The 72,089-nt window shown below is 46.6% G+C and overlaps 1 protein-coding gene and 1 long non-coding RNA gene across 4 annotated transcripts; both read left to right on the top strand.

The window, feature by feature from the left end:
- Positions 1-22,567: 22,567 nt before the first annotated feature.
- On the top strand, positions 22,568-23,165 carry LOC122375829. Its single transcript, XR_006255467.1, has 2 exons — positions 22,568-22,677; positions 22,936-23,165. It is a non-coding gene; the product is annotated as an uncharacterized LOC122375829 (long non-coding RNA).
- A 12,857-nt stretch (positions 23,166-36,022) lies between these two features.
- On the top strand, positions 36,023-42,051 carry LOC122375830. 3 transcript variants are annotated; one of them, XM_043355368.1, is made up of 7 exons: positions 36,520-36,541; positions 37,174-37,254; positions 37,622-37,768; positions 38,313-38,434; positions 39,164-39,436; positions 40,109-40,240; positions 40,859-40,995. In XM_043355368.1, exons 1-6 carry the CDS (start codon positions 36,530-36,532, stop codon positions 40,233-40,235), a joined length of 762 nt encoding a protein of 253 aa, XP_043211303.1. In that variant the 5' UTR covers positions 36,520-36,529; the 3' UTR covers positions 40,236-40,240; positions 40,859-40,995. The 3 variants fall into 3 exon arrangements, with proteins under 3 accessions (XP_043211302.1, XP_043211303.1, XP_043211301.1); XM_043355367.1 differs by having other exon boundaries at positions 36,023-37,254; positions 40,859-42,051; XM_043355366.1 differs by lacking the exons at positions 36,520-36,541; positions 37,174-37,254; positions 37,622-37,768; positions 38,313-38,434; positions 39,164-39,436 and having other exon boundaries at positions 39,595-40,240; positions 40,859-41,704.
- Positions 42,052-72,089: the final 30,038 nt, after the last annotated feature.

The raw sequence follows: 72,089 nt of genomic DNA, 5'->3' as shown, positions 1-72,089 counted from the left end.
TAATGTATACCTACCATAAACAGAACCGTTTACTCGTTTCTGACCACGGCAACAGTGAAAAATGAAGCTTTCCTAAAACTTGTCGACATTTGGTGCCACCATGGATGAAGTAGATACTGGATCGGCAACTCCTCGATGTTTGCGACCACCGCTAGGTGGCAGTGGTGTCGAGCGCTAAGGACGCGGGGGAGCGGGTGCTATTCAAAACAATGGTCGGCGTCGCGTCGTAGGGTCGTTTGCCTTGTTTTTTGAAAAGTTAAGCCCCTTTGGAGCAGATTGGAAGGTTTCAGAAGATGCAGGAAGATGGCAAGGTAAGATTGGTAAGGTTTTCTTATGGTCGGAAGGTCTGAGTGGCCTAAGATATTACTGTAAAGAGGGGCTGTTGACGATACTGGCGCACATTGCTTCTCGCCGTATGTCGTCAAAAATCATATAATTTGGGCCGTAATTGGTAAATCACTTATTTATATGTTCAATTTTATGTTCTTTATATGTTTGTTATATGTTTGACACATCATATCTCAAGCTTATACATGCCGCTGATGATATAGCCATGGTTTTGTTTGTGACACAATTTCGGTCTTGGTAGCGCATGATAGGTGGTGGATGATGCATTGTTAGTTGTGAATTGCTTAAGTTTTTGATAAGTTTTTAGTTTGGCAAAATCAGTTAGTGTACCTATAAATTGGTCCACTGCTCACTGCTCAGTACGTACCTACTCACTGCTCACCCATATCAGTTTCCTACGTATTTCTCTGAACGGCTGACTAGAGTGCAACACACTTCAGGACTCAGGGGCAGTTAACTGGCATCATGTCATTTCAGCTAATTTTTATAACCTGCTTGCCATTTGCCAATGCCCTAATTTCAAAAGTAGAGTTGAATGATATTGGATCAAAAAACACATTTAAATAAATCATGTTCTCAGCCTGAAAAACTGAACCATTTGACAGTAAAAAGAAAGCCTAACGGCAGCCAGTGTCAACCACAAAAGAGTGCCGACCCTGGTCCCTGACATCAGCTTCCTTCTTTTCTCAAAAGTCGAAAGGTCCAGAGTTGTACGAAGTAGTTTGTGAGCTTCCCTCCATTGAATGATATATAACAATCACTTTTTTAGAACGAGTGCTAGACAAACTGTGTGTAGATATCAGATAGATTTAAGTAAGATCAAAGTCATTTTAAACTATGTAAGCCTAGCAGATGAGGTGTTAAGCTTTTGGGTACTTTTGTTAGGTAGTATCCTGTCAAGGTATTATTATTATTTTTTTTTTTGCTCAACATCATCGCAATGTAAAATACTTTTTTGTGATGTTGTGGCCTGTGGGGAAACAGTTTGCCTTGGAATGCCCCAGGGGCGGATCCAGCCGATCCGTTTGGGGAGGGCAAAAGTTTCCGACCTATCCGACGACCCCTATCCGCCCCCGCACTAGGAGGAATGTAAAATAAATTTTGGATGGGGATGCAAAATTTTCTCAAGGGGCCCCACTGAAGGTTTTGGGCCCCTTTACTTTTTAAGCTGCCGATCATCGATTTATGAAAACCAAAAGTTAAGGAAACAATCCATACAGGAAGTTATCCAAAATGTTTGCATATTTCAGTGAACCTAACAAAATCACAACATACCTAAATAAGTGAAATGCAACAAGTTTTTTTACTGGGTGATTTTTCTTATGCTAACCACCACCCGCAAGCCTCAAACCACTTTTCTGGATCCGCAGTGGACCTTTGAGAGCCCTACGGGTCCGCTCTTACAAGACCGTTAAAGGTAGTGTGCCACCTTTGAAAGATTTCCCATTTTATTTTTCCTAGGATAGGTAAGAAGCTTCTGTTTTTACCTAATATCGCAAAAAAAAAAATCAAAATGGGCCTGGAATAGTGCCTTTTTCGCCTAAAAGTTTATCGGTTTTTAGATATGTATAACAACTGTAGTGGGCTCACCTGCAAACAGGCGTCGGCAACAATCGCGAATGCGGCGCACATGTGACAATAAGCAAAGGTCATTATAGTGTTACGACCATACGACGTACGGGAATGAGTTATCAGCTGTCTAATCGTAGACAACACAATGTCGAGCCTTAAACTGTAAGCCTGTATTGGTATTGTTTCTTTTATTTGGCTGTGGAACATTATTTATGGTTTGAAATATGATTTTATGTAAAACAATTGATATGAAAAAGCCGTCTCATAAGTTATGACCCCATTTCACCACACGCAAGTGGCAGAAATGACAATGATCAGCTGACGCATTTTTCTTGGCCGAAGTCAGAGCGCGCAGCCCGACGCACCACCACCGCACCACAAAGTATGAGCAGAAGCCGCGCCCAAAGCCAGGGCCCCGGTAACGTGAGGTAGCCGAGTCGGGGCAGCGTGCGCTGACCCAAGCCGGGGCCGCAGCTTTGGGCGCGGTCTACCGCATCCCCGCGGGCAGCCCCGGGCTATCACATGACACCGGGAGGACGCGCGGCTCCGGCTTGGGTCAGCGCACGCTGCCCTGACTCGGCTACCTCACGTTACCGGGGCCCTGGCTTTGGGCGCGGTCTACCGCACCACCTAACAGGCGTGTTCGAAACCGCAGGAGCTGATGATGAACGGGTTTATCGAAACTTGATTGGATGAGCATATCGGTAATAGCGATTTCAGTGTGTGCATTTATTGTTCATAGTGGTGTGAAATGTGGTTGGGGTACGACCGACAACCCGTCGGGGCGAATTTCGCACTGGGGTACTCAAAATTTGAAGAATTTAAGACGTTTCCATGAGTTTTGAAGGTATGGATAAGTTCTAAAAATCCGGTTCTCCTTATCTGGGCCATTAACTCCATACGGTCCAGGAAAGCTGGCACACTACCTTTAAAAAACCTCTGGAAACTGAATGACTCAATGGAGGCTCCTCCAGAAGCCTTCACGACTTCTCAGATTGAATGAGTCCCCGACCAGGGTCGGTTCCTCAGAAGGTGCTGAAGGGTTTCAGAAAGCAGCGTAGGCTCGAGAGTCTGGAAAGTTCTCAAAGACCGGCATCGGACCCAAAAAGCCTGTATGGAGGCCCTCAAAAACCGAGATAGAGGCCAAAGGAGCTGATGTTTAGCCTAAAGAACCGGTGTGGAGGAAAGGGTAGGAGTCTGAGTGAGGCCTTCAGGGGCAAGCGTTAGGGCCCCAAAAGTATGTGTGAGGCTCTTGGAGGCAGGTAGGTCCCTGGAGCGTTCATGGGGTCCCAAGAGCTCCCGTGTGAGCCCAAAAATTCGGCTTAATGTCCGTGGAACATGCATGGGGATTCTTAGAAACCCCTTGGACACATATTTGATGGGTCGTGGGTACCAAGATCGATGTAATGGTCCTAAAAGCCGGTGTAGGGCCAAGAAGTTCCGGTGTTGAGACTCTCAGAGGCCGGCGAAGGGGCACCAGGAGCGGATACAGTGTCTCAACAAGCCTACATGGGACCTGACAATCAGTGTGGAATCCCACGAGCCTGCGTAAGCTCTCAGAGACCTTTGTAAGGCCCTCAAAGGTCGTTGTGAAGGGCCTCTGAATCTGAAATCTTCGCGGGGCCCCGAGGCCAGCGTGTCCCCTGCCTGCGTTAAGGCCCTCCAGAGGCCGTCGTAGGGTTCTTCATAGGCCAGCGTGGGCCCTTGGAGCCTTCGTTACAGGACTCTCAGAGGTCAGCATGACCCCTGCAGTCTGCCTGCGTTGAGGCCAGATCAGAGGCCGTCGTGGGGCCCTCAGACGCCAGCGTGGGCATTTGAAGCTTGCATTGGGTCCTAGAGATCGTCGTGAGGGCACTCAGTGAACGTCTCGGGTGGAATCACTGTGGAAATCGTTGTGAGGGCCCTTAGAAGCCTTCAAGAGGACCATCAGAGGTCATCATGAAGATCCTTGGCCATCATGACGGTCTTCATAAGCCCTGGGCCCTCAGGTATCTTTGCAAGACCCTCAGAGGCTGTGGTAAGGACATCAGAGTCCATCGTTAGGGGCATCAAGAGACCGTCACAGGTTCCTCAGATGCCAGCATAGCCCCTGCAGCCTGGTTGTTTTGGGGCCCTCAGAGGCCGTCGTGGGCCGTCTAAAGCCCGATGGGCACTCAGACCTGAGATGGGTCTAGGACCGTGTCACGAGGGCCCTCAGAGACCGCCGTGGGGGCCCTCAGAGGCAGCGTAACCCCTGGAGTCTCCGTGGGGTCCTCAGATGCCGTCATGGGGCACCAAACGCGGTTCAGGACACTCCTAGCCGGTGAGGGCCCCAAAGACCAGCATAGGGCGCTCCTGACCAACAACTGGACGTCTGATGATCGGTGATCCCACATGATCGTTCGTTTCCCGATCACTGGTTTTTAGGATTAAATGTATTTGGTGGTGTGACAGGCCTCTTATACGGCTTTTGGAGGGTGCAAAAAGCTATGTTTGCACTCCAATGTTTTCCATGGGTCTGGAGCTGAACCCCTGCACCCTCTATCCGGATTTCCGCTGCAATTGAGCACCGAGATGACCAAACGACTTTACAACGCCACACTATCTACATGCAATCAGTTCAGGGAGTTCGATCTATTAACAGCATTCTGGCATAAATCATCAGCAGCGAGCGTCCAGCTCCTTACTTCGGAATGGCCGTCACCGAAAGTCCTGCTTTTCGTCCAGATAGTCCTCGACACCGTATTCAATTTTATCATCTCTATATGCTTTGGGAGGGGCAAAAGGACAGTCTTGCCCACATGATTTAGCTTTGGGGAGGGCAAATGCCCATTTTGCCCTCCCCTGGATCCGCCACTGGAATGCCCTCACTCTCCATTTCATTATGGTATGCTCAGGTATCTAATTTCCCTCTCTCTATCTTTGTTTCAGATCAAAGAGATGGGTTCAGTTTTCACGGTGTGCTGACTTGAATTGGCATCCTGTGATTTGTGATGTTAATTATGATGCACGCACTCGCAGGTGCACGCCCACTGCGGACACGTGTGACGTGACGGCAGCAGGCGGACGGGGTGTGAACTGTGAACTGGCTCGACCGAAAATTGTTTAAGTTATCACAGCGTGTGTAACTGACTAACATACCTATGGGCATACCCGTTGAGCGGATAATGCGTTCGTGTGCATTATCGTGTTTGCATTTATTCCCGATATACTCTGGTGGGAGATGTGAATTGGAAACCAACTTGGTGCTACGACACCGTTTAGTAGGCATGTGGCACGTCGTTTCTCGAAGACATCACATCAGTCTATGTATTGTAAACATTGTGTGTCATCTTTCGCCTTAGTTGTCATTTGAACCTGTGTTAAATTCTGAACCTCAGACCGGAACAGACTAGGAAATCGCACGCGAGAGCCTATTCAAATTCATTAAGTTGCAATAGCATCAATCACACGCAAGTAGGTGCGTGCTATGGATGCGAGTGCGACCGGGGTTTATTTGAATAGGCTCTCGGTCTCGCACATGATTTCCGACTGCGGAAAGAGTCGGTTTCAGCCTCCACTCAGTATGCAATTCGCTCATGCGACGGCAAATATAAGTTCAATACGGAAACAGTTTTTTAACGAAACGGCGTATGGTAGCTTATAATCCTGGAATGCTTCTTGAAATAAATTTTAAATGATGCAGATGTTCGGTAATCGATATGACAGCATTTGTCTTGATCTTTATAAGTCAGTCAAAATGGCTGTAGACTGTAGTAATGATTCGGATGTTTCACGGCGAACGGCACATTCCCTGTGCCGACGACTGAATCCGAATGCTTAAGATGATCAGCAAGAGGGCAACCCGAGTGATAGACAAAGTCGTTTGATCGAAGGTATTTGCAGGCAGAAGCCGCCTGGCCTGGCCATGAGAGCTAACAATACGACGTGCTGAGGTAAAATCAGCCAGTCGCGCTCGGCAAACGACCCATGCACACCATTCTTTCCAAAACGATAGAGAGTCTATGGAACCGCCCTGTACCACTCTTTCGGGACCCGACACTGTTGGCCGATGCCCAACTTAGCCGCGGCTGGTTAACCATGTAACTTGCCGGTCATTTTCGGACTTTGCTGGTATCGGCCGCTGCCTGAGTGGGCGGCGGCGGCGGGCTGTCCTTAGCAGGGATCAGTTTGCTCGATAGGTGGCAGCACTTTCGGGCGGTCGCGCAGTACAATGGGAATTCCGCGGAGTTGCCGATCCAGGTAGTAGGTAATCCATGGTGCCACCGTAGGGACATTGGGAGCCAGCTGCCACCAGTGACGTCATCATAGTATGATGATTTTTGAAGATACAATTTCCATGTATTTACCGAACATAATTTGAAACTGAATATTTTACCGGTAAGAAATTATTGACCAGACGCTGATGTTGCCAAAACTCACGTGAGACCTTCGATAATGAACTTGGAGCCAAACCGGTTTTGAAATAAAACGAACTATAGTGATAACTAGGGTTACCCGCGTGCTCCGCAACGCGAAGGGGGATTTTTTGACCCCTGTGTCGATTTGGTTGGTAGATATCCATTTCGTTCGATTGCTTTTTGACGGCCAAGCATTTTGTAAGAAAACAAAAAGATACATCGCATCGAGGTGCCCGTGTCGTATTATCATGCGTTCTACTTTAGAATGATTCGAAAACTGGCGTGAAGTCTTTTGAGGGCCATCGATGAATTTCGCTAAAAATGTCAATGTAATGGTTTGGAACATTTATATTTTTAAGGATACTATTGCTAATCATGCAAAAATGAAGAGTGAATATTGGACAGAATTGAATGCTCTATCCAATGGTACCATATTCAATTGCCAAAGGTATCAGGTTATGCAGCAAACCCCGTGTGATTAATAAAGTGGCACAAAATTGACAAACACCATTTTCTCCTGTGCTTTGCACCACCTTGATTTGGATCAATCAGCTTTTCACAATTTTTATATGAGAGGCGGTACCTTTCTCTTGCCAACAGGCGCTGTTCCAACTCGCTCCGTTTAATGGTCACCTAAAAATAAAATCAATTCCAAAATCCGTCAAAAACCGCAATTTTTCAACCAAAGTACCCTCACGGGTGCACGTGGCAAGTGCCATCCCCTGTACTGCATATCATTCGATAACCTGTTCAATTATCTACATGATGCTGTTTTCCCCGTGCCGATCCGGCCCACGGTTACCGAGATATTGCACGGGGATCGGACCCGTGTCGGCCAAAATTAGCCGTTTTCGACCGATTTCGCACGCCGATTTATACATGTAAAGTCTATGACGCGAATTTGCACTTTTTGAGCACGCGCCTCGCGCTCCCTATCAATCCGATCGAGCTGAGACCCCTCAAAGGCACGTCGCGCATCCTTGATCTATAAGTTGTGCAAATTTCATCGGGCTAGGTGCAACGGTCTGGCCTGTAGTCCACGCAAAGCACCACCAAGTCGGGACCTCGGTAACGGACAGACGCACCCTCCTCAAATAGTAATTACGAGCGAGCGAGCGCAGCGAGCGAAGTGAGTCTTTTCAATATAACGGAAAAATCTCAGTATGAGCGGCCCGGCCCGGCCCGGCCCGGCCTGTAACGCTTTTGAGAGGCTTATATCTCAGCAATCGCTGGACCGATTGGCCTGCGGTCTTTTTTGCTGGGTAGCCCCATCCCTTCTACCCCGTAATTGACTACTTTTGATACATCTCAGTGACCGTCGTGGCACGTGCCACGTGAAAAGTCAAGGGTGTTCAAGCTGTTTTGCAAAAGTAGTGATTTTGAGAGGCTCATATCTCAGCAGCCGCTTGGGCGATTGACTTGCGGTAATTTTTATAGGGTAGCTGCACCCTTTCTACCAAAAATAGGATACTCTCGATGCATGTGGGTCACCCCCAGTGCACGTGCAAAATACAACAATAAGAGGTGTCAAATTTGTTCCCATTTTAATAACTCGGTAATTACTGGGGCGATTTCGCTGAAACTTGGCATACAGGTAGGCACCCACCAGGCAATGCATGTCCATGTGTTGCGGTTAGGGTGCTACTGCACGTGCGCACGTGCAGGGGGCGCTTCCAGATCTCGAGAACGGCTGGGCCGATTGCGCTCAAATTTGGTACACGGTTGGAGACCGGTTAGTAGGGTGCCGTGCAAAAGTCAGTTTGGACCCCGTTTGCACGTGCGCACGTGCAGAATGCCGCTTCCAGATCTCAGGAACGGCTGGGCCGATTGCGTTCAAATTTGGTGCACCGCTAGCGACCGGTTAGAAGGGTGCTTTGCGCAAGCCCGTTGGAAGTACCCTCTCGCCCTTCCGCACGTGCAGGGCTCACTATCTCGCTCGCTCGTTCTTCGCCCAAAAGGCGTTTTACTGGTATAGATTATTTCACAATCCTGTATATTCCCTTCCCGCTCTTCCATGCAGCTATAGTATCATATCTTATTCCATTCTCACTCCTGCTATTTCCCTATCAAACTTTATTCTTACTTAACTCTATATCTCCTTCATCCGCTCTTCTTTACTCTTTCCTCAAATATCATCCAGCTTCCTCACTTCTATACTGCCATTTCAATTTTCACTTTTTGAGCTATGATAGCAGAGACGCCATGAAAGTGTTCAATGCGCTGAATGATCCAGATACGCCTACCGCGATTCGCCAAATGTTTACATTGCGTGCTGATGTGTCCGTTAGACAAACTCGGGTGACCGAGCGCGGTGACTTACACCTCCCGAAGAACAGACTGTCTGCATCGCAGAGAGCTTTCTCCTACAGAGCGGCGGCCATTTGGAACAGATTGAGCTTTGCCGGTGCCGCCGCTCACACTGAAAGCATTTTTAAAAGTTTTGCTCGCCGCTGCATTGTCGTGCCGGTCTGATGTTTTTTTTTTAATTGTGTCACATCTTGTCACATTTTATCTGGTCACTCTTTAATCACATTTTACCTGATCGTCGCTTTTTACAATGTGTGTATGCATGTACAAGTATATTGTACAATTGACGTGAGCGCCGAACAGCCGTATATTAACAGAAGTACTCAATACATGACTATGACTATGATGCTGCTCATCCCGGACTGAAATCATTCTCACCCCAGAGGGTACGGCAATTGTATGTACACGCCTGCGCACGAAAAGCCACCAGTCCCCTGTCGGATCACAACACCGGCTGGTGCTCGTACCCGCGCACTGTTCGCTAGCAGGATGTCAAGACTCTACCACAGACCAGTAGCGGTCACTAGAAGCACGCTACACACCGGAAAAGAGATTGTCTGTTATCATCCAGCCCCATGCCAAACGGACATTCACTGACAGAGCTATCGCCGGATCGGTGAGCTATCTGAGCTCGCCTGTGAGCTATCTGAGCTCGCCTGTGAGCTATCTGAGCTCGCCTGTGAGCTATCTGAGCTCGCCTGTGAGCTATCGTTCTAACCTGCGATCTACCACTGCTCGTCGTCGCCCAAACTATTCAGGACGTGCCAATTTGGCACGTAAGTGAACATTTGGCACGGGGCAGGAGTATGTCAGGAGCGCAGCAGACTAAACAAATGTAAAAATCGACGGCGATGCATCGTAAATTCTAGTGTTGTGAGAAGTTACAAGACTAGACAGGTGGCGAATGGCCAGCATGTGATGAAAGAACAGTATGGTTTTAACTTTCCGGCAGCAGTACAAGACTGAACATGTTGGTCGTTGGCAGGGACCTAGATAGAATATTGGCAGCATGCCATTTCCCATATTTGTGGCATGTTTTCAAAGCCTATCGTGGCTTGGGATGTTATCTGAGCTATCGCTCAATATTGCCGGCCCGGCCCGGCAGATAATCCTATCATAATGTGGTCAACAATCAACACTATCTTGCCGGATATTGGAACGATTGGGTCCTCACTCTCGAAACTATACACGCAAAGGACAAATACTTCAACATGAAAATTATCTTATTGGGGGCAAACAGCTAGTTCGCATTGTAGCTGGTACCTAAAAAGATTTTATTTCATGGCCTGCATAAAATCATCGGAATCATGGATACGAACGAATTCGTCCAAGCTTCAAACCCCAAACAAACAAAGCTCATCTGCCTTTGAGCTTGTGATACAGCCCCGGAAATGCCATCCTCTTGCCAAAGATGATCAATATCTTTACTTTTACGAACAGCAACGTCTGTTTCCATTCGGTCGGGTCCAGTGATCCATGTTTATAGTCTCATGGGGAGCTGCGGCGAGGCCCGGAAGGCATGGAATTTACTCTCTGCATGCCACCCGCCGACTTTTTGGCCGGGAGATGACGGGCTGAGCCGGAACCGACGCCAAAGTAAACCTCTGACGAGGCCGATTGAGCGACGGACGCGCTAGAATCGAGTACCATGAACGACAAACGGACTCACCATCATCTCCTCCCAAACTCTTACTCCTACCCTATCCCTCCCCCCTCTCTCTCTCTCTCTCTCTCTCTCTCTCTCTCTCTATCTCTCTTCTTTTTCCTCCTCTCTCTCTCTCTGTCTTTATTTTTCTTTCTCTGCTTTTAACTCTCTCTGTTTCATTCTCTTTTCTATTATTTCTCCATTCTCTTCATCATCCCTGTTTCTATCCATCTCTTTCTTTCTCGCTCTCAATCTGTGTCTTTTTCCGTCTCTGTGTGTCTTTCTATCTCCCTCTCTCCCCTCTACCTACACTCTGGCGCTGACAAAACACTCTGCACTCTGCCACCGACGTTGCCGACAACTTGCAGCGTCGATAACGACGACCCTGCTCTAGTTAACCCGAGTCCGAGACCTTAGCCCGAATCTGTCTGGTGAGTAGACATCGCACCTGTTGGGTACAATTCGGCTTCTTGCCACTGACCTTGGAATGGTTACCGGTGGCCGTTAATTTTGGAGTTTGATCTTGCGATGATGATTCAGTATGGCGCTTTTATATCAATGGTTATTGGTCTTTTTCAATGTAGGTATAATGTGTTGGTTTCACTATTGATATAGTAATGAAAATGTTTACTTTGTTCATTCTCAGTTCCTATGGTAGTAACTTGGAACATCCGAATTATTTTGGTTTATTTGGGAATGTTTGAATGAATCCCGTATTTAATTCTGCATTTACATACTAGGCGCAAAAGCTATCCCATACATTGCAAGGGGCTAGCGCAACCACATGGTCTGAGCGCAACAGCAGCAGCAGTAGCAGCAACAACAAAATGGGGCGCTCTGTCGGAGCTTTGTTAATTTATAAAGTGACACCCGTCACTAATATAGTTGTCTATCGTACTTGTTTCTATTGAACACAAGTGAAAAGTGAAAAAGCTTCCTTCACATAAAACATCAAACTGATTTTTAACGAACAGGAGCCCGGCTTGTTCCCAGAAATTAATTACAAACATGTTTGTTGCTAGGTCGCACGTCGTTGCTAACCCAATGGTCCATAACATCTAGGAAGAAAGGCTGGTCTCCGGCCAAGCTGTGTATTTTGGCAATGGGGCCGCCATAAAACGACCAAGATAGAGTACCGAGACAGGCCTAAACTAAGTGATGCAGCAAGCTTCCTTGCGTTTTCAGAGTCTGAAGCGCTGCCCTGACAGGTGCAGTGCATCGTTCTACTCTGGCCTTGTTGTTGGCAAATTACCAGATGAGTTTAGACCATGTTTGATCCAAATTATTACTGGAATGAGATAACCCGCGCCCCGTAGGGCTACCGGCGGACCCTACCACCCGTAGGGGGGGGGGGGGGGGGGCCGTATCGGCCCCCCCCTAAGATCTCGGAAAGTTACCGGCCGATTTTCAAAATTCAAACGGCGTTCGATAGCCCCACCCGGGAACTACCTTGTGACCAAATTTCATTGACCTAGGTCAAACCGATGACGTCACAGGTCAGGTCAAAGGTCAGATTTTCACCGTTCACAGGCAATTCAAGAAATGTGCTGTGAAAGCGAGTAAATTGGTAACTTATTGAAAACCATCGATGGTACATTGTTCGTCAAACACATACTTTGCTATCTGAGGTCACTGATACCAGGTCAGGTCACAGCGAGGTCAGGTCACCGGGGGTCACAATATGAATGTGTCGTGTGATACATGTTTTATGGTCCATTTTACATGACAAATGCGATTATGTGGGTTAGGCAGCCTTTGGGGCCAGCCTAGGTCACGTTTTTGTGAAGGTCAGGTCAAGGTCAGGTCAAATTAGGTCAAATTTCAAAGTTGATATTTTTGCATAAAATGGGTATCGATTCGATGCAGCTCGTCACGGGGAGTCTAATGGTGGTCTTCGTTTTGCTCTACGAGTTCTAGAATTGCCAAAAATTGAGTTTGAAAATTTGACATCATCATTTTTGAACAGTTTTTTCGCTATAACTTGGCCAAAAAACGAGGTATCGATCTGAAATTTGGTATGTAGATAGAAGACGGTAGGCACTATCACATATATTCCGGTTTTTTCGAAACTCAAAAAACTTTTTGGATTTTTTGGCGAATATATCCAAAAAAATGCTTTTTTGATTTTTGGGGGTCAAAACTCAAAAATTTCAAAAATTCGAGATAGCAGTTTTGTAGCCCTGTCAATTCTACACCTTTTATGTCTTGATCATTTTTCTGTATCTTCAAAGCTGTAGTCCTGACAGGTCTTCTCGCGAAGGTCTTTTTTCGGTCGAAAATGACAGAACATGACGTCACTCTGACGTCATTTGTGGCCAACCTATCATAGCCTCTGGAAAAATTTTTGGTCACAATGTGTAAAATTGATGCCCGGAGGGGTCCTGAAAGTTTGGTGGCGATATCTCCAGCCGTTTAGGAGATATCGACCGAAAAGGACGGGGGGGGGGCCGTTTCGGCCCCCCCCCCCTACGGGGCGCGGGATAACTCACGATAGTTTGAAAACATGTAAACTTTATTTGATGCTAGGCAAAACGTGAAGGTTTTATTATCATGAGAAACACTGCCCAAATATCAATATTCAGCGGCATGTTATCCACCCAAACTAAGAAGTTTCGCACAAAAACAGAATTATCATAACGCATATCAACGCAAGCAATGCTCACTCTAATGTAATGCACCCTTTCCACAACCCAAACTCCTCCCTTAAAGCCCACTCACTGTTGGTTGGGTAGAGTTTCGGGTCACATCCGAGCCCCGTCCTCAATCTCCACCACTGCTCGTATCACTCTCTCCCAAACTCTGAGACACATGAGTCACCGTACTCTCGTCTTGGATAATGTGTCCGTGTTCTCGTTAAAAAGTGAGCTGGGAGCTCCGAGTCACCGCTGGTTGTGCCTCAACGCTGCACGGTGCACACACATCTAAACGGAACTGACCCGCAGATAGTCTGCCTGGATGTGTCGAAAGGGGGGGGGGCTGGGGACAGCTGAGGTCGGTTCTTCCTCTCAGGAAACTGAGTAGCCGAGCAGTGACCACACATCCGTGCATTTACTGCGTGATATTTCCACTGGTTAGACGGGATATTGACGTGCAGTCCGTGACTGGAAAAGGAAGTTTGTTTCCCGGAATTATTTCGAAGAGTCATCATTTTCTTAAATATGGGTTTTTAGGTTGCATGGCAATTTGTAATTGTGACTGTTTGCGAGCTACATAACAGAACACAACAACACAGCTTGGAACTCACTGAAGCAAAATTGGCAAAAACTCCAACGATGCACACGATCCGATCATCAAAATAAACGACCTGAAAGTGGCAGCTTTTCATCCAAAATAACGGCATAGTGAGGGAGTATTCCTACCGCTTTCTTCAATCTCAACCATAACCCCAAGCATTTTCCCATACCTCGCCAAACATCACTAACCTTTTTTAGTCACCACGACGACAGAACTCATCTCCTCTTCCCCCTCCGGTTCACCTCTCTGTCTCCCTTTTCACTCCTCCCAGCCCGCCCAGCCACGGGCGCGGCCGAAGCACAAGTAAAACCGCCCGGGGGCACGGTGCCTAACCGGCCGGCCGGCTAGCGACGCCGGGTCACGTGATCTTGGCGGGGGTCGTCTTCGCTTTGTGGAGCGACAATACGGCGATAGAATTCAGCAGACAGCGCGCTGCAGCGCTGAAAGGTTAGCCAAGCGAGTATTCAATGACGTTACCCGGGCAAACGGTGTTGTTTGAATAGTCTGTTGTTGATCAGGCTGGTGTAAAGGCACACCCCAGACTGGTGTCTTTTTGGACACGTGTCATCTGCTAGTAAACAGTTAAATATCTTCATCATAAGCAGTGTTCGCCACGGGCCGCAAAATCCCAGTCCAGCCCGGCCCAGGCCCATGGGTTCCCGGTTCACAGCCCGGCCCAGCCCGAGACCATTCATGGTAAAAGCGTCAAAGCCCAGCCCGGCCCAGCCGGTCAAAATGAATAGATTAAAAATTAATGACACCACACAGGCATCCATAGGTATTAGCAAACAACAATCTTTTGCTAGCAGCATGCACAATGCACATTGCATGTGTGCTTTATTAAAGGAAAAGGGCCACCTTTAACATGGGGATTGAAACTGAGATAGCCATCTTGTAGCCCGTGTCCGAAAACCTAAATGTGTACCTCCTTACGGCCGACTTCGGCCTCCATTCGTAGGTATCGGCGATTTTAAAAGAAAATACGCCAGGAATGCGTCCTTATCCCAGGAATGCGTTCTTATCCGACAATACAGCCACCCGCGGCGAGGCTTTGGTTTTTTTACCAATCAGCTCCAACCAGCTCAGCTTTAACCAATCAGCTTATCTGACACAATCCGACGAGTCTGTCTTCTGAACGCTGATTGGCTTGAGTGTGACGTCATCGCTATGCCATCATACAGTAGGTGCCGTAGAGAGTATCAACATAGTACCAATATGTTAAATAGTTTTAAATACCTTTTCGCGAATTGTGCACTTCTGGCACCAGTTTTAAAAAGAAAATGAAAAATAATAATGTCAAAATGAAAAACAACGATATCTTCATATTTCACGAAGGTGGCCCTTTTCCTTTAACTCGTTTGCGATTGCTCTACATGCGATTAACTCGTCTTGCACAGTAATAAGCCGTGTATGTAGTTATAGTTATTGTCTCAGTTGCGAACCCCCGACTCAACTTAACAGTCCCTGGCCCAGCCCATCCACAGCCCATCGATCCTGCATATTTGAGGGCCCAGCCCAGCCCGTAGCCCAGCCCAGCCCATGGCTCATTGGGCTGACCCGGCCCATAACGAACACTGATCATAAGTCATAGACTGAAATGGTTTGTTAACTTGCTAAGGTATCATTGGAAGTTATGTTACTAATCCCGCTCGGATGAGGTGCGTGTATGTGTGTTTAGGGTGCAGGTATGAGGGTAATAATCTATCATTCGTCAGGCCTAACAACGATAGAACAAGTCATCTAATCTGACTGAACCAGTCATTATATATAGGGGAGAGTGGGGTAAGATGCCCAGGATGGGAAACACGCCCCACCCCCTCTAGCGGCGAAACAAAGAATCGAGCCTGGAAATTTATGTTCTTAGCGTAAAGCGAAAGCCTGCCTTGTTAACTGCACACAAATTTGCGAAGCTCAGTTGAGCAGCGGCTGGCTGGTGATTGCATGTTTTTCATTTGCTGCTTTCAAAAAATATTCTGGTGTCAAAACATTGTAAATATCAAAGACGGTAGCTAATTTTTGCGTCCCTTGCTATAGTCGTGATACATTAACATGCGTGTACCGTGTCCCAAACAGTTTGTTTCAGGGTGTAGTTTTATGGCTAACAAATTGTACTGATTTAATGTTACTTCGGTGCACCTTGGGGTAATGCCCCCTGTCCTGATGGGGAAAGACGCCCCCCTAAATCCGTAGGCTGTCCTTCAAGCAGCCCGTCAAATCATTTATTACATACTTGTGATGAGAGACAAAAGCCGATCTGGGACTATTGAGAGTCCAGTAGTCAGTACGGTCGGGTGCTCCCCATGCCGGTCTCTCGGCCCACACAGCGACTTTTTGGGTGGCATCTGACTCTGAGAGCCCTCACGACGGCCTCTGTGGGCCCCATTATTGGCTCCAGGGCCCCTCACTACATCCTTTGAGGGCTCCTACGTTGGCTCCACGGGCCGCGCTGGCATCTGAGGTACCCACGATGGGCTCGAGGGCCCTCAAGCATCATGAAGACCTATAAGGGCCACACAGTGGTCTCCGAACGCCACCACGGTGACTTGTTTGGCAGCGCTGGACTATGATGGCCCTAACGATGACCTCTGAAGCCCCTTACGGCTACTTTTGAGGGTCCTTATGATGACGTTTGTTGTCTACTGCAGGCTCGAAGGGACTACTGATTCGTTCAGGCGATTCACGTGCCCATTTATGTCGCTTATAGTGCAGGGGGCATCTTCCCCAACGCCAGAGGGCGTCTTTCCCACCCTGTGGGGTAAAATGCCCCCTTTCACTTCTTCAGGAAAATGCTTAATAGCAAAAAAAGTTATCATATTTTAGGCACGAAAGTGTGATAGTTTTGGAGAAAAATGATGTCGGCTTCCGTTGAAACTCCAAGTTTTTGCTTTCCGATCGTCATTTTCGAATAATATATGACATAGCAAAACCCTGGGCATCTTTCCCCACTCTCCCCTACCTGACCAAATGATTGACCTGACCTGCTGGTTGAAATTATTTAGCTCTGGCAATCGTCTCTCAATATTGCCATTGTTGCCCAAGCCCTTCATTGGCTGTTGTAGAGCCTTCTCCCTACAGTTGGCATTATTTGAGAACGAAACTGATATTCCATATTCAGCTGACCGCTAGGGGAAGTTGGGGGAACGCCGAATACTTTTTTTCTGACGCCCGTAGCACGCAAGGACGGTAGACAACATAAGCTATTCTTGTTGGCGTCATTCGAGAGGCCAGTCTTTTGTCTTTCAAACATACCAGGCGCATTTGATGAATTCGCATACCGTTAAGCGCAAAAACTAAAAATATCAAAGAACTGACTTTTTCGGCGTTGCCCCGGACTGCGGGGAAAGCCGAAAATGGGATAAATGATCTACGAGGAATGCCGACATTGATGTTTTGCCAATTTATCTCAAACATTATCCAAAATTCATCAAAGCTGACACGCGTTTTAATAGCTTGAGGACGCTTGGTGCACACTGGAAGTTATAATTGTGAGAAATAACGCAATGCCAGGTAAATCATTCCTTGTAGGTAACAGGCCGTTGTGCCGGCTGAAAGTGTAATTTGTTTGACTAAAAATACGCGTTGCTATTCTACAGCAGTAAAGTCCACGTAGCGTGCTTTAACGTGCGTAATTGCACGTTTTCGGCATTACCCCAGCCAGCCATACTTTCATTTGCAGGCCCATAACTTTTAAACGTGTTGTATAAATTTCAAATAGGCAGCACACTTATGCAAAGACATGCTGAAGATTACTTGACCGAATTGGCCAGACAAACGGTAGCATAATGAGTAAGAAATGCAGCTTCAAAGGCGCATTTAGTACAAGGGAAACGTACCTTGAAAAACGCTTTTGGCGCCCTCACAGCCGAAGTATTCCAAATGACGACTCGTAACAAACATGCGATAATTGTAGTCACTTAAGCTTCAGAGCATCACTGAGACGTGGCATCCATGTCGTACGGTTTTAGAAATATCTCGAATTTCGGCTTTGCCCCAACTCCGGCATTGCCCCAACTTCCCCTACTCGACTCGGCGGCCGCTGCATACATCACAGATAACACGCGAGTTGCTAAGGGGGGGGGGCGTTAAACGCCCCCACTTTTTCGCCGGGTCATAGCATAAAAACGGCGCGCCGCAGGCGCGCCAAATTTTGGTTACCTGTAGGGAATTGATTGAAGTTTATTGTGACAAAAAAAAAAAATCGGTCGGAGAATTTTTGAGATTACGAGGTTTTAGTGACGTCATGACTTCTGAGTTTTCGACCAAAAACGGTATATGTTCAAAAAATCATATAAAATTACAGAAAAGAGATACAGACATGCCGTAAACGCCATTAGACTGCCAATACCATGAGCAATCGAATGGCTATCTTCGATTATTGATTACAGTTCCGCATTTTACAAAATCTTGAACTGAATCTTGGCAATTTCTCGTGACTACTTCACGACCATGATACATGCATTTCTTAAATTGAACTTTTTGAGCCAAACACGTAGACATATGATAAAATGAATGTCACCATCGTGTTCTACGCCCCAAATTACCCATGAAACATGTGTTGCAGGCTGCGAATATCAGTTTTGATTTTCGGGGATATGTGCCTACCCGGTTGACCTGACCTTGACCCTGACCTATGCTTGACTGACCCCTACATGGAGCTGACACTCTTGTAGGCCTTATATGATGGATTGTGCACCGTTTTGACAGTTTATGACGAGAGGAGCCCATTGCGAAGTCCTGAAGTCCATGCTACTGAAAGCCCGATTTCATGTGTTTGACCTGACCTTGACCCGACCTGTGACCTCAAAATTTAACTTGTAAGTACTCATCTGAAGCGTCTCGTCGCGTTCCTTCGTTTGCCGCCTCGTGCGTTTCGCTGCGCCCATTGGTTCTCGAGTTATCGGCTGGGGGCGTTTAACGCCCTCCCCCCCCCCCCCCCAGCAAACGGTGGGTGGCGAAATTTCGTCAAAGTCGCGCCACTTGATCCTCTTTATCCCGGTATAAAGAGGATCATGTGGCGCGACTTTGACGACTCGCAGACTAATGAGGTCACCAAAGCAATGCAGCCAGTATAGGGTTACACATCACAAAGAATGTTGGGGATATTCGGATTGAGCAGTCACATGTCCTCTATGTAGGTCACAGGAATATATTTGAAGTTGCATCATGGAAAATTTGCCGCATCGTGTTAGGGCGACGGCCGGCGTCCCCTGTAATTTTCCATAGAGACAACAGGCGTCAACATTGGCCGCCTTGACATTGGCTGCCCGCTCGATGACACCGATACGGGGCCTCCCGATTCGTCATCGGGGCTTCGTTGCCAGCGTGGTCACTAATGAGTGCAATCCCTGAGAGCTTTACATGCTACAAGGTAACAGCTAACTACCCTGCACCTTCCTCGTCACTCTAACTCACTCTCATTTCCCTTTCCTCTTTCTTTTCTACCTTGTTCTCTCTCTCTCTCTCTCCTCTCTCTCTCTTTCCCTCTCTCTTTCTCTCTCTGTCTCTCTGTCTCTGTCTCTGTCTCTGTCTCTGTCTCTGTCTCTGTCTCTGTCTCTGTCTCTGTCTCTGTCTCTGTCTCTGTCTCTGTCTCTGTCTCTCTCTCTCTCTCTCTCTCTCTCTCTCTCTCTCTCTCTCTCTCTCTCTCTATCTGTTTCTTCTCTCCATCGTGTTTCTCTGGTAACGCAACAATCTAATGATCCATTCGGCAACGATCTTCGACCGGAACCCCTAAGTCCACATGACCTGTACGGTGTCGAGCTCGACTGCAAAGTTACCCTCTCACCGATGAATCACTGCCGTTGGGAGGCTCAGTAGAAACCAGCAACATCTGTTGCCATCGGATACGCCCCACTCGAGGACAAGCTCACCCCTCCCCACTCCTCCGGGGGGGGGGGGGGGGTCCTATGTTCCTATGCCTGCAGCCAGTGGGCGAAACCTTGACACCGGAACGATCACATGTGAACCCTGCTGGCCCCGCCACTGTGAGGTGCCGCTGTATAAAAGGGGCTCCTCGCGTCGGTAAAGCGCGGTTCACAGGTGCATCGTGTGGCCTTGAGTGCCGTCTGGCGGGAGGCCCGATACTGCAGGGGGGAGAGAGAGGGGGAGGGAGAGAGAGAGAGGGAGGGAGAGAGAGAGAGAGAGGGGGAGGGAGAGGGAGGAGGAAGGAAAGGTGGAGGAACGAACGTCCGGTTCCGCTTCTCAGGTGCTCGGGTTTGAATTGATTTTAACAGCAAAGGTGATGCCTCTAAAGGTGCTTTTTAAATTCCATCTATCTAGTAATGAATTGAATTGTGCACTGATCCTGAATTAAAAGCAGTCAATTCAATATCATTCACCATTTCAGCATTACGTTCAATTGCATTAAAAAATTGGTCAAGCATGCGTAGGAGATTTAGAACTACCTGTAACATTTGTCTATATACGGTATCCTGTTTATTCCGCAAGAGTCTGTCCCGAACGTCCCCGCGCTATTTTGGTTGTATAATCGATAACCACTACCGCTGTCCGCTGTGCGTGTTGACGGATCGTCGTCGTAAAATTACTTTATCACGATTCACGGGGCTCATTCTAATCACAGAGCTCATAAAAGAGGTGATTACCTATAACATTTTCTCTCGACATTTCTAGGGATGGGGGTCTGCGAGGCTAGTAAATGTCTACATATGTGGACGATGTGTAAAATGAAATACAGAATATGATTACATTGGAGACAGCTCGTTTCTGGTTTAGATATGCACTTGTCCGACAGTCGAAAGAATGCAAAGTAATTGCATTTGCATGACAATCCATACTGTAACTGTTTTCAGTTTGCTGTTATTGTTCTTACAGTCGTGCTACCAATGCGAGTAATGGAAATGCTTCAGCTAAAATGCTAGTGCAAGATCCGCCAATAAATTATGAAAATTTACACCCGCGCCGCACATGATCATATCAGATTTCGGAGCTTATGTTCTAGTAATCTTGGTATCAATTACAGCCGGGCCTGTGTCGTATCACTTCGGCCACTGCCACATTGTTCTCAGAAGTCAACTCTGGATGACTATCTGATGCAATCTGACACATTTGTGGCCACTGGCCAGTACCCTCCCCCGCCCCCCTCCCACCACGGAAAAATGCCATTGGAGGGGGAGGTGCTCGGCGTTTGAACTGTAAAAACTGACATTCGCCGACTTTCGTGCTATCATGGCAAATCTCGCTAACCCAAAGCTTGTTGAATCGACTTTTCGTAGCATCTCGTGCGTCGATGTCAGTTCAACACGCTGTGTTGATTGCTGTTTGGCGTGAAAGTGAATGCATGCTAGCTCAGCACTTCTATGCATGACTCACATGAAACAAAGACTGAAAACATAGCTCATTGAAACTCATGTCAATACCTGTTTTACCAAGATGTTTCATCTGCGTGGTAAAATGTACCACTACAGGGTAAGATAGACCACAGTGGTCTGTCTTCCCCTATAACTTTTGTCATTATCATGACTTGTATGTTGAGTAGCCCAATACTGTGAAACCTTACCTGTCCCATATGTGTGAATATAACATTGTTTTTCATAGTCAAGTGCAAATAAAATTATTCAGATAAAAAAAACGCTTAAATTAAACCAGTATAACGCCTTTTGGGGCGACTAACGGAGCGAGCGAGAGGGTAGGCCTTGCACGTGCGAAATTTCGAGGGTGTACCTCCAACTGACTTGTGCACGGCACCCTACTAACCGGTCTCTAGCGATGTGCCAAATTTGAGCACAATCGGCCCAGCCGTTCTCGAGATCTGGAAGCGGCACCCTGCACGTGCGCACGTGCAGAAAGGGTCCCAACTGACTTGTACACGGCACCCTACTAACTGGTCCTTAACCGTGTACCAAATTTGAGCGCCATCGGTCCAGCCGTTCTCGAGATCTGGAAACGACCCCTGCACGTGCGCACGTGCAGCAGCACCCCAACTCTGGCACATGGATATGCAGTGCCTAGTGGGTGCCTACCTACATGCCAACTTTCAGCGCAATCGGCCAAGTAGTTACCGAGATATTGCAACAATTACAAAACTGACACCTCTTCGTTTTGCACGTGGTACGTGCATAAGGGGTCACCCACATGCATCGGGAATATTCCAATACTTGGTAGAAGGAATGAAGCTACCCTACAAAAATTACCGCGTGTAAATCGGTCAAGTGGTTGCTGAGATATAAGCCTCGCAAAAGCGTCCGCACGGCCGGCCGCTCATACTCAGAAATTTCCGTTAATCTAAGCAAAGACTACGCTCACTTCGCTCGCTCCGTAATAATCCTTTGACACCTTACATTAGATCAGTTAAACAAAAATAACATTTTTTCTCAATCTATATTATAAATCCTAAAAAGTACCCCGCCGCCGCCCACGCCGTGTGCGACGTAGTCACTTTGTAGCGCTTATTGCGGCGGCGTCTGTTGACCTACGGCCGTGAAATTTTACAGCGATGTGGGCCACCTTTACACGTAGGTCGTATTAAATTTTGGACATGATGCGGCCGGGGGTGCGCCCTTGGCGCGTGCTCGCGTGCCCATACACTGAGAAACACATTTTAGAACTTATACTGATAGTACTCACCTGAGTACCTTCGATGGTTTCCATTTTGCCGCTTTGAGGAATTGGTCTTTCCCGAGAACTGTGCATGGTCTCCACTTCGGTTTCAGGAGTGGATTTGGTCTTGACCGAGATAGTTTAGTACTGGAAGTTGTCTAGCTACCCGTGTAACGCAAACAGTCGGTCTGCGGTGAGATTCGAACCAGCAGTCATTCGGTCAGAAAGGATGGTAAACTTCTCACTTTTTTCCTTATAGTTCTCGCAGCTGACGTGTTTTGACGACAGATGTCAGCACAGAAGGAAACTAATGGCGTAGGTGGCGCTGTGTTAAGAGTAGAGCAGTTTGAAGTGCTGCGATTCCATTTTCGCTTAGGAAAATAGCAATTATTGATAAAAATAAAACATGTATTTTTCAGTAGAAGAAATAATTTTTAATGAAAAAGAGCCTTACTATATGACACGATGTTTATCGATTTTAACAGTTCAAACCAATTCAAATGGATATCCCTAAGGAACACCTCTATAATGCCTCAGTGCTTCCGGTCCTTCCTTTCTCGAAAGCACTGCGAAGGCTGCCGGCAGCGTGGTTGTTCCTTTCGCGAGTTGGTGTCTGGCGCACAGCGCGAACGTCTCATGGTGAGTTTGTTTTCTGTATTCTTTGTGTGCACTTAACAGCTTGAAAGTAACCACAGCAAAGGTAATTACTTACTCTGGGAGGTGGCAAAATCTGTGTGCCATTGCCCATTTTTGGGATATAGGACAGGTTGCGATTGCCATCTGTTTGCCAGTGTTAGCAAAATCTGCTTAAATACCAATTCGTGTGCTCTGAGGATATGGCTTAGAAATTAAGCGTTTCTGCCGTTTCTCTAATATTTGTCTTACTCTCCCTTTCAGAGCAAGAAGCCGTAGAGACGATGCTCTCAATGTTGGACACCGAAGTGAGGCAACTCATCGGGCACAACGCCAAAATGTCCCTGTTGTGTCCCGGCCCTGGGTCACGCGTGTCGCGCCTTGACAGCCGTGACCTTGAACGACCTTGACCGGCCGGGCCGGGCCGAGCGGCCGAGGGTCAGTATCGTCCGAGCGGCGCTGGTGTCAACACAGCTGAGTGCCGCGAGGTGAGGTGAGGCGTGTTCGCCGAGACGGTCCGGCCACAGTGAAATAGTGAAATAGTGGTGTAATCGATAATATGCGTGGCCAGTACGCGAGTGAGATTGACCCTGTGCGCGACACCGATTCAGAGACGCACATAAGTTAACACCGTCGTGTCGGATCGCTCGTACCGGTGATGGGAGACAACGAGCAGCTGGAGCGTCTGATGGCGCTCATGGTTCAGCAGTCAGCAGGCTGCCATGCTGGAGTAGCTCCTCCCCAGCCAGATGCAGCTACCAGCTGCGCAAACTGTCTAGAGCGGCCAACCGGCTGTCGTCGCCTCCGCCGCTCCTATGGCTAGACTTCGGTCTCACATGGACTGCCGTCGGTAGTGTTCACATGCCAGCCCATACATTTTACCTGTATTAACTTTTTAATGTCTGTGCCTGTGTAACTCATTGTACGTGCCTGTACTTAACAGTGTTTGAATTGTACATCGTTCGCACAGTCTGTGGACCGTGGGGAACGCCGCTTGACATGCATTTTTGCACTTACCTGCATTCCGTGTTAAAAGTAAAGTAAAGGGACTGAGCTGTCGTGCACCGGGAGATATTATGGTCTCTTGCTAAACGACACAGTTGAAACTCAGCACGCTGGTCGGTACTGACTGGGGCGGCAAGCGAAAGGGTTTGGGCAGCTTTTGAAACAAAATGTTCAAAATGTTCGAATGACTGCATCGCATGTTCTGTTCCAGAGTGAGTTTTTTGACATCTGACACAATAAATATACATGCCTGTTCTTTACCTTGTTTGTGCATGGAGGGAATGGGAAGGAACGAGAACGCGGATGCTGTGCCATGAAAAGCTGGCGCTCTACAGGGAGGGGAGAGGGGGGGAATGGGTCGTGAGCGCGAATGCCGTGCCAGGAAAGCCGGCGCTCTTAAGTTGTAAAGTTCTCGGAGACCATACAGGATCATATTATGAGCGGGAATTGTGTTCGTTTATGATCTCATGACCTGGTAAAGGTTCTCATGGGAGATCATCCCGCAGTATAAGAGTACCTTATCCGGGCAAAGCTCTCGTTCAAGATAGCACACCATTCTCACTCGAGAACGTTACGGGAAAAACCTGAGAACTTTACCAAACTGGAGACCAACAACTGTAAACAAAGTTCTCCCCAATTGAGGCTCTCATACAAGACCAGAACGACCCCTGCATGGTCTCCGAGAACCATGGATAGGCTTGAGTGTTTCTCAGTGTAGGGTTAACATTAGAATCGGCAAAAACACGCTATTGCTCGGGAACGGTAAGGGCTACGGGGGTGAAATTTTCACTGCAAGTCGGACGCGTGCACTCATTTGTCGTATTAAATTTTCGAGGGGGTTGGTTCAGCGGTGTGCACGTGGTGGGGCCGCGACCGGCGCCGAGCAGAGGGCACGTGCTTTAGGCTCAGTTGTTCGCTTAAAAAACTGAGTGGGCCGGCAGGTCATTGACCTTTGACAACGAAGGCCGACACAAGGCACCGCTCGCCAACACTGAAAAAACAAAATGAGAATGGTTACGGATTGGGTTTCATGTGAAACCACGAGGTGGTCTATATAGTGAAATGGTGCTTGCTTGACCTCATTTATTAGGGCTGTCCGAGTCTCCTGTTTGACAAGCCTGATAGTTGGTCTCGTTTTGAACAGCGTTTGAAGCATCATGGGTGCGACTCTTTTTAGGACTAACCGTGAGAATGTTTGCCGGTCTCATCTCATATCCTGCGTCAGTGTCAACGTCAGTGTGAGGCAGAGTGGTGGTTTCAGATAAGTGCAGTCTCTGGACTTGTTTACATACAGCGCATTGTCAGGCGCCATTTGCAAATTGTGTGCGTTGGTGTGCGCTGCGCTTGGAGTTATATTGTTATAAGTAGAGACATTCTTTTATACATAAAATATTGTGCATGATAACAGAGGAAACAACACACTTGCTCATCAGTCATGGTCAGAAATCTTTTAATCTTTCGCTACAGTAAGATTTCGTTGAAATCAAGATTGGAAGGGCAGATGTCATAGTGACTTCGGCTTCTGAAGAAGGTAACGATCTTCCCGACCTCTACAAATTGAAGAACCAAGAGACAGTGGCGGCCGAGGAATTTCGCTCTCTAGGAGAAGACGTTTCGCACAACCGCGCGTTCACCACGGTGTAGCGGCGGCCGGGGTGAGTGACGAGTGTTCTTTGGTTGGGGACTGCAGCGCGGCACGACGCGACTGCTTTCGCCGCGCCCATTGCTACTGCATGAACTAGCTTTGTGTTTGAGAGGGCTTGGGCCTTTTGTGACCGGGTCGGCAGCGCGTGGCACGACGGGACTGCCAATTGTCTCCGCATATATGCTACTGCACTGAAATTTGTGTTTGAGAGGGCCTGGGCCTGTGTCGACCGGGCCGGCAGCGCGCGGCACGACGCGACTAATACGAGACTAATACATTTTGAGAAGAAAACATGGTTGTATTTTGGGCGGCAATATGGCCGCGCGGCAGGGCGGGGCTGCGCGGCTACATTCGAGGGTCCAGAAAGAAGGCTCGTAACGAGAATGGCTTGAGTTCTTCTATGAGACCATTTTCTGGTCTAATCCAATGGTGGCTGATGTTGAGACAGTCCAGCGGTATTATCGTAAACCAGAACGTGGTTTCATCCAGCTCAGAGTTTCAAAAGAGAACACACTTTGAGCATTTTGGAGACCAGTTTTGTTTCTCCGTGAGACCACTGAATGGTTTCGCGTGACCGGTTTCTAAGCTCTCTAAAAGGGTTTCAGAAAGACCGCGCAGAATGGCTCAAAAAGTGTGGTCTGATTTGAATAGGGGAAAAAAGACCGCTTTCTGGTCTCTGAGACCAAAATTTGGCTGACTTTTTTCAGTGAAGAGGATTTGCCAGTAAATGCAATTAATTTATTTTTGCAACATCTCAGCCGTTTCTGGGCCGATTTAGCTGAAACTTGGACTGTCGCTGGTAGTGTAGGGTAGGGTAGGGTAGGGTAGGGTAGTGTAGTGTAGTGTAGTGTAGTGTAGTGTAGTGTAGTGTAGTGTAGTGTAGTGTAGTGTAGTGTAGTGTAGTGTAGTGTAGTGTAGTGTAGTGTAGTGTAGTGTAGTGTAGTGTAGTGTAGTGTAGTGTAGGGGTAGGGGTAGGGTAGGGTAGGGTAGGGGTGGGGTTGAGTTAAAATAGGGCCTAGGGTAGGGTAGGGTAGGGTAGGGTAGGGTAGTGTAGTGTAGTGTAGTGTAGTGTAGTGTAGTGTAGTGTAGTGTAGTGTAGTGTAGTGTAGTGTAGTGTAGTGTAGGAGTAGGGTAGGGGTAGGGGTAGGGTAGGGTAGGGTAGGGGTAGGGTAGGGGTAGGGTTGAGTTAAAAAAAGGGCGTAACATACAAAAGACTTGGACACTCCGCAACTATCGCTATTATATTAAAAACAGCTACCCAAATCTACCCAAATAATACAGCTAAAATACAAGCTACTCACCCAAACTAATGCATCCGTCACATATAATTAATCAAAACATACAGTTATCGCGCAAACCTGTACCTCTAGTAATTATAAATCCCATGTGTCCTGGCCAACTTAGCTCAAGGTGGCAATTAGCACGGAGGAAAAGAAAGATAGCTAGTGCATAAAGCAGCAGATAACAGCAGCGGTTCAGCCGGAAAAGGCTTGTGGTCTTTCTTGCCCTGCTAGTCCGTCTTACCCCACTTTCCTCTACGTCCTGATGACGTCCACGAGGTCCTTCCTAATGTTCCCTCTGTCGAGCACCTTGGTGCCGCCCGGCTCCGTCGTGGCCCAGAGCTGTGAAATCAATGCCCAGCCGGCCGGCTCGGCCTGCCGCGCGTGCTCATCCACGAGCTTCACAGCCCGATCGATGCGTTACGAGATCGCCAGCTACTGATCAGCAGCAACTGCTTTCCATGGTGACACTGCTGGAAACTCAGTAAATTCCTTGAGTGAGTTTGTTAGGATAGTGTGCATCAAACTCACCTTTGCATGATTGCAGTTCAGCGTGAACGAAGTGGATGGTCTATGTTGACGCGGTGATGCTTCTCACTGGCCAGAGCTCTTCTGATGTGTCACAAACTCACTAAATGTCTTCAGCCGACAGCACAACACTTTCAATTTTAACTCCGACACTAAAACAAACCCGAATCCTGTCCAAATTAACAGTAATTTCAATCACCACCAGGATGAAACCTCAAACAATCTCTGGCGACAAGTTGAGCCCGTCTTCCAGCTCCAGCGCCGCCCCAGTCGAGCACACCCCGACTCCTCGACGCCAACTGTCCCTCTCCTCTGTCCGACCCGGGGCTCGGCGGCAGCGCTCCTCAGGTCACGGGCAGATCGACTGTCGTCGGTCTCGACTACCTGAGAGCGTCGGCAGTCAGCGCGCGCAGCTGTGGCGGCCGACGCGTCGGCGCCGACGGGCCGGCGAGGTCGACCCGACGCGACGGTGTGACCTTGTACGAGTCACCAAAGACGGCGAGATTTCGCAGCAAGAACATGGGCTGAAGTAAGAACTTTATCGAAATAGATATTTTTTGTATACCTACACCGGTCGACTCAGATGGACGAGCTCTCTCTCTCTCTCTCTCTCTCTCTCTCTCTCTCTCTCTCTCTCTCTCTCTCTCTCTCTCTCTCTCTCTCTCTCTCATTCTCTCTCTCTCTCTCTCTCTCTCTCTCTCTCTCTCTCTCTCTCTCTCTCATTCTCTCTCTCTCTCTCTCTCTCTCTCTCTCTCTCTCTCTCTTTCTTTCTTTCTTTCTTTCTTTCTTTCTTTCTTTCTTTCTTTCTTTCTTTCTTTCTTTCTTTCTTTCTTTCTTTCTTTCTTTCTTTCTTTCTTTCTTTCTTTCTTTCTTTCTTTCTTTCTTTCTTTCTTTCTTTCTTTCTTTCTTTCTTTCTTTCTTTCTTTCTTTCTTTCTTTCTTTCTTTCTTTCTTTCTCTCTCTCTCTCTCTCTCTCTCTCTCTCTCTCTCTCTCTCTCTCTCTCTCTCTCTCCCTCGTTTTCGTATAGGAAGCAATAACGCCCATACTGCTTGCTGCTTCCAGTCCTGAGTTGTCAAACGCAATAACATCCTAACAGCTATTATCCGTTTTCACGACGGGTTTTCTGGCAAAGTGCACACAACTTGCCTTATCTTAATCAAATTTCTTTTACAACAAAGTATTTCCCATCATAAATTTCGTTAAGTAGTGAAGGAATACGTATAAGCTTTCACGTATAAGCTTTTTTGTTACGTCTTGATTCCTTTAAAAATGAGGATGTTAGCGGCGTTTGAAATTTTGCGATTTTTGATGCGAAAATGGCGAACATGACGTCACTAAAACGTCATTTTCTCAAAAAATTTCCGACGGATTTCGCTCAAATTTTCAAGGAACGTGTCAAATTAATGTTTGATAGGGTACTGAAAGTTTGACGTCGCTGGCATAACGCGTTTAGAAGTTATTGGCGAAAAACGGGAGGGGGCAGATTCAGCCCTCCCCAGCAGCGGGGCGCGGGATATGTCACGCGCCCACACGTCATTTGTATCTGGATTCTGGAGGATGTGATCACCCACCCCGTGCCTGTTGCCCGGCGAGAAATTTGCACCGGTCACACATCTGCGCAGCATCAACATCCTCCAGCGCTGGCCGGGGAATGCCAAGGGGCCCGTTTCCGCTCCTTCAGAGAGCTTCTAGCGCACTGCGCAGAGGCTATGTGTACTCTTTGACCCCCCTCGTCCCCCCGTCGCCCCCCCCCCTAGGTAGTTTCCGAAGAGGCCGTATCGGCACGGCCGGGCGGGCGCTAGGGGCCTCTTGTTCGAGGTTAGAGGTGATCGAATATTCCGAGAAAGGGCGGCCCATCGCGTCTCTGAGGCCTGGACCAAACAAAGTAGTCAGTCTGCTGAGTACTGGTGATGGGACAACATGGAGGAACTGTAACGGAAAACAAGATGCCAATAAGCATTAGAAGTGCTTGCCGTAAAGCAGCCTTCACGATGACTATAAGATAATCGTCGTTTTCGAGATGGTCATGTCATCTGGCAAGCATTTAGTCACATCTGGTGCAGTTTGGTCAAATCAGATTCATAGTGTTTCTTACTAGGTTTTCATCTTTGGTAGCCATTGTTGCTAACTTGCTTATGTAATCAAACGTTATTATCGGTGAAAATAATGAAACAAATTCATGATATGATGATATTTGTTGCAAAATAGATTATGATACCTTTAATCAAGTTTGGTGCATTGAGCATTCGCCAGCTTAACCCTCGTAAAACGACTTACTGTAACTAGAATGTCCTTAACCGGTATTTTGTTTTCTAACCCTTCTTCATTTCTGTAGACACCTAAAACGCATTGGTTTCTAGGCTAGCCTAGCGGTGTAATTACTTAAAGGCATATTTACGTCTGGACAACGAGTTGCGGGGAAAAGTGCTGATTTTGTTGCAGTTTTAGGAGCCGATGATTAGGCTGGATTTTTTTGGACACTTTTTCGTTCCGATTCATGCATTTCATAGTGTTTGGCTTTTGAATATTTTAGTTCTTTCAGATAAATATTACTTGCCTTACAACTTTTGTAAGCACGTTTCATTTTTTTATAAGCCAACCTTCAGAGTCCTTAAAATGCATCAGCACTACAATTATTGTAAACAAACAAATGGAGCACCACTAGGCTCTGTTCCAAGGCCCTTTTTAAGTTTATCTGGTGGCTTCCGTACTCTTGTACGTCGTTTTGTTGAATGTTTTGAATCCCTTAAGATTGACTTACATCATATTTACGAAGCATGTTGACTGAAAACAATCCGAAGTATCCAGGAGGCTGACAGAGGTCGTGACTCCTGAGCAATATCAGTATCAAGTTGAACTTGAAGTTATGAAATTTTGGTTGATAAACGCAAGTTGATCGGGCTCATATATCAGCAAAAAAAAGAAAGAAAATTAAAAGATCTTATTGGCCGAAAACAAGCTATAATATTGCAGACCTTGGAGCAATACTGAAGAGGACGCTGAGCAGGATCATGCCAGAAAATGTTGACTGATGAGCACATATTGATGTATTGGTATGAATATTGAATGATAACTTACAACAGCAAGATAAATTAGTGCTAACTATCAAGTTAAAAATCTAGAATGAATGAACTTGGGCAGCTTTACTATGCTTAGACGCTATGCAGATTGTAATGTGCATCAGGTACTCAGTGTCTGGCAAATGAAACATGGGATCATTCCATTGCTACTGGAGGAGAAAGCTTGGATCACTAAATCCACTTTATGATGATTTTGATGTTAATCATTACTGTATTTCTTGAAAAAAGGATTGTAGTAAAATTGTAAATGTGACAATCCATGCAACGATGCGATCATATAATGTGTTCATAGTCATTCGTGGTAGTGATTTTCGGTCCAATATACAATGGCAAAGCTCTCGGTCTCAGCATTTCTTCCTGTGGATGGCCAGCAGTGACTCAGAGCTTAGAAGTATTAGTTTTCTTCACAGGGCTGGGATAAAAAGTACTGAGGGTAATCTTCTGCCAATTGGAACTCTACTTTGACATGGTATGAGATGTAGGCACAAGTAGGTAGGTGCTTAGTTCCTATAGTCAGTAGTTGTGTAGGTTTAGTCGGGCTAGCTTAGATTAGGTTATGTTAGTTTTTTAATTTGCCAAGTGTTCATAAAAATGTGACCTGAGCAATAGCATACCTGACTAACCTGTCAGCTGACCTAACCTCAATCATCACACATATTTGCAGCCTTCCCAAGACCTGCATAGCAGTAGCACCCAGTTATAGGTAGGTACTCACCCTAAATCAATCTTACCTGCTAACCTTCAACTTGCCAATAGTTAGCTCACCTTGCCAAGCTGCATCCAGGGAAACAGTCAACTGAGGAACTGGCTCATTGGGTGGCTGGTGTGAGTCTGTGCATTTAAAGTGTTTCTTCTCTGAAGCTGCTCTGCACTGCTGTATGTCATGTTAGATGCTCAGAAAATGTGGGAAATGATTACTTAGCTACTTTAGTGCTTTGTTAATGCTCGAGACATGAACAAGTACAGATCCTGCAGGGTACAGCTATGAGTTAAGGCCGCCCCACACTGGACCTCGCATGCGGGTTGCAAGTTTGCGGGTTTTGAGTTTGCGGGCAAAATACTAATTCATAGAGTGATTAGACCGTTCCCTTATGGTAACTTAATGAATGCAGTGAAGCCGGTACACCTTCAGAAAATAACATATAGTCGCAATACCAGCGCAACGAACCAAAATTCGACTCCAACGAAAAACCCGCAAACCTCGCAGAACTCGCAAACCTCGCAGCGAGGAAAATCGAAAGTTGACTCAAAATCAACCTTTGGAATGCGATGCAAGGTGGCTCGCAAGCTAAAAACATGCAGACTCGCTTGTTAGACGGTAGTGTGGGTCACTCAGCTCAGATTGTATTATTTGATTTCGAAGAAACCGAAAACCCAAAAACTCGCAACCCGCATGCGAGGTTCGGTGTGGGGCGGCCTTTAGGTGCTAGGTGAGTATGTTATGTGAATGTGCTGTTCCCTGTTTGACCATAGTAAGTATACAAACAATCACAGGGTCACAGTTATATTCGATCTACACATAAACATACAACAAAAACGGCCATATAGCCTCACTCCGAACACACCACAAATAACTTAAGCCTTTGCAGGCACACAAATGCTTTAATTTACAGGACAGGTATACAATATATCCTCTGTCCTTGGGGATCTTGCTGCCAAGTTGAGGTACGATGACTGAACTTCAGGATTGATCAACCTTTTCTTCTTAGCCAGTGCCACTGCTTACATACGAGAAAGACCAAATGCTTGTTTGTAAACTGCCTTGAAAATTTAATGATCCACCTTCAATTCTGACATGAAGGCACAAATAAAATAGTTCCCTCTCCTTTTTGAATACACAAAGCAAAATATTTAATAACTTTTAGTGGATGGACAAGAGCAATTAGCACAGCTTTCCCTCAAGTTAACTTCTGGCACTGATGAATTACACTGACGCTTATTCGCTTCATATTTTGTAACAAACGCGCTAAAACTGCAATATAACAGCACTATATGCTTCTTGACAAAATGCAATAGTAGTAAAAATTTAGCCCTGATGGCATTCATTCTTGGTGGAAACGTAATAACAAAATATTTTGTAGTTACCATTAAATTCCGGCTGAGAACAGTGCACGGTTTAAAAAAGAATCATTGCAATGACGGTCCATTCTTGCGGTCCTGAAATCGCCACTATTTCCGGCCTCTCCAACGCAACTCGTTGTCCAGACGTAAATATGCTACTTAAAGACACCTTTTCCTAAAAAAACAGATCTATTATATGACCAATATTGTGGCAATAGAAAGACGGGATATGGCCTCACATAAGTAACTTTCATGTTACAAATACCACTCACTGACACTTTCTAACGAGAGAAAATTACACCAACGACGGCAACGCCAAATACCAATAGTATTGCCATTAATTGCATCATTAGACATGCAACGTTTGCCTGCAGACTTTCTCTGATTTCAGGGCGCCACATAAATAATGCTGTCATATCATTCGTCAAGCTACAGAGTGTGAAGTGCGATTGCATCATGTCCAGTGTTCATTGTCAAGTGTCCAGTATCCTGTCCAGTGTCTAGTATCCTGTCCAGTATCCAGTCCACCCACCCGGTTCCGGCGGCTCGGCTGACCTGTTTGTCAAGGAGGACCCTTATCAGCTGAGCCGCTACGAGCTGCCCCGATCAATGGACAGGGGCGACGCCAGCGAGCGACCAGAGGGGGCGCGGAGGGCGGAGGCGGAGGTTACGTATGTATGTGGGAGGCTGTTATGGGTAGTGGAGAATTACAAGGGCGATGAGTGAATGCGTGATGAAAAGTCAGCCGTGGGGATCACAGTTACTGAGCTCGATTCAAAGTGTTAAATGGATATAAAAAAGTATGTTGATGCGAGCTCAGTAGTGTTATACCTATGACTTATTCTTGTGTTACACTACTGGTCTTGAAGTTCCAAAGATGTGTTCATCCTGTGTGTTCATCAGTCTTTGCTTCCTCTGTTGAATTCGTTTCAGTTAAATCAGCCTCCTTTTTTACCGATAAATTTTTACTTCACTACGGTTGTTTTCTCCTTCTTTCCTGAATCCGCCTTCGATTCTTACCAATACCCACCCACCACGGTCACCCCCCCCCCCCCCAAGTTGACTCCCTGTATCCGCCTCTGCGCGCCATGATACCCCGCGGTGGCAGACTTCACCCTGGCCGGCCTCCCCCTCCGCTCTCCTCCCCAGTCAGTCGGTGGTCTCCCCCCTCCCCCCGCGCAGGCGCCGACCCAGCCCATCGACCCGGGTGTGTGATCGTGACCCAAATTCTGCGTCGGTATGCGTGCGACGGGCGACGGTTCTGGCCAGTGGGGGGAGGGGGGGGGGGAGGAAGACACGCCTGCTCCTCCCGCACAGGTGCTGTGACATGACGGGCGAGGCAAAGGGCCGCTGAATAATCACACGAACATAGCACCAGTGGCTCTGAATGCGGTAGTTCAACTATGAACCACTCCGTCCTTACAATTTGGTGACTATGGAGACGATTCAGCACTGTGTTAGCTCCCGTACCTAGATGTAGCCGGCAGTTGTTGTTGGCAATAGCCGTGAAACGTTGGCAGGATGACAAAGTCGCGCACGACGCTGGAACGTCGTCGTCGACACCGGTGGTGGTAGGAAGTCAGTCAGGACAAGGTCGAGTGCGTCGGTGCAGCCTGCAGGCCTGCTCACACCTGCAGCAAATTGACGTGCGACCCTGAGCGCCCGTCTCGGCGGAACCTTGCTCTCAATTTCCAGAGAGCGAGAGCGACAGAGATCAAACAGAAAGGAAAAGCGCCGCGCGGGTGAGGAGTTGCATCACCTGCTGCGCTTGCCCTCGACCCGGTTACCGAATTCTCAGGTGGTCCCAGCTCACACTGCGTGGCAGTGAACATTTGGCACGCGCTGTTCGCACTTCCTGTGCAGTGCGGATAGAAGGGGTGGGGTGGAGACAGACAGACGAATCGTAAGGTGGATTGCTCAGAATTCTGCAGATTCACGGAGTTTGCTGCCGCTTATAGGTGGTAGGTAAGCCTGTCATGTTTAGAGAATGCGGTGTTTGGAAAACCACTTATGCATAACGTGCATTTTGTAGTTTGAGAATGACGTTCATAGCTAGACTTCACTTGAAATATTTGAATAACATGCGAAAGACAAATAACGCGATATTGAGTGTTGTTTTGTGCAGCATTTCAAAGTATCTCTTTGAAATCAATTCCATGTGAAACGGACGAAAAACGCTACCTATAACGAAAAAAAAAAACGTCGGACAAGTTTTCTCATAACCTCACAAATGCACATGACAGCATGTATGAAAAGTGCGAGATTCAGCTATGAACCTGAATGATAAGCACACGCACTCTTTTATCATTTTCTGTGAAAACAACTATTTCGCTACATGATTCAAATCGTATTCTCTCAAAGCGAAGTAGACTTGGTATTCTATTTTTCTCATTCGGTATTCTACGCAATTTGATGTAAGCAGGTCACTTGAAGGGAATGTTTTTGTCTTGACATGACATTACAGCAAGCCACAAATTGACCATAATCGAAAAGTCATCCATTTTACGTGAATCATATTCCGTCTTTCGCTTAGATTCCTATCGCGCTGCAGTGTAGGCCCGACTCCGGCCAGCCGCCTGGCAGGGTAGACTGTGCCGCCGAGCTCTGCTGTCGTGCGGGACAGCCTACACAACAGGCGCTGACGGAGCGGAGAGGCGGGCGTCAGGCCGTCTGAACGGCCGGGGGATGGGGGGAGCGGGGGGGGGGGGCTGTAGCCACTTGCCGGGAGGGCAGGGGAAGCAGAGGGAGGGAGGGGGAAGAGTGGAGGGGAGAGGAGGGGATCCCAGACCTACAGACTGCAACAGCGGGGTGCGACCAAGATGGATGGTGAAATGGTTTTGACGAAAAAAGAACGGATGAAGATGTGTGAAAGCCGTTTTATCATATTCGTGTTGCAGCGTTGACATAAGGACATTAAATTCAACACAAAGGCCATAGTGGGGAGGAGGACATCGAACCTTGCCTTTTTGTTAAAAAGTCATGTAGGACAGTTTTTAAAACTTATAGACATTAGACCTATAAGCTTTTGGTGAACAATATTTTGAAGAAAATGCGAATTAACCCGCGCGGCGTATTTTGAATTCACCATAGGGCTCAGCCATTCCTAGAGGAATTCTAGGCACCTTGGAAAAAAGCGAAATCGCGCTAGGGATTTCAGCCGATCTGGCAGCTCTTCCGATGCCACTGGCGCGCCTTTTAATCCAAAGCGCCTTTTTCGTGTCTCATGTTTGCTCGTTTATTGCGGAGGCCTAATATACAGGGTGTCCCAAAAGTAAGGTCATCATTTGTTTTGGCCACACCGCCAAAAATACGCGATGGATAGAAATAAATAAGACATCATATGAAAGAGCATTTTATAAAATTTTATTCTGATATACATATGAGTCAATACATTGGCTCGTAGCCCCACATTTGCTGCTTTTCTGCATGGCTACCATTTCGGGCCGCGTGCACGAATAGACTGCGTTTTACTTCCTCCACTATTCTGGAGCGATTCTCTGGTGAGATGCCGCTTATGTTTGCTCGGAGGGATCATCCTTTAGTTCTTCCCGGCTCGTTGGGTTGTCCTAAAAGACAACCTTTCCGTTGTGTACCCAGAGAATAAAAATATGAAGGTGTAACGTCAGGTGACCGCGGAGGCCATTCAATGGCGTTGCCCTGACTGAAAATTACGCGATCTCACATCCACTCTCGGAGACAATGCATGATCTTCAGGACGGTGCAAGCATGGCCTCCATCCTGCTGAAACCACTGCTGGTTGATGGTGTCGGCACAGCTGCGTTGCGACGAGCGGAAGAACCATTGGGAGGACTCTCGGCCACCTCTCTTGATTTATTTTCACCCGATTCCCGCTGTCGTCCTCAGGACCTCGAAGCACAGGTGGCTAAGTATACATGCCCTGTGCGTACATTATACCTTTTTTCTGACGTTTTACCGGTTGAGGCGAAACTATGCATGAGTTCAGAGATAGGGCGAGCTGATAGGGTCTGCTTAGGGCTGAAAACTGGGCGGTATTTACCCTTTGTTTTATTGACGGACCCTCTCTTAGAGTTGAATTTCGACCTTCTCAGTTTTATGCCTACTGCTCGGTGTAGTTATGATCAAAAATGGTTTAAGCATGTAAGAAAATAATTTTATGGATGTACCTTGCACGTGTTAAAATTGGAAGTGATTCGGACTCTTACTTCTCGAGATATTTAAGTTTTAAATCATGACCTTACTTTTGGGACACCCTGTATAGTGTCTATATATGCTTCAAGATGCTGGAAAAGGTTGGTGATTAATAAGTATTTCCATTTTAGGTGCATGTTCTTTGCAAGAAATACAGTTGTTGTTGCTGTTGTTGTGGGTTAGGGCGCAAGAAATACAGGTATATGTCAAGTTTAGGTCCTAACTATAACTGTGACGCTGTTGATACAAATCTGTAACAGCAAAAAAATTATGTTTTAGGTTACGTTAGGTTGTAAGTTATAGGTTGCATTGTAGGTTTGTAGGTAGTAGATTGGTAGGTTATAGGTGAAAAGGTAAGGTTAGTTCAGGTTTGATTATGTTTTTCTTTTAGTTACGAGACATATAAGTATCATTTTTGGATTCAGGATGTCAAATAATGGTCGGAAACACTAAATTCAAAATGAACTAATTTTGAAGCGGGGACCTCCATGTGTACCGGCCAAATAATGTAAGAATATGAAAAAATTATCCATGAAATCTGCTTAGGACTTAAACTTGACATTTACCCACATGGCTATAGGTATCACCAGCAGAATTATAATCTTTACATAATTTCTAAAAATGCTGTAAGTGAAGATTATGAGTCGTGTAACCATTGTTACTATATTGATATTAAATATTGAATAGGTACAAGTCCGCCACCAACTTTATGGAACATTCCTTCTTCCAACAGGATCACTTCCAAGTAATCTGGAAGGCTGATGCCAAGTACATCTTGTGCGAGAAGCTTGATATGATTCCTGACCTGGAACCGGTGAGCATCAAATATAGCAATTTGCTTAAAGCAATAGCAATTGCTGATGATGGCAATTTCAATTTGCAGTAACACATATTATATGTAATTGGTTTGAGCCATGTTGCAATCATTTCATAAATGAAAACTTTCATTTTTAAAATGGAACTATCAACTTTCCCCACAGGCTTCGGTAACAAAGTTTTATCAATTGTGAATGACAATATTATTGGTATGAGTGGTGTGTGCGGTGATCTGTATTTGAATATAACGCGTCTTGTCACTAAGTATTTGTCATCTGCATTATAGCTGACTATTACGGTAATACGATCGTGCATTGGTCCCAGACAAGAATACCCCAGTGAAACCTTGCATTATTTCGTTTCAGGAGTTGATGGAGGGCACCACTGTGGCCTACCGATGTCCGGCGTCAAAGGAATCGGCCCTGCAGTGGATTCAGCTGTACCAAGAGGCCGCCAACATCACCCTGACGACGTACGACTCCATGTCGAATGGCCAAAGGGTGGTGTACTGGGTGAGAGCTTTAGTTTATGAAATACCAGTTTGGGCTCGCCGTGTAAAGCTCGGCAGGGGGGTACTTTTGCCCGAGCACTCGACCTGGGCCCGCCAATGGAAAATTCTGCTGGTGCAGAGCCTCCTGAGGGTTCAGCAAAGACCCGCCGTATGAAAGCCTGTCGGGGTCTACTGACAGAGGGCCCGGCGGCCTGGGCTCGCTGCATGAATCCCCAGCTTGATGCCGCGTACTGAGGACCAGTCATCCCGCCGTCATACCGGGTGTCTCGAAGGACTGGACGGACACCTACCAGCGGGCCCGCTAGATTTCGGGAGGGTCAGCTGACCCCTTTGTCCCCCTGACCCCTCCCTGGGTGCGCCACTGCACCCAGTAACTTTTACTCTTTTATATCGCAGGAAGGTGCGGGTTAATGAAACACCATGATCAGGGTCAGTTAAAAAGGTAACGTTTTTAAATCGAGAAGCTTTCATCCTCATTTAAATGACGGACTAATGAGTGGCAATTGATTTCATCACTTTTGTTAATGTTGTCAATTTTTTTTCAGGCCAGGCTTCGTTGTCACCACGACGTCCCAGAAAAGCCGAGTCGTCCGAGGAAAAGCCAATCCGCCAAGGACACCGGGTGCCCCCTGCGCCTGAAAGTGACTGTCGCCAACATTCCAAAACGGCAAGTTTCTCACCGTCTTTTGTCATTGGCACCTTTTACCAGGGCTGCGGAGTCGACCCAACTTTAGCCAACTCCGACTCCGACTCCGGCCTCACAAAATCGACTCTGACTCCGACTCCGACCTATTAGTTCTGGAAAGCATTTATTTGGCCCTTTGGTTCACCGAACCAGTGCAGAGACGTGAACTTCGGGAGAAAAGAAAAGGCTGATCAAAATCGTAGGTCGATTTTGTTGTCTGACCACTTTGGATCATCGGGATAATTGCCATTTTGCTTTCACCAGACAACAATTTCACTTGATGAAAGGCGATTTTCGGACTACATGGCCGGAGTCGGTAAAATCTTATCGACTCTGGCCAAGAAAAAAGATCGACTCCGACTCCGACCAAAACTGTTGACTCCGACCGACTCCGACTCCGACTCCGCAGCCCTGCTTTTTACAAACGCCTTAGTTGATCAAACGATCAACCGCAATTGAAAAAAACTACATATTTGATGAAGGAGTTCGCTGCCGAAAACATTTCAAGTCGCTATCTTTCTTAGTTGTGCCAATCTTGGCTCAGAAAACTAAAAACGGTGATAATCCGAAACATTTCACCTCGCTCGTTCCTTGCCTCAAAAGGTTTCTTGCTGGTACCTTATAAAAGTGCGTGGAAGGAGCGGAATTTCTTCTGAATAACACCATCGTCTCGTGTTTTTTTATATTTGTTGACGAATCCTCCCTTTCCAGGAATAGGTCTACAGACCCATGCGCGGCTTACGAGCTACGGGTGACATGTAACAAGAAGCCCCACAACCACGCCGTGGACAACGCTGCCGCTCTGAGACATCGACGCGTCTCTGAGCTGACGAAGGCCCGGCTGATGGAGCTGTTCCAGCACCACCACTCGCCCTCCACGGCGCTGGAGACCCTGAAACTACAGCTTCAGGAGGAGCATGGGAGCGCCTACCCGTCGGTGGCCGCAGACCGAGCCATTGTCCCAGATAGGATGGCCGTCTACTAGTAAGTTTTTAACAGCTTGATGCAAAGCCACACTGCCACAAGTTAGCAAGTCTGTAGGGACAGTATCTGAAATAATTAGACTTTCCCTATAAAGTTACACATGATTCTCACATATGAGATGCAATTGATCGTTACACGGAGCAGAGATGATAGGGCTACTCAGAAAAGAAGGCCGCATGTCTGGGATATGTGGTTGCGATCCGAGACTGATCTGGCCATTGACAATTTTTGGGTCCCCTATTGCAATCTGCCTGTTTTCGTGTCACATCCAGTTCTACTGTTATCTATGAATTGTGTTGTGCTAAAAACTCGCAACATTTTACGCTGCGATAAATGCACTCTGGTTTAGTAAAAGCTATCGATAATCATATTACGTACGCCTATGTGTCAGGGTCATTTCCGTTTTCCTGCTATTCGTGAAAAACCTGAAGGGGAATGGCGTCTAGACGCCCCCCTTCCGGCCCAGCGCAGGTTAACATTATTTTCACCTTGGATTTGTGTAATTCAATGCGCTGAGGGGTAAGCTATATTTTGATTAGGACGAATCAGGAACAAGTGGGACAGCTGAAGCTTAACCATAAGTACACTGTTATGCAATCGGTATTTTATCACAAAATGAAACTGACCACCACTTGCAGCTGGAAGTCAATTGACAATGCAATGTGTTTTCAGCCTGTACTACAAGCACTGTCGGGAGCGTTACCCAGCCTCGACCCCAGGAGGGCGTGCGACGTGGCCAACGGCCGGCAGCGGGCGGCACCGGTCCGCGGCGGCACCAGCCAAGAAACGGGCACTGTGACGCAGGTATTTTGCATGACACGAGAACTGATTAAGGTCACATAAGACAGCTCGTTTTCCAATGCTGGTCCCACCCGTACTGCCACATGGCTGTGCAAAGTGACCAATGCAATCGGCGCGCCCCTAAGCACCAATAAACCACATGGCTGTGCATTCACACACAAGAGTCTGTCACTGTACCGCTGTGCCACTGTAGGGCCGCGTGGTGTTGGCGCTGTGTGCCACATCTCGTGACTCGTTTCGCGTTTTTTCTTGTTTCTTCTTTTTTCCCTTTGGGGGTCTGTTTTAAAAGGCCAAGCTGACAGTACTGGGGCGAATGAACAGGTTCGGATTTTCGTACAGGTAACCGTCCGTCAGTTTATGTTGTACAGTCTGTCTTAAAAGTCCGCGAAAAAGCAACGGTGGATCCATCAAGCCTGACCGAGGAAGGGCCTGCTCAATTTGAGTCATCAAAGCAATTGATATTCTCGTCCATTCCCCAGGTCAATTGGTTCGGTGACTTTCAAAGTAAAGCAGGCCTTTCTTCAGTAAGGCTTGATGGATCCACCGTCACTTTGCGCGGTACTTTTAAGACAGACTGTACATACGAATTTTACAGGATTTTATGTGTTGCCCCTCCCACAGGTGACGGAGTTCACCTATCAGGTGAAGTCGCTGACGTCGGTCGGCATCACCTACCTGGTGGACCTGAACGTCGGCGCCTGCACCTGCAGGATGAACCGGCGGACTGGCGGCTGCAAACACCTCCGAGCCGTGCGGCAGCAGACTGGCGCTGTGCCGGAGGCGACGGCGACAAAGGAGACGCGGAGGGCCTTGATGGACATCGCCATGGGGACCAGCCAGCAGCTGCCAGGCAACTGGTTCGACCCTCTGGTCGCCGAGCCGTCCACCTCGTCACCTCCTGGCCCCACGCCCGCCAGCGCCCCCGGAGTCGCGCAGCCCCAGCCGTCGCCTGGTCCCGAGGAGTACGACGACGACGCAATGGACTTCGAGGACCCCGCCGCTGCGGCGGCGGCTGTCAGTGGAGCTGAGCAGCGACGCTCAGATGACCGGACACGCCAAACCGTGGCGTTCATCCAGGAGTGGGCAGCCTTCATGTGCGAGGCAGTCGTCCAGGACGACACCTGGGAGAGGGCTGCCGCTGCCTTCCAGCAGAGGTGGGGCCAGCTGCCCACTGCTGGCCGCCAGTCCGCTCTGCACCAGTTTGGGGGTGCGCAGGGCTGCCGGCGGAACGCCACCCAGATTCCGGTCCAGCCGACCAGCACTGCCCGTCGCACCAGCACCAACGTGCGGGGTCGCGCTCGCTGGCCCGCTGGACGGCCGTGCCGCTCCGCGCGCACCGGGGAGCACGGCTACGTGGCAGCCTCCGCCAGGCGGTCGGCGGCGCCCCACAGCCTGGCCACCTGTGTTGACCAGAACCGCCCCCTGGGGCGCTGAGTGGTAGAGGTGAAGTGGGGGGAGACCGGGGCAAGTTGGTGCCAGGGGGGGGGGGGGGGTAAGTTGGGACGGAAGGGATATTTCCAATACTTCTCGACAGTTGGCGTTCAAACTTATTTTGTACATGCACAGTAATGCCGTCTGTTTGTCAACGTGGTGTCGGCGCGTGCTGAGGTAAGTGCTGTTAATAATCGCTACAAATGTGTTTCAGGTACCAAAAGTGATTTTTTTGCTGTGAAAATATCCTCTTCTAGTGTCGTTGTGTGTGCCTTTTTGTTTGCCGCAGGAGTACTGCAAACGTTTGTGTTTTGTCGTTAATGCCCGCATGGATTAGCGATGATTGTTCATGTGAAACATGAATAAAAATGTGTTTAGATAAACTGTTTTTCCTAGTGTACCAACTTGCCTTAGGCCCTGGCCCAACTGACCCCCCGCCGCGGGGTAAGTTGGGACATTGGAGGATGGCCGCTTTGATCAGATATGACACCAAGACGATGCTACCATCTCTCTTATATTAAGTCTTCTTTAAAAGATAAAGAAATCAGATCTCAGTTAATAGCCAACAAATAATGATGTATAGTTATACCGAAGTTATGACGCTTCAAGCAATAACTGGCTCAACTAGCGTTAGCGGAATGACGCAAAATTAGCAGGTGACCAGTGACCACTCCCAGTTCGCTAATATGTTTGCATCATTAACATACCTTCCACTATAAGCACGGTTTCTCAATCTTAACATAAAATATAACATCTTTTCATGTAATTTGCATCTCTAATATACCCCAGTCAAACTTGCATCACTAATGTAGTGGGGGACTTCTTGGGACGAATTAGTTTCTAGGGACTTACACATTTATGCTCATTTCCCCACATTTGTCGCCAGGGGGAGAATTCCCCAGAATTTTCCGCTAGGAGTGGCTGAGCCCTATGGTGAATTCAAAATACGCACCCGCGCGGGGCTGGGGGGGGGTAAATTTTACCCCCCCTCGCGAATTTTTGCAATATCTCAAAAACAGCGGCGCGCAGCGCCGCCAAACTTTCAGTACCTTTTCTTACATCAATTTGACACGTTCCCTGAAAATTTGAGCGAAATCCGTCGGAAAATTTTTGAGAAATTGACGTTTTAGTGACGTCATGTTCGCCATTTTCGCCTCAAAAACGGCAAAAGTTCAAACGCCGCTAACATCTTCATTTTTAAAGGAATCAAGACGTAACAAAAAAGGATATACGTAATTCTACTTTGTCTATCAAATGGCTATCTCGGTTTTTTGAAGATTTTGGATTTTGGCCCAAATTTTTTCAAAAAACTGACTTTTTTGGGAAAATAATTATAAAATCCAAAATTATGAGTGTATCGAAAAAACCGGAATATATGTCAGAGAAGTGGTCTATGTGCACCTACATACCAAGTTTTAGAAGAATCGGTTCAAAAATGTGGGAGTTATTCAAAATTGTATGACGTCACGACACACAAAAATTTTGAAAAATGACTTTTTTGGAAGTTCTAGACCTCGTACGGAAACAAAAATAGCACCATTCGATTCGCCGTGAAAAACTGCATCAGATAGACACCTTTTTAGGCCTTAACAACCGACTTCAAAATTTGACCTCACTTGACCTGACCTTGACCTGACCTCGACCTGAAATTCATCCAGAGGTGGTCCATATCACTTATTGAGTGTGCCTATTGAATTCTATGAGTAAAATGACCCATAAAACATGTGTCGCACATGCCCTTTTCTATATTTTGTTTTTGGTGACCTGACCTGACCTGACCTGACCTTGACCTTGACCTCTGAATGATATTGTATGCAACGAATATTGTCTTGGTAGCCTAAGAACACGTTTTGGGCGATCAGTCTCAGTCCATGACTCCATTCTTCGGCAACTACGGTGCAAGGCCGATACTGTAGGAACTTGCAATTTGTACCCTTGACCTGACCTTGACCTTGACCTCAAACTTAAAATCAAGTACATGTTTTTAGTTGTTCGTGATGAGATCTTTCGATTGGCGTTTGAATTTTTTTAAATCGGACCATTAGTTCGGGAGATAACAGGGGGGGTAAAATTTACCCCCCCCCCCCCCCAGCCCCGCGCGTTCGGCTGGAGACCCCAGCCCCGCGCGGGTTAATCAAATTTATATCACTCTCTACCCCGAGCCTTACATCTGTGGGGTACGTTCATTGCAGCCGTGCAGCGCAATTCATACTTTACTTATACTATATTGTGCATTGCTTATCATGCCTGTGGCCAATATCGCTGCGCCGGCACCATGTCGATGGTCGCGACATCTATCTTACTGAAAGGTGTCTACGCCAGCGCCGTCTGGTGAGAAGCTATAGGATGGGAAGGAGCGACCAGTATTCAGTGATCACCCGGCCATCAGAGCTTGCGTGCATTAGATACCAGCATCTGCGATGCCGGGCTCCGCATCGCGGGACCGCAGGTTGTTTGAGCAAGCACCTCTGTACCGCCCGCCGCAAAACGCAAAACCGCAAAACTCGCAAAACGCACGCTCAAAACGCAACGCAAAAGCCGCAAAAAAAACAAAAAACAATCGCCCGCAGGCACAAAACCGCAGAAAAAAACGCAAAAAAGCCGCAAAAACGCCCGTCCGCCGCAAAACGCAAACACCGCAAAAACACGCAAATACCACCGCCACAAAAAATCGCCCGCATCGCCCGCCGCCAAAGGCAAAACGCAACAAAACGCGGCCGCCCGCCTAAAACCGCAACACCGCAAATAACGCCCGGCCGCCGGCGACCGCAAAACCCCGCAAAAAACGGCCGCCCGCCGCAAACTACAAAACGCCGCAAAAAACGGCCGCCCGCCGCAAACCGCCGCTAAAACGGCCGCCCGCCGCCAAACGCAAACACCGCAAGACACCCGCATCGCCCGCCCGCCCGCCGCCAAGCACAAAAAAACGCAAAAAACGCAAACACCGCCGCAAAAAACGCCCGCAATGCACGCCCGCCCGCCGCCAACCGCAAAACGCCGCAAAAAAACGGCCGCCCGCCGCGAAACACAAACACCACAAAAAACGCAAAATCGGCCGCCCGCCGCCAAACGCAAACAGCGAAAAAACGCAAACACTGCCGCAAAAAACGCACGCCGTCCGTTAAACGTAAACACTGACGAATTAAGACAAATATGGCGCCTTGCGGCAAGTGTGGTGTATTCATATCTGCCGTTTAAGCAGCCATCCCTCAATCAAAGCGCATCCTAATCGTCCCATGTTCGATAAAGTTACGCACATTCTGTGATTTGCGGCAAAAATGGCGCTTTGAGACAAACGTGGCGCACTGCGACAAACGTGGCGCATTCGTTCCTGTCGCTTAACAATTTTATCCACCCACCAAAGTCTAGCCCAATTGGACTTAAACTGACAAAGTTATGTACATTTGAATATTTCACTATAAAATATCTCCGCAACGGAGGTGCCCAAATTTGCACGGTAGTGTAAGCAGGACTTGTCCCCTCACTGATTGCACCATTTCAGTGTTCCTGGCTTGTGCTGTTTTCGTGCTATAAGGCCACAAATCGGCAAACACACGATAATCTGGGAGGTACGCGACTCAAACACGTGGCCACGTGGCACGTGCCGGACCTCTGATAGCTTCACCGTTCACGCCACGTGATGACCCATCGACGTGGCCATCAGCATGTAAAAGATGACCCCAGCCGGTGTCACCGTCTCTGAACAGTGGACGGCTAAACTCGAAAAACGGAAAAATTTAGGGAAATTTCACCTTTCGAATATATAATTTCCCCAGAATTTTAAATTTGTCATTTTACAAAAAATCCGAGATAGCAGTTTTTTAGCCCCTTACATTCTGTGCCTAAACCCATTTTCAGATCGACCCTATCATAAAAACTGACGGCCTGACGGCTATTTCCCCCACTCCTTGCATTTCACAATGCTAGTATATTTAAGCACCAAAATTGACCCCGTGCCACGGCACGTGCAATAGCACGTGCGACACGTGACCACTAGTGCGACAAGCTGGATTCATCTCCTCACCGGCTGCACTGATTTGGTGTCGCTAGTTGAAGTCGTTTCCACGCCATAGGACCCCCAGTTGGCCAATGTCGGATTTTCCCGGAGGTTACCCCATGGAACACGTTTGCACGTGGCACGTGCTTTTCAATCGCCCCATATCTGACCCATACCATGTGGTAGCCGACACCCTGGGGCACAACATATTGGAACATTTTCAAAATCTAACGTGGAAATTTTTGACAAAATCGATTTGAAAATAATTTTTCGAAATCGCCATAGGCTCAACATGGGGTAACTGTTTGTGACGATTACCCGAAATTTTGTCAATTATATTTTAAGTAATTACCACCGTCAGTTGGGGTGCCAGCCCGAGATCCGACCCTAAAAATATCAGCAAATATAATTGACGAAATTTTTCGCAAATCGCATTTTAATTTTTTCCCATGTTAACCCTATGGGAAAATGCACGTGCCGATTACCCCAAAACGGGTCATTATATTTCATAACGAAGCATAACAACATGTTCTATGGTCGTTTCTCAACAGGTCCTGAAAGTTTAAACAAAATCGTATCATATAATTTTGTGCAATGAACGAATGAAAATGTCTCTGCAAAAACGTCCATAGACTTAACATGGGGAGCGCAAAAAGTTCAACTTCAAAGTCGTACTACAAAAAATATCGACTTTTTACGGGTATACGGTACACAGGGGCGTGTACCTGAACGTGTCGGCCATAAAATGGTGTGCAGCAAACCATACCTTGACCTGCGATTTTTTCCGCTATTCGCGATCGCGCAAAAAGTGTCCAAAACCCCATTGACTTAACATGGGCGAAAATTGAAACGCACGTGCCACGTGCCACGAGGTTTTAAGCGAGTAGCGACCGGTGCCAACAGGTAGATCGCCTGCGGGAGCCCATACACTGAAATTTTTACGAAAATCGAGCCACAAGTTTAGGCCCCAATCAAGTTGCCCCAATTCGCGGCCAGCCATGCTAAACATAGCCCGGAGAAGGACCGCTCCGGTTGTTTTTCAATAGAAAAACACAATTCTAACGAATAGTGTTTGTCAATGAAGAAACAACCTGCGGTTACAGTATGCGATATCGTTTTCTCTATATTTTTTTTTCGGAGCTTCACCTCAATTGAGCGGACTTACGAAGAGTTTTGAATTATGTGTACTACCTCCGTTCAAATCCTTATCCTCCACACCTCAACTCCCTGTTCCGGGCTGGACGGGTAACTTTATCTCATGCGGGATGGCCCGTAAGAAGCACGTCCGTAGCCGGGTGTGGTGACTCAGACTGGTGAGTGCTTGGGGGGGGGGGGGGGCTGGTCGTGAACGGGCTCATGCCCGGTGACTCACCAGGGTGCCTGCCCAGACCAATGTCTCCCCCTAATTCATCCTCCTTCCGGCCCTGAAATGGTCTCGTCAGACCCAACAAAACAAAATGTATACTTATCCAAAACATGTACCTACTTGTAATCCAGACAGGATCTAAAGCATCCAAGACACATGGTTTATATTCCTAATAAGTTTCTCATATTGCTCATCCATTTCCCACATGTTCAACTACAGAGCTACTCGCAGCGATCAGCTCCGTAAGATCAGCTTCCTTTCAGCTACTAGCGGTCATCCAGCACATGAGCTAACCTGTGCCAACCATCTCTATAATCACCTGAACGGCTGACACTACTGATACACCCAGCATGACACCGGTAAAACCTCCGATCTCTCCAAGCACCGCTGACATCTCGCATGCCCAGACTTCTTCAGAAACCAGCTGTAGGCTTCGAAAGACGAGACGAATTCGAGTCTTGGCAGCGAGTTTATCCGAATAACTAGATGTCTGAATGCGTTTGGTACAAGGCGGTTCATGCATTTTAATTTGTATTTGTATTTGTATTGAACAATCATGAGCGATCCACAATTTGAAGGGCGACCTGATGGCAGGCACGATGGCAGGTGAGGTGGCATACCGCCTGTAAGTACATACAGAGGCGGATGGAGCAGACACTTCGTTATACAGGCCGAGGAGGCCGGAGGGCTTCAGCTGTGTCGCAGAGGGGGGCTGGGGTAATAATGTTGATTATTTTCGGATTATTTTCAAAAGCTATCGATGCAACCGACATGTTTGAATATTCAGTGAAGACGGCAGCAGCGCTCATCCACCACACAGCGTTAGGTGTCAATGCCGCCGGGCAGCCGCCAACACAGAAAGCCACTTCATTATAACTAAACGCTTTATTAATCAGCTAAAAGCCGGACCTGTTTCTGTCGAATGATATCACCATAGAGCGAGGAAGACATGCAGCACTAGCGTTGTAGGCAGTACTACTACTGACACGCTTCAGTAGTTGGACATTGTCGAGATGTGTACGTCTTGAACATCTAAAACACCTAAATTTGTGCCGACTGCTGACACTAGACCATCTTTCAACCTTTAACTGAGCCAAGCGGAGGAAGAGAAGAGGAAATTGCATTGAAAGTAGGTCTCTCTGTAGCCTGAGATACTTGATAACATTTAATTGTTATTCTTATTATCTGCACTCCTTATTTCTATATTCATTTTTGTATATTAACCCGTTTGCAGCGCATTGACCAGTAATCCCTTATCCCTGACGATAAAGTTCTTCCAGAACCCACCTCAACACACGCCTTGTCGATTAAAGTCAGCCGCCGTGACCACTCCATTACATTCTTTGGCGGATTATCTCTACAGCTAACAGCATCCGTGGTGCCGGCAGCAGCAATGACGTGCCGGCTATATGCGGCTCTGTGGTGCCGTCAGTGGTGATGACGTGCCGACTGCCGACTATACACCATTGACGTCTGACGGCGACCAATTGATGCTGCTGACAGTACAACGATGGCTGGAGCGGGTGGAGTTGAAAGGTATGGGGTGAAAGAGTGGGCGGAATGCCAAAGAAAACAAAGAAAATGGTCTAGCTTCGTGCGATAAAAACTCGTTCTCTTTTTTCTAGCTCGAATGTCCACAATTTTTTTTGGCATGAAGTGGAAGGCTTTCGCATCGTTTACGACTAGTGCACGTGTAGTTTGCTCATAGCTCACGTATAGTTCACACATAGTTCACGAATAGTTTACGCATAGTTCACGCGAAATTCACGCATAGTTCACGCGTAGCGCACGCATAATTCACGGATATTTGTCGAATATGTAGTTTTTGAATGAGAATTCATCGGTGTCCCACTTCCCAAAATGCATCGGCATCCCAGAATGCCCCGCTCACAACGTCAGTCGTCAGATACCACAAACTATTGACTTGTCTTCCGCGGCGGCAGTGCACTGTGTCTCAGTTGAATTACCTGACGAGCGCTGTTCCGAATGTATTAGATTTCCTAGCGATCGGTATCGCTGCTCGAAATGAGTTCCATTGAAGCCGGCTGATACCCGGTGATATACCGGCCCCGGAAGCAAAGTATGAGGTCAAACTCGACCGGGGGCCTTATCTATAGCTGGAAGTAGAAGCGCACGGCAAGGGGAGTGTTTAACACGCGCACTGCACCGGGTCTGAGCCGAACACGAACTGCAGGGGGGGGGGGGGGGGGTTGAAAACACCCCCCTGAGATCTCGAAAACGGCGCAACGTAGCGCAAAACGGTAAACGGCGTTAGATAGGTGGAGATGTTATTTAGAGGAAATACTAGGTCATTTTGTCTCAGGTCAAAAACGAGGTCACCAGAGGTCACCGAAGACAAAATGTTACGATTTTCACAACAGGAATTTCGCGGTAGTTTTTCTTGAATAACTTGTCTTGCACACAAGATAGAGGATCGATTCGAACGCCATCGTTCTTAGCTCGTCAAGGCGTATCGAATGATATATAATATGACCTCGAAAGGTCAAGTTGAAAATTTGACCTCAGGTCAAGGTCATGACCTGACCGAAATAGGTCATGTTGCATATCATTCGATCCGCATTGACGAGAAAAACACAATAAACGTCGAACGGAGTCTCTATCTGTATTCAATCTCAAGTTATTGAAGAAAAACCGCTGGTGACCTCAGGTGACCTAAGATGACCTGGAGATCACCTTCCAAAGGTCATAAGTGATATGTTTCGGTGAAATCACCAACAGGGACCTGTAATACTATGATCCTGAGCGTATTGAAGTCATAGGATGGCATTCAGAGTAAGTTGAAATTTCTCCCATTGACTTATAATGGGCCGGTCGCAAAAATGACCTGACCTTAGGTCATCGATATAAAAATTCTGAGATATACAAGTTGTAGCTCGTGATGACTTTACTATTTCCTGTGGGTTTCAAGATCATATCTCAACAACTGTGGGCTTGGTGGGATTGCAAACTTCGAAATTTACGTTTCGAGGTAGGGTCACTTGACCTGACCTGGTGACCTGACCATAGGTCACCTGGGGTCAAAATTTTTACTCAAGGTGTGCAAAAGTTGGGAGAATTGGTATGCAAAATTTGGCGGCGCTGCGCGCCGCCGTTTTCTCGCGATTTGCGAAAAACCACAGGGGGGGGGGGTTGAAAACAACCCCCCTGCAGTGCGCGTGTTAAAGTGTTAGCGGGAGCTACTTATCGATGGAAAAAAATTGATTACATTTATGCAATAGGTACTATGGAAGTGAATCAATGACATGTTACGAGAACAATGTTGCAAAAATGAAATCGTTACCAAAACAGAAAACTTTTAGGTAAGTGTAATGCATGTAGTTTAGATGATTGTGATATAGGTAAAACTCTGATGGACAATTATCAGTGAGGGCCAAAAACATGCACACACATAGAAAATGGTCGGAATATCATAGCATTTTTATGCAACGTTTGAGGATCATTATTCATTTCTCTTTCTCCTCGTCATCACGCTCAAATAAATGACTAATTTATAGCCGTAAAACATCGTCCACTCACGCCGTAATTTCATCTTTATGTCGTTTGTTCACAAACTGCTATTTTCATCTCCCGCGCAGCATGCGCTCTTCTCAAAATTCACCGACCTTCGGCGGAAGATCCAGGCACCGACGACGCCTCGGAGGCACGTCTGGATCTCCGCTCACCAGTCAGTCTTCCCGCCGGCACCGACGAGAGAGGACCCGTCGACAAGTGTCACGTGGTCGTGACCCGCCACCCGTGGTCGTCAGCCGCCTATGCATCAGCACACTGACCTGTCACGTGGTTTAGCAAGTGAAAGCTGACTTGGTTTATAAGTTCTGAGGCCAGCCGCCGCTTCAGTCAAGGTAAGGAATATGGGTTTTGTTGAATGATCTAGACATGCAAACGAATGCGCAATAATAAGGATGTCTGATGCGAATGATGGTGGCTTATTTAGAGACATGGGGTAAGAAAGGGGCAGATGTACAATTTCTGGATAGAAAGGTGCTAAACCCGCGCATGACTGGGGCACACAAAGTCGCAATGCAATAGTATCGCCGGATAGAGGGTTTGAAACTCCACCCACTCCACACCTCCACCCACTACACTCCGCAATAAAAAAAAAAACGGAACACCCGCCGCCGGAAAAAATAGCAAACACCACGAAAATAAAGATGAACAAAAACGAAATAAAAAAGAACCGCCGCCCGGCTCCCCGTGCACGCCCGCTCCCAATGCAAAAAAAGACGTCACCACAGGTGCTCCGAAATGGTCCTAAGTCCAAATTCCACAAAGCGGGTTTTACACCAATTCATAAGTAAACATCAGCATGGTGATCTAACGCAACTGGTTAATCGATTCGTGAACAGAAGAATACTTCATTTGTTCCTTAGAAGGCGATATGTGTAGAGTAGGTACCTGAATAAAGCGTACCCCATACACATAAACAAACAAATGCTAAACTTTAATCACAAAAGTATTGTGTTGAACATTGGCAGCAGCTCAATTGCACGTGCATTGCATACCTCACGTTTGAATGCTGTACTCAAATCATTATATCCATTTGAACTAAATATGTGAAACCGAGCCGCTGCAGTGATCGCCTGTAATCACAATGCTACTTGTGGAAAACTAACGATGACAATACAATACAATGCAATCCAATACAATACCGATTACCATTTATGATGAAACGTTTGAAACATTCGCTTATGTTTCGTTGATTATTTCTTAACCTTCGCCCCAGTGGGGGGGGGGGCATATGTTACCACCCTGTCGCGTTTTTTGCGTGTGAATAAAAAACCGCGGCGCGTAGCGCCGCGCCGCTTGGGGTAGCTTTTGGTACATCAATTTTTGACAATGTGTGAAATTTTTGACCCCAGGTCATGTCAGGTCAGGTCACCAGGTCAAGTTAACTGACCAAGCCTAAAAAAAAAGTTTGCAATCATGTCCAGCCTGCAGCGTTTGTCAGAAAGGTTTTAAACTTGGTGAATTGCATGCTGTTATGGGTGCCTACAATTTGTATATCTCGGATTTTTATATCCATGACCTAAGGTCAGGTCAGTGGCGTGACCTTTCCATTACAAGTCAATGGAGAAAAATGAAAATGCCTCTAGATCCGTGTGTACGCATAGGAACAGTCCAAATATTTCAGAATCACAATGATTTAGTCCACTCGTGATGACCAAGGTGTCATTTTTGCTGATAGCCTCTAGAAAGGTCATCCGAGGTCATTTGAGGCTACAAACAGGTTTTTGCCAATAACTCGCGATTGGAAAGAGATAGAACGCTGGGGATGGTCTCATTGTGTTTGTCTTGTTGAGACGCATCGACTGATATGCAACATGACCTTTTCCGGTCAGGTCATGACCTTGACCTGAGGTCAAATTTTCAAGTTGACCTTTCAAGGTCAAATTATAGTTCATTCGACGCGTCTCGGCGAGGGGAACACGATTCTGGCAATAGAAATGTCGTGGCTTTTTGTAGTCGAAAGTTATTGTCGAAAAACACTTTTCGTAAAAACAGCTATTTTTGGAGTTTTTGCCCTCTGGAGGCTAAACTGTTGACCTGAGGTCAATTTTGATTATGACTTTATCTAAAAAAGAGTTCAAAAGCTATCGATTGCTGTTCCATGCGTTTTTCTAGCTACCATAGGTCCTGAGATAGCGGCATGTTTTCTGAAAAATATAATGACAATTGGCAAATTTTGACCTTTGATGACCTCTGGTGACCCCAATATTGCTCTAAGGTGAAAAATGACCGAAATACTTTCAAACGTACGCATTGAGAGCTATCGACTGCTTTTTACCGCGTCTTTCTAGCCCTCTTAGTTTTTGAGTTAGAGATGGGTGGTAACATATGCCCCCCCCCCCCACCCCCACTAAGGCGAAGTTGGCTGAGACCGCCACTGGGGCGCGGGTTAACTAGGAGAAGATAAAGCTGGAGCTTGGGCTGATGACCGCTCAATCAACTGAAACTTAACCCTCGCATGTGTAGGGGGGGGGGGTCGGATGGACCCCCCATGGTTTTTCGCGAATAACTCGCGTAAAAAGCGGCCGATCGCGACGAAACTTTCAGTACCCTCGCATTGATCAATTTTACACCTACCCTGAAAATTTCATGACCCTGACCCAAATGACATTTGACCTGTGACCTCTTTTCCGAGACCATGTTTGGCCGGAATCGCGATTTCGCGTATGTCGGCTCGCACGCCGCGTGTTTGCAAGCTTTTCGTGGTTTCAAACGTTCAAACATGTGATTTGATGTTACTCCCGTGTGTGTCAAGGTCACCTGAAGGTCAGGTCAGGTCATTGACCTTTGGTGACCTCGGGTGACCTCGGTTCACTTTTTCGAGTTTTACATGTTTCTAGGCTAGTTTTTGGAGCTGAATTCGAATTTAGCAACCATTTGAACATTTACGAAGTAGTTTTGGTGACTTCGTAACATGTTACGAAGCTGTCAGAGGCGGTTGACACGTACTACGAATACCCGTCACGACGCCTACTGGTTGACCTGACCTGACCTGACCCGACCTGGTCTAAATGCTTCAAGACATCATCTGTGATCAAAACTAACACGATATTCGTGATCAGCACCCCGAAAAACCCCTTAGCAGCCACACTTTACGACTTTCTAACAGGTCCCGATTTTCCCGACTTTGGGTCATTGACCTGACCTGGAAGGTCAACCAATGACCTAGGACCTTAAAATTGGGTATCATCGGCTTCCTTTCGTCACGGGCAACACGCTCGTTTTTTCCGCGAAGCTCTAGCTCGATCAGGGGCCAAACGGCAAGGGGGGGGGTCCAACCGACCCCCCCCCCTACACATTAGAAGCTGGCAAACGCCGCACACATGCGAGGGTTAACGTTCACTCAGATTTGTACTTCCGCCCTTCAGGTAGTAACGCACAGGCTCTTACTACCCGCTCGTAGTTCAGGCCAAGCGCTCTGGTCTTCAGCGCTACGCACAAACTTCTTTACGACCGAAAACTTTGTTGTTACCAAATTACATTCTGTAGCCGCTAGAGACGTGGCAATTGCCCAGCCCTTTGTCATGCGGTTGAAAGTTATGCCATCGGTTCCAATATAAAGAGTTTATGACGCCGCAGTCATGCTCACTTCATTGCTGATGTCATGTGCATATTCATGATCAATTTACTCATTTGCAAGTTCAATGCCATTTATGCAAGCGGTGAAGGCAAACGAATGAATGAAATGCATTGCCAAAGGTTACAATTCGGCTATTTGATGCTGTGAACCTGCTGAAGGAATTTTTTGTATGCCTTAGGGACAAATATGAACACATTTATTCATGTTTATGTACAAAATCACAACTTTCGAATGATCTGACAAAAACAAAATCAATACCATGTGACTTTCCAACAACACTAAAAACAATTTACATACAGCTCGCCTCGTGTGTTATGCGCCATTATTATGACGTTTCGATGTGACTTGCAAACATCACAATTTCCTCATATGACATTTTCATAAGTGCGGTATCCACGCACCACCCTAAATGCACAGCCCCTCGCATATTCACCCACCACGGCGCGGCGTCAGCACGTCAATGAATCAGTCCATTGACCGATGTTTTTATGGAGCCCCTCTCATCAATTTCCATCGCCATCAGCAGTCACTGCGGCCTGACACGATCGCGATGGATCGCCAATCGGTTGAAGGCGGTGACACAGCGCCTGATGCCGGCAAACGTCGCCCCTTGGAGTGTGGACTATCGGCTTCAGGGGCTAGAGGCGATTTAAACAGTTTTCAATGGGAGTTATGGAGATAAAGTGTGGCTCCATAGAATCGAGCTCGGCTAATGGGACGATAGGTTGGGTGTAGAAGCTGTGAGCTGAAAGAATCGCGGATATTGTAAGTTAGTTGACCAGGGAAATTCTATAGATTTCTCCCATCTAAAGAAATAAAGATTTCATAACAGCTCACACGTAACTCTTGTGATTTGCATTGAATTGGAAAGTTTGTGAGGCTGATTAATAATTCGGCACATGTGCTACACTGCTCCAGAAATACGATGCCTTATGCACCAGCATTTCATTAAAGTTAGCACCAAACTTAGCCAGAATGAGTAAAATGAAATAATAAATTGCTGTGCTTGAGGCGTAATTAACCCTCGCCCTGGCAGGGCATTTTTCATAACACGGCCTGGCAGGGGGGAGGGGGTTGATGCGACCCCCCCCCCGCGATTGGCTCCTATGGCACCTAGAAACACCAAATTTGGTAGGAAGGTGGGCCCCCAGGAGTTCTCGCCCCTGTGCAAATTTGGTTGCTCTAGGTCAATATTTAGGGGGTTTTGAGGGGTATAAATGTAATAATTTCGCTAAAAACAGGTCAAAAGTTTTCGCTTATAACTTTTGATCTAATTAAGATAGAGAGAAAAAAAAAGAAAAGCACCAGTCAATTCAGCACGTCAAGGCGCGTCGAGTAATATGCTTTTTTGTTTGCTTAAGTGTACTTAAAGTTTGTCTTAATTTTTAAGTAAACTTTAATTAACTAATTAAGTTCAAGTTAACCAAATTGTATCATATCGCATATCATTCGATTCGGCTGATCACCAGGAACACAATGACACCATTTTTTAACCCGGCAGGCGGTGGGCCTCCCGGCCACCTTCCGCGCGGTGGGGGGGGGGATTTTTTTGCCCCCCCCCCCGTATCTCCGAAACTACTGGACCGATCCGGAAAATTCAAACGGCGTTCGATAGCCCTGTCAAATTTGTCGGAAGAAACCAAATTTCATTGACCTCGGGGTCACCGATGACGTCACAGGTCAGGTCAAAGATAAAGTGTTTCACCGTTCACGGGGCTTCTAGGGAAGGCGCTGTAACACCGAGTAAAACGCATTTTTCGAAAATCAGCGATAGGGCGTCAGTTTTCTAATACATATGTTGCTATTAGAGGTCACTGGTCATACCAGGTCAGGTCACAGGTCAGGTCACCAAAGGTCACCAAGGGTCACCACATGAACCCAACTTTACTAAGGTTGTGCGATGCATGTTTTATGGCCAGTTTTTCATTTCCAACTCAATGGTGTTGGTTATAAGACCATCAGGTACGGTTTAGGTCACTTTCTGGTGGAGGTCAGGTCAAGGTCAGGTCAAAAAAGGTCAAATTTCAAAGTTGATATTTTTGCATTAAATGGGTATTGATTCGATGCAGCTCGCCACGGGGAGTCTAATGGTGGTCTTTGTTTTGCGCTACGAGGTCTAGAATTGCTAAAAATCGAGTTTGAAAATTTGACGTCATCAATTTTGAACAGTTTTTCGCTATAACTTGGCCAAAAAAAAAAGAGGTATCGATCTCAAATTTGATATGTAGATAGAAGGCGGTAGAGACTATCACATATATTCCGCTTTATTCGAAATTCAAAAAACTTTTTGGATTTTTCGGCTATTATATTCAAAAAATCTAATTTTTGATTTTTGGGGGTCAAAATCCAAACAATTCGAAAAACCGAAATAGCAGTTTTGTAGCCCTCTTGATTCCACACCTTTTATGTCGAAACATTTTTCTGTATCTCTAAAGCTGTAGGCCTGACAGCTCTTCCCGCGAAACCTTTTTTTGGGTCCAAAATGGCAGAATTGACGTCACTCTGACGTCATTAGCGGCCAACCTATCATAGTCTTTGGAAAATTTTTGGTCGCCATGTGTGTTAGCTACTCACGGGAGGGTACTGAAAGTTTGGTGACGATCGGCGCAGCGGTTCTCGAGATATATCGAAAAAACTAAAGGGGGGGGGGGGCAAAAAAATGCCCCCCCCCCCACCGCCTGGAAGGTTAAGCTCTAGTGTCATTATGTGCCAAGTTATTGGCAAAAACGTTATTTGACCTCAGTTGACCTCATTTGACCTGACCCATGGATAAGTACACCAAACAAAGAAGCACCAAGTGACCTGCTGTTAATTACTATGGTTTCAAAGCACAAAAGTGATGGAACGAAGCGGATATCTCCAGTATTTTTCGAATTTAGTATTTTCCCATAGGCTTATTACGACGTAGTGACCTCTAAACTGACCTCAGGTCAGGGGCGGATCCAGAAAATCTCCAAGGGAGGGGCCATTAGAAACCAGGAGGCCCCCATAATCCCACCTGTTGGAGGCCCCATCTTCCCACTTGTTGGCCCCCCCCAAAAAAAACTGCGTCTATTGAGCTTATCTAGCTGTTCAGGCAACATCTCAACATGAATAGCCACTTTATTTTCAGGAGGCCCCCTTTTCAGCTTTTTAACTTTTTATTTTATTTTTGAAAAAAAAAATCGGCCAAGGGGGGGGGGCATGGCCCCCATGGCCCCCCCTTGTATCCGCGCCTGCCTCAGGTAGGTGACATTAAAAAACCCGAACTATATGTTATACAACTCGGTGAACTTAGCACATCCTGAAAGTTGAAGGAAATCATTCCAAAACTGTGAGTTGGACAGGTGCAAAAAGAAAATTGAAATTTGACCATGACCTTGTACCGGTTTTTCTGATCTGGTGACCTGACCCAAGGTCACCCGGACTTGAAATTTTCAGGTTATATGTAAAAAGGTTGCCCCATAGGCTGAGCCAAATTTAGCGGCGCTGCGCGCCGCCGTTTTTACGCTATTTTCGAAAAACCCTAGAGGGGGGTTGCATCAACCCCCCCTGCCAGGGCGAGGGCTAAATTCTTGTTGAACTTTTGTTGCAGGAAAGATACGATTTCTCAACGACCACAGGAAATGTATCGTCACCTGAAAACATGGAATCTGTTTGTTCCTTAGTGCTACCCCCGCTGGCCGCTTGTATTTAGAATTTAAGCTTTTGAAATGCTAAGCCCTGGAAATCAGACAAGCTCCTTTGCTCCAAGTATATCAGGGGATAAAAAGTTCCTATAATTCAATCGAAACAAAGTACCAAAGGAAATCATTTGAAAATACTGAATTCCGAACAGACTTGACAAATAAAAGGATACATTAATTTCGATTTAAGTTACATCACTTGCTACATCCTTGAGGATTCATGAAGCCGGCAAAGTGCCACAAAGGTAGGTTTGATATAGGATTGAGGCTACAATTGAGTTGTTGCAGGTAGAGCATAAAGTCGGAATTAAATTCACATCTCTGTACTTCTGGGGTGATGCTCATGCATCTGCTTTAAAATAAATTGTAATGATTATCCCGTGTTTAAACACTGCTAAATCATCAGCATCATGTTCTCAGCGTGGCGACACTCATCTGATAGCGAGGTCGATAAGGCTACAGATATTTCCGGAGAGGCTGATAATTACAGTTTCCATCTGGTATCTGTCTCCGGGTCAGTGCTAGCGGAAGACGCTATCTGACATCTATCGTAATAAGAAATGCCAGCTGCGAGCGTCAATGGTCGAGCTAGAGCTGGGAAAGTGACACTTGAAATGTGGTTAAGTGATTCAGAGAATATTGTAGAGGATTACAGGAAAATATGTCAAAATGGTTGTTGGCTGGAAAGATGAATATCGCTTAAACTCCTTCAGGACAAATAAAGCTGTCACAATGCCGGTGATTTGAAGACGTCATGTATCCTTCAATCATTTTTGTGAACTCTTTCATTTTCTGATGTTTATCGACTAGCGGGCGTTGCTCTTTATCCCCCCCCCCCCCCTGCCCCACGCTGCCCGTTGTCTGGACTGTGACAGTGACCACAGGAGCTGACAGACTAAACAATGCACCGTTTCTGCGCCTCAGAAGCTCCCTGTGAGAGACGAGACACCCCATTCCGGTCTGTCGTGTGTGGAATTGTTTGTTGACGGAGCTTCAGTCCCGCATTTCGCCTGGAATGAGTGGGAGTCATTTGAAGGTGTTTTCGCTGAGGGGTCACGGCTTTGTTTGCATCTGAAGGCGGCGAAAGCCGAGCGCCTCTAATCGGTATTGATGCATTTTGATTACTTTCGGTGCAGTGATAAGAAAGTGAAGAATGTGGTTGTTGCAATTTTTGCTTGGCGAAATAACCCACTGTTCCCAAATGCTTTTTGGATTTGTGTGTGTGTGTGTGTGTGTGTTTTTTTTTTGTTACCACGCTCATGAAATATGTGCTTATTTCGTTAGTTCCTCCCCATCAGAAAACTTTGACTAACATAGGTACTGCGCGTAAGTAAGTACAACGCCTGGGCCAACAGTTCGCATGTGATGCACCAATATCACTTTCTTTTTATACTGTGAACAAAACACACGATAACCTTTGTGTCTAATCTACCACGATCTACACCACCGAGCAGATGTGGGTTTGGCTGCTCTTCTTTCCCTCCCTACCCCTCTGCTCTCCCTTTCCTCCTTCCCTCTCCCCTGTCTGCCATAGACAGGCCAGATGCTGGCTCGTGCAGCCATTTCCTCCTCCTGTAATTGGCTGCGGCCCACTATTCTCATTCCTTTTCTGCGTCCAATCTCTATTCGCGTTTCTTTGCCGCGCTGACGGCTTGGTCCCGGGTTCGAAATGCTTTGCGGTCTGTGCAGTAAAATGTTGCATGGTAAATTCTCGAGTTGGTAATATAAGGAAAAGAGGAAGATGTTACTGTTAAAACCGTTGGCTGCATTTTCGTTGAGTGGTTACTTTTTGAGTGATTTCGTGAGGCTTGACATCACTTCCCATTTTCGTTTCGCAGTCGACACAAAACTCAAGCGAGGTGGGTACTTTTTAACCCTCGCCCTGGCAGGGCATTTTTCATAACACGGCCTGGCAGGGGGGGGGTCGATGCGACCCCCCCCTCGCGATTGGCTCCTATGGCACCTAGAAACACCAAATTTGGTAGGTAGGTGGGCCCTCCGGAGTTCTCGCCCCTGTGCAAATTTGGTTCCTCTAGGTCAATATTTAGGGGGGTTTTGGGGGGTATAAATGTAAAAATTTCGCTAAAAACAGGTCAAAAGTTTTTCGCTTATAACTTGTGATCTAATTAACCCGCGCGGGGCTGGGGTCTCCAGCCGAACGCGCGGGGCTGGGGGGGGGGGTAAATTTTACCCCCCCTGTTATCTCCCGAACTAATGGTCCGATTTGGAAAATTCAAACGGCAATCGAAAGATCTCATCACGAACAACTAAAAACATGTACTTAATTTTAAGTTTGAGGTCAAGGTCAAGGTCAGGTCAAGGGTACAAATTGCAAGTTCCTACAGTATCGGCCTTGCACCGTAGTTGCCGAAGAATGGAGTCATGGACTGAGACTGATCGCCCAAAACGTGTTCTTAGGCTACCAAGACAATATTCGTTGCATAAAATATCATTCAGAGGTCAAGGTCAAGGTCAGGTCAGGTCAGGTCAGGTCACCAAAAACAAAATATAGAAAAGGGCATGTGCGACACATGTTTTATGGGTCATTTTACTCATAGAATTCAATAGGCACACTCAATAAGTGATATGGACCACCTCTGGATGAATTTCAGGCCGAGGTCAGGTCAAGGTCAGGTCAAGTGAGGTCAAATTTTGAAGTTGGTTGTTAAGGCCTAAAAAGGTGTCTATCTGATGCAGTTTTTCACGGCGAATCGAATAGTGCTATTTTTGTTTCCGTACGAGGTCTAGAACTTCCAAAAAAGTCATTTTTCAAAAAATTTGTGTGTCGTGACGTCATACAATTTTGAATAACTCCCACATTTTTGAACCGATTCTTCTAAAACTTGGTATGTAGGTGCACATAGACCACTTCTCTTACATATATTCCGGTTTTTTTCGATACACTCAAAATTTTGGATTTTATAGTTATTTTCCCAAAAAAGTCAGTTTTTTGAAAAATTTGGGCCAAAATCCAAAATTTTCAAAAAACCGAGATAGCCATTTGATAGACAAAGTAGAATTACGTATATCCTTTTTGTTACGTCTCGATTCCTTTAAAAATGAAGATGTTAGCGGCGTTTGAACTTTTGCCGTTTTTGAGGCAAAAATGGCGAACATGACGTCACTAAAACGTCAATTTCTCAAAAATTTTCCGACGGATTTCGCTCAAATTTTCAGGGAACGTGTCAAATTGATGTAAGAAAAGGTACTGAAAGTTTGGCGGCGCTGCGCGCCGCCGTTTTTGAGATATTGCAAATATTCGCGAGGGGGGGTAAAATTTACCCCAGCCCCGCGCGGGTTAAGATAGAGCAAAAAGAAAAGCACCAGTGAACTCAGCACGTCAAGGCGCGTCGAATGATATACTTTTTAGCTTGCTTAAGTGTACTTAAAGTTTTGCTTAACCCGCGCCCCACTGGGGTCTGCGTATAACACGCCCTACTGGGGGGGGGGGGGGGGCTATTCATAGCCCCCCCTCCTAACTCCGAAACTACTGGGCCGATCGTCAAAATTCAAACGGCGTCTGATAGCCCCGGAAAAACTGTCGAGCGAAACCTAATTTCATTGACCTCGAGGTCACCGATGACGTCACAGGTCAGGTCAAAGTAAAAATTATTAGCATTTTGGCTTATTCACGTTTTGGGCTCTGGCCGCCGTCTTACAAGTCAGATCAGGCTCATTTTTGGATCACACACTCGGGAACAGATGCTCTAGTTACCCTGAGGGTACCAAACTTGTACTTTGATGTTCAGGTCAAGGTCAGGTCATCACAGGTCACGAAAATATTATATCATGCGTCGGTCACGTGACACATGTTTTATGGTCCATTTAGGTCAGAGATTTCGAATTTGATGTCGTCTGTGTCATTCGAGGTCATTTTGAGTCGAATTTAGCTTATGTTAGGTCACTTTCAGGTCAAAAAAGGTCAAATTTTGAAGTTAAAATTTTTCAATAAAAAAGGTGTCTTTTGAATGCAGTTTGAGCTCAGGAACACGATGGTGCTATTTATATTGGCGTATGATGTCAAATACGTGCTGAAAAATTGATTTGAAAAATTAATAATTGTGAATTTTTTTGCAATAATGCGTAAAACTTGGCCATTTTTGAAGATATTTAGCTAAAACTTGCTAGAGTTAGTCATAATAATGCGTTCTATCACATATATTCCGGTTTTTTCGAAAAGTCAAAAACTTTTTTAAAACAATGTAAAAATATAAATTTTGGATATTATTATATCAAATTTTCAAAATTTTCAAAATTTCGAAAATCCGAGATAGCAGTTTGATAGCGCAGTCTATTCTGAGTCCTCTCATGCAAAGAAATCGGATCTAGCCTAAAAACTGAGCTCTTGGGAGCGATTGCCGTGGTTCAATGTTTTGCGTCGAAATCGGCCGAACATGACGTCACTCTGACGTCATTTCCGGCCGACCTATAGTAGGTACGAAGTTCAAATTTTGACACAAGGTGTCAAATTGATGCAGCCTAAGGTACTGAAAGTTTGGCGTCGATACGTCACGCGGTTTGGAAGTTATTGCAGAAAAACGGGAGGGGGGGGGGGGGCTATAAATAGCCCCCCCCAGTGGGGCGCGGGTTAAATTTTAAGTAAACTTAAATTAATAAATTAAGTTCAAGTTAACCAAATTGCATCATATCGCATATCATTTGATTCGGCTGATCACCAGGAACACAATGATACCATTTTTTAAGCTCTAGCGTCATTATGTGCCAAGTTATTGGCAAAAACGTCATTTGACCTCAGTTGACCTCATCTAACCTGACCCATGGATAAGTACACCAAACAAAGAAGCACCAAGTGACCTGATGTTAAGTACCGTGGTTTCAAAGCACAAAAGTGATAAAACGAAGCGGATATATCCAGTATTTTCCGAATTTAGTATTTTCCCTTAGGCTTAACATTACGACGTAATGACCTCTAACTGACCTCAGGTCAGTGACCTAAAAAAAACCGGACTATATGTTATACAACTCGGTGAACTTAGCACATCCTGAAAGTTTGAAGGAAATCAGTCGAAAACTGTGAGTTGGACAGGTGGATAAAGAAAATTGAAATTTGACCATGACCTTGTACCGGTTTTTCTGACCTGGTGACCTGACCCAAGGTCACCTGGACCTGAAATTTTCAGGTCATATGTAAAAAGGTTGCCCCATAGGCTGTGCCAAATTTGGCGGCGCTGCGCGCCGCCGTTTTTACGCCATCTTCGAAAAACCTTAAGGGGGGGGGGGGTCGCATCGACCCCCCCCCCCCCGCCAGGGCGAGGGTTAAGCATGGAAACGAAGTCATGGATGAAGTACGTTTCAAGATGCGATAAGGTGAATTGCTGAAATAGTTGAGCCTCAATAACACAAACAAATTAACAACATTTTATGTTCCCATTTCATCAGCCAAGTTAGGTTGCCCTCTTGCGTTGCTGTACGTCTAGTTCGGGTAAACCTCCAGTTTTTTTTTTTTTTAAACATTTCCCAGCCGTTTTCCAACTGGGATAGGTACTGCCAAACCCGGGCCCAATTTTGACGTTTCCGACGCTGTTCAAACTGCGACCGTGGTCAGACCTGGTCAACCCCCTCCAGCCCCCTCCCCGAAAGTTGTTTGCCAAATCCCCGTTATTGCGTCCACGAATGGGTCAAGTATTTGCCCGCTTCAGCAGTGAATCGGGTATTTTCCCGGCGGGCGTTGGGTCGAGTATTTTCCCACCATGCATTGGTTTGGGTATTTGCCCACCGACCAAACCCTCAACACCGAACACCGAGAGTCCGTCAAACATAGTTCAGACTCAGTCGAGATATTACATGCCGAATGGGCTAGTTTAGATGCCGAGTGCCGGCTCCATTTCCGAGTCAAGTGAGGAAAAAAGGTTATTGCTTTTTTAGAACGAACGCGCGTTTTGTGAAGGTCTGTGGAAGTGAAAATGACGCGGATGTATGAGTTGGATTCATTTTTCGCCCGAATCGATTTATTGGAACTTCAGATAAAGGTCATGTCATATTGAGTTTTTTATTACACAAGCAGACAGTCCAAGCCATTATGAAGTCTGGGTCGCATACTCGTTGAAAAGATGAACGCATATGAACTTTATCTGGCAAAACCTTTTGCATGTAGTTAATTATCATCTTAAATAGCTTTTTGCTCTCATTGATCACAATCAGAAGCAAACAATCCTGAACTCTTTCTCCCTCCATGCAGCCGTGAGTTTTCGGCTGAGTTTCTCTTTGAGGAGATCAGTTTTCTCCATGACGCAAAATGCTATTGGTGTCTGAAATTTCGACAACCGACACCTCCGCGACCTCAGAAGATTAACCCGACTCGCCGCATGCATAGATATAGCTCGCAACCGCTGGGCGTTGGGGCCGTCTGAAAGAGACTACGGGTGGAGTGTGATTGGTCTGAATTGCAATGACGTCATAGGACCACAAGGCAATGGTCATGTGAGTAGAGAGAGCTGAGGGTGAAGTTTTTCAAGGTTACTGAATAGACGCAACGCGAGGATTTCAATAAGCATCGCGGACTATTTTCATAGGATAATGCTTGTTTCTTCTTTTTTGCGGTTCTGCTAAGTAATCAAAAGCATTTTTCCAATAGCGACAAAGATGCCTTTATGCGACAGTTGTTCTGCTCTGTTAAATCATTGGAGTGGATGTTTCCTCATGCTGAGTATATGTTTTGTGTTGTAGGGTCCCTACATAGTTCAAGTGTCACCTGTCGGTGTAATGCTATAAATACTGGTCGTATGATGCACTAAACGGAATCAACTGACACACGGCGCTCACCAACCAATCCTGTGTGAACCGACCTTTAGCGGGTGAAGTCCCAGCACAGTGTTCGGTGGCCTCTCAGGCAGACATATTGCGACTTACAGCGCTCGTCACATGTCAAACTGTAGCTCAGCTGGGAAAGACTGCTGCCTTAGTCGCCGGATTGATTTGATCTGCTCAATTTCTCGTTTGCGGCGCTTTAGGCGAGACCTTATTTGTGCTTTGCACAGCGGAGAATCACACTGTTCGCGGTTAAGACGCCATCTTGGTAGAGTCTTCTGGCAGCTGTGTTGGCTGATTAGTGACTATGGCCAATTTTGCTCTGACGTTCATGTCATTTTATGGCGTTCTCACTCGTTCAGTCAGAGCATGGAGGGCTATTTTTAGACAAAATGGATGTTTGAGGAAAGTTGTCTCTTTTTAACGATGCATTAGTCTTTGGAGGTCAATTGCTTGGGTGTACGTAGAGACGTAGGGTTTTCCTTGCATGTTGTAATACATGCAGTGTAGCGTGTGCAACAGCGCTCCGTTGCTAGCGGCGGCGCCGTAGCGTGTGCAACCCAGCGGCGGCGTCGTAAACTAGTAAGTCCTTGTGATGCACGCAGATGTCAGTGATTGATTGACACAGATGTCTTGTGATTGTTTGCTGCCTTATATGTTATCTCTTGTAACCGTAGCTGTTGTATTGTCACGCCTTAAGAGGGTAATCTAGGAGCGCAGGTGTGGAGTAATTTTTCTTTGTCCAACTGTCACTGTAATTTCTAATGTTACCATTTAGACGCTGAAACTACCTATGCAAGGTAGCCTTGCTAGAAATATAGTGTGCTAATTTTTGTTTATTAAATCAGTACGATCCACCATCGGATACTCGTTTCATCATAGTTAAGCTCAGAGCTACCGACACGGGCCCACATCGGGAGTCTCCTCCTCACTTGGAATTGTGTGGTGCCGATGGTGGCGGATGGTAGTCTCTGCCTTGACAATCCTTACACTCCATTTCACAACGAGAGGAGAACTATTAGCGGTATGCACTGCTAGCGGTTTAAGTGGTGACCGGCTACTCTCAGCCGTGCGACAGCAGACATAACGTTTGCCACGTTTTAGGTTATGAGGAAATTTAAAAATGCCAGCATTTGGGAAGGACCATTGACCTATAATGAGTACTTATTATAGGTCACTGACGTACAAGCAAGCAAGATTTTATCAATTTTCTATTCTGCTTTGACATTCTATGTGGCTTATATCCGTCTTGTCAGTATTGGTTTCAAAGATTATTATCATAAAACCGCTTGCCGGGTACACAATTTCTCATCTATGCCAGGGAACAGCAAAGAGTCATGGTATGAATGTCATACAAAATAAATGAATGAATGAAAGAATTAATGAAATTAATGAGCGCTGTTCATAAAATGCCCCGAGGTTTAATAAGTAACTTTATCAGGAGAGCTTCGGAGAAATCCTATCGGAGAGACCAGACCGCCAGATGGTGCTCGGCATTTCATGTAAACATGATTGCATGGCAAACCTTGAAGTCGACACGGAATATGATGATCATGAAATTGCAGCTTACAACTTTATCGGAGGCGCTCTTTGAGCTATTTGCTGCGGGCGGCAAGGGTTGGTTTAGGACTGACGTGAATAGATGGAAACGAAACAGATAAGAATTCAGTAAAAACTGGGGAATGCTGTCTGTGCACCAGCCAACTCTCCTAGAATGGCACTTAGAGTGTTGAAGTCTTATTTGCCGTCAGTGTTTTACCTGTGAATGATTTTATTTGGCATTTTTTGTGGAAGCGCTTACCGAACGTTTGCATATTTACTAAATGCTTCTGTTCTGAAATGGCATCGAATGCAAACGCAATGGATTGTTCTGAATGCGCTTCCTCTCAATCGAAGACAGTTCCAAGTTTGTGAAGCGTTTTGGGAGAAACGGTGTCGTAGCTCACCACTGTTTGCTTCGATGTCAACATAACTACATCCCACTCGACGCTTTTATGATGCTTTGGTTCTATTTTGGATTGTGCAATTGAATTATGCTTCAATAAGTTACGATAAATGACTTAACAGCTTAGCAATATGCAGTGCGTTTCCTTCCACTCCTCAGTATACTGAAAGCATTATAATGCTTTCATATGAAATATAAAAGTTTTATATAGTATCAAGATAATCTGGCCTACCACTTTCTTTCTTTCTTTCTTTTGCCATTAGCCTTCATCTCCTTTTTAATCTTATCACATGTCTCACTTCTTTCCTCACTTCTCTCTCCCACTCTCTCTCCCCCTCTCTCTCTCTTTCTCTCTCTGTCTCTGTCTCTGTCTCTGTCTCTGTCTGTCTGTCTGTCTGTCTCTCTCTCTCTCTCTCTCTCTCTCTCTCTCTCTCTCTCTCTCTCTCTCTCTCTCTCTCTCTCTCTCTCCACCATCCTTCTACCCATCTCATGACCATTGGACCGCGACTCAGAGACTCCCGAGCCAGCCACTTCTGAGCCTCGTCTCGCGCCGTCCATCTCAGTTTACGTCAGCTGACGAGTATTTAATGCGAACCAGCTGGTCATTGATCAGAACAGATACGCCACGATGCGATTTAAATGGCCAATGTAACGTTTGCTTGCCAGCGGCCTTGACGACGAACGGCTGTAAATTGGTTGTAGAAATCTTACGATCCTTCGACGGGAGCATGCGTTGTGACGACTAGGTCAGTGATGAGGATGATAGTATACAAAAATAGTTATTCGAAGCTGAAGTGAGCCAGATTGATAACAAGACAAACATGGAAAATGAAGTGGATATTGCTAAATTGATGCACATTAGAACCTTCACAGACCCAGAGTAAAACAACAGTCGACTTATAAGTCAACTGTTGCCCTACACTGTAAACCAAATCTACAAGTTGGCTCCTTGTTACAAGTTTGGTTCCAATTCGCATAGGCGTCACCTTGTCGATACCTTGTCGATTTACCAACCCCAGGCTTGTTGGCCAACAAAGTAACAGTTTGTCTACAAGTTTGGTTCCAATTCGCATAGGCGTCACCTTGTCGATACCTTGTCGATTCACCAACCCCAGGCTTGTTGGCCAACAAACTAACAGTTTGTCTACAAGTTTGGTTCCAATTCGCATAGGCGTCACCTTGTTGAGTACTAGTTTGGGCCTTGTGGACCTACCAACTTCTGGATAGGCATAGTCGTTTCCTTGTCGGTTTACTAACCCCTGGTTTGTTGATGAACTAGCCTTTGACTGGGCATTGCTAGCTTACAAATTGTCAACAAGTAAGTGTACTAACGCTCTGTTCGAACTTGTTCTTCCTTACAATCGCTTTGTTTGCGTTGATAACCTTAAGAACTTACGATTTGCGTTCGTTTTCAATTGCCACGATACTGATTCAGGAAATATTCTCTATACGGACAGGTTATTTTTGGCTGGAATTGGTGCACAAAACCATGACTGGCATCAGTTATTGCTCAAAGGCTTGCGCTGACAAGAAACGAAATACTGATGGGTTATATAACCAGTATAACGCCTTATGGGGCGACTAACGGAGCGAGCGAGAGGGTGGGCCTTGCACGTGCGAAATTTCGAGGGGGTACCTCCAACTGACTTGTGCACGGCACCCTACTAACTGGTCTCTAGCGATGTGCCAAATTTGAGCACAATCGGCCCAGCCGTTCTCGAGATCTGGAAGCGGCACCCTGCACGTGCGCACGTGCAAAATGGGTCCCAACTGACTTGTGCACGGCACCCTACTAACTGGTCCCTAACCGTGTACCAAATTTGAGCGCCATCGGTCCAGCCGTTTTCGAGATCTGGAAACGACCCCTGCACGTGCGCACGTGCAGCAGCACCCCAACCTTAACACATGCAGATGAATTATCTGATGGAGACCTAACTGTGTGCCGAGTTTCAATTCAATCGGCCCAACCGTTGTGCCGTTATTGAGGTTGCAATTTTGGGGGTTCTTAAAAAATGTCCAACTTTACCACGCGCCACGTGCGGTGGTTGGCAAGAACGCATGGTGGCCATCACACCACAGAACTTTTACGTCCAAGTGACATTCAGTAAAGAAGACCGCTTGTCAATCGGATGTCCCGTTCCTAAGATATTAGCTTTTGAAGAGCGTCCCCACGGCCGGCCGGCCGGCCGGCCGGCCGCTCATACTCAGATATTCCCGTTAACCCTCGCCCATGTAGGGGGGGGGGGGGGTTGGTGCAACCCCCCCCCCCTGAGGCTTTTCGGAAATAGTGCAAAAACGGCGGCGCGCAGCGCCGCCAAATTTTGGGTACCTTATGGGGCAAACCTTGCGCATCTTTTGATAAAAAAAAAAAAATTGACCGGGTCATGTCAGGTCACGGAGTTATGACGTCACAAAGGGAACAGCCTCCGGCCGGATTTTCACAAACTGAGTGCCAACGCCCGAGGTTTCCTGCCGATGGTACGGACATCGGTTGATGGATCGTGATGAAACTTCCCATGCATGTTGGGGCAAGTATTGGCTATCATATGGTATAAGAAACTTGACCGGGTCAGGTCAGGTCACGGAGCTATGACGTCACAAGAGGAACAGCGTCCGGTACTATTTTTGAAAAGCGCCCGAACCACTATTTTGCTAATTCTTGTCACCTCAATGGGAATATGCAGCAATATTAGCTTATATAGGGAGCAAATGGACCTCCCAAATCCAAAAATACAATCAGATTTCAAAAATTTAAATTTTGATTTTTCGAATTTCTGCCGCCGACTGTGACCTTGCCGACTTCCGGCGCTCCCAACGCGCCATTTTTAGAGCTAGGGAAACGAAATACATACCAAACGATAGAGAATTGATCAAGGAACACGATAGTGAAGGTTTCAAGTCGATATCTCCCACCGTTTTGCCGCAATCGCCGCCGAAAGTTGAAAAAAGTCTATTTTTCCGAAAATTTGACCTTTGACCGGTCAAAAGTAGGTCAAATGTTGACTTAGGACCAAAAAATATACCACCAATCGCGAGATCTCGGCGAGAGCAATCCGTTGGTCTTTTCCGCTAAGCTCTACGACGCTCCGTTTTCAAACGCCAAGGGGGGGGGGTCGCACCAACCCCCCCTGCATGGGCGAAGGTGGCAGATCGCCGTTTACGGGCGAGGGTTAATCTAAGGAAAGACTCCGCTCGCTTCGCTCGCTCCGTAATCAATGAATGCATACACCACATCCATTCGGAAGTTTCTGGAATCATTAGTATTTATTACGGTCACGTAATTAATACTATTGACTGGAGATAATTCCGAGTGCATATTTTTGAATGGATGTGGTAAATGTATGAGGTAGGTATACCCAGTAGGTATACCTATCGTGCACCGTCAGCATATAAGTCTTTGAAGCAAGAACTGCTGCGTATGTGGAAGAACATGGTTTTGTGCACCGCATCAAGCCAGAAGTATAACATGCCCGTATGACGAATATTTCCTGAACATTAAGCATAACAATCATGCAGTTGCACGATTTTTTTTTTTATAAATTTAGTCCGAACCTTTTGATGGGAAGGATTCACAAGGACAGTGCCACCGCTAAGCGAAGCTTGTTGCGGTGACCCTGCCCTCTACCCTCCGATCGCGCAATTCCAGTACTATGGCAGAATTTAGAGTCCAAAGTTTAACGTGCGCACATAGCCGCGCACGGCCGGTCCCCTCACTGACTTCGCCTGGCTACGGCCTGCCACCAACCGCAACCATACCTGTCAGGAGGCCCATAAATGTCAAGCGCCCTTCGCGCTTCGAACCCGGACTGTTGTAACCGGGAACGCGTGCTCTCACCACGCGGAGTCCAACGCTCTACCAACTGAGCTACGGGACCGGCGATCACGCAGATAATTCGAATAAATCATGATCGCCAACCAGATTAGCTTTACAGCCCATATATCTCCATCAGTTAACCCGCGCCCCGCTGGGGGGGGGGGGCAGAATCTGCCCCCCCTCCCGTTTTTCGCCAATAACTTCTAAACGCGTTACGCCAGCGACGTCAAACTTTCAGTACCTTATCATATATCAATTTGACACGTTCCCTGAAAATTTTAGCGAAATCCGTCGGAAAATTTTTGAGAAAATGACGTTTTAGTGACGTCATGTTCGCCAATTTCGCCTCAAAAATGGCAAAATTTCAAACGCCGCTAACATCGTCATTTTTAAAGGAATCAAGACGCAACAAAAAAGGTTATACGTGATTCTACTTTGTCTATCAAATGGCTATCTCGGTTTTTTGAAAATTTTGGATTTTGGCCCAAATTGTTTAAAAAAACTGACTTTTTTGGGAAAATATTTATAAAATCCAAAATTTTGAGTGTATCGAAAAAACCGGAATATATGTCAAAGAGGTGGTCTATGTGCACCTACATACCAAGTTTTAGAAGAATCGGTTCAAAAATGTGGAAGTTATTCAAAATTTTCTGACGTCACGACACACAAAATTTTTGAAAAATGATTTTTTTTTGGAAGTTCTAGACCTCGTACGGAAACAAAAATAGCACCATTCGATTCGCCGTCAAAAACTGCATCAGATAGACACCTTTTTAGGCCTTAACAACCAACTTCAAAATTTGACCTCAGTTGACCTGACCTTGACCTGACCTCGACCTGAAATTCATCCAGAGGTGGTTCATATCACTTATTGAGTGTGCCTATTGAATTCTATGAGTAAAATGACCCATAAAACATGTGTCGCACATGCCCTTTTCTATATTTTGTTTTTGGTGACCTGACATGACCTGACCTGACCTTGACCTTGACCTTTGAATGACATTGTATGCAACGAATATTGTCTTGGTAGTCTAAGAACACGTTTTGGGCAATCAGTCTCAGTCCATTCTTCGGCAACTACGGTGCAAGGCCGATACTGTAGAAACTTGCATCTTGTACCCTTGACCTGACCTCTGACCTACTTAAGCAAAAAAATTTGGGCTCTTAAGATCCGCCTTGTTGAGAGCTTTCGATTGCCGTTTTCCCCGTCTTTCTACGACCATCGGTTTGGAAGTTAGACAGGGGGGGCAGAATCTGCCCCCCCCCCCAGCAGGGCGCGTATGGCTGAATAGCCCAGCGGGGCGCGGGTTAAGTTAAAAATACAAAGAGTTGAATTAAAGGCAAATAAATGTATTTAAATATATAAAAAAAAACACCAACCGCAAAACATCTGCTCACATGTGCATGCACAGGTCTAGCCCACTTACACTGCGCACGCAGGGGAAGGAAGACGTCTCGACCGCGGGTATAGGCACGATTAGTGCGTCCCGCAGGCCTGAGGGGGCCTCACTCACAGCACGAACACCACAGTTCACATATTTCACTTTTTACTGCACAAATGCTGGAACAGCCCTCGTCGCTGCTCCAGGCTGCACGGCGGCCGCGCGACAACTGCTGGTTTGAAACCGCCGCGCCGCGGCGCGGCGGTTGGGCCCGCTAACGGCTGGCGGCGACCGCTGATTGGTCCGCCAAGTCTGACGTCCGGCGCAGCTGACCATGTGTATGCTGACCAGCTGACCATTACAAGTTAGGCGCCGG

Source organism: Amphibalanus amphitrite, unplaced genomic scaffold (assembly GCF_019059575.1).
Source record: "Amphibalanus amphitrite isolate SeventyFive unplaced genomic scaffold, NRLGWU_Aamphi_draft 001933F_arrow, whole genome shotgun sequence".
NCBI classification, from domain to species: Eukaryota; Metazoa; Arthropoda; class Thecostraca; order Balanomorpha; family Balanidae; genus Amphibalanus; species Amphibalanus amphitrite.
Note: the sequence above shows the minus strand (reverse complement) of the source record. Positions and strands in the feature narration are given on the sequence as shown.

What these genes read in the sequence shown, in the direction of transcription:
- LOC122375830 (XM_043355366.1), top strand. Translation starts at nt 40,028, where the DNA reads ATGCAATCGGTATTTTATCACAAAATGAAACTGACCACCACTTGCAGC. An exon ending in AAACGGGCACTGTGACGCAG is followed by an intron (nt 40,241 to 40,858) that starts GTATTTTGCATG and finishes CCCCTCCCACAG; the next exon opens with GTGACGGAGTTCACCTATCA.